This window comes from Vicia villosa, linkage group LG7 (assembly GCF_029867415.1).
Source record: "Vicia villosa cultivar HV-30 ecotype Madison, WI linkage group LG7, Vvil1.0, whole genome shotgun sequence".
In the NCBI taxonomy this organism is placed as follows: Eukaryota; Viridiplantae; Streptophyta; class Magnoliopsida; order Fabales; family Fabaceae; genus Vicia; species Vicia villosa.
The window spans coordinates 39,446,164-39,518,252 of record NC_081186.1 but is presented as its reverse complement, the minus strand read 5'-3'; the positions used below and the strand labels follow the sequence as shown (position 1 = coordinate 39,518,252).

Sequence of the window (72,089 nt, the reverse complement as noted above, 5' to 3'; positions counted from 1 at the left end):
TTATGATCTTGCACTCCTTCTCAGATTGGATCTGAGTGCAGAATTCAAAGAACACTGAATGAGACTCATCCTTGTGTTTTAAGAACTTTACCCATGTCCAGCGGCTATAATCATCAACGATGACTAATCCATATTTCTTCCCTCTGACAGATGTTGTTTTGACTGGGCCAAACAGATCAATGTGCAAGAGTTCTAAAGGCCTTTAGGAAGAAACAACATTCTTAGACTTGAATGCAGGTTTGGAGAACTTGCCCTTCTGACATGCTTCACAAAGAGCATCTGATTTGTATTTCAGATTTGGGAGTCCTCTGACCAGATTTAGTTTGTTAATCTGAGAAATCTTTCTCAAACTAGCATGTCCTAATCTTCTGTGCCAGACCCATTGCTCTTCAGAAACAGACATAAGGCATGTCACCTTCTGCTTCTCAAGATCTGAAAGATCAATCTTATAAATGTTGTTCTTTCTCTTGCCTGTAAATAGGATTGAGCCATCCTTCTGACTTACAGCCTTGCAAGACTTTTGATTGAATATTATATCATAACCATTGTCACTTAATGGACTTATGGACAATAATTTATGCGTTAATCCTTCTACAAGAAGTACATTAGTTATGGAAGGAGAGTTACCAAGACTTATGGTTCCAGAGCCAATGATTTTGCCCTTCTGATCTCCTCCAAACTTGACTTCTCCACCTGGTTTAAGCACCAGGTCTTGGAATGTAGACCTTCTTCCCGTCATGTGTCGCAAGCACCCAGAGTCCAGGTACCATGACATTTTGCTTTTTGTCCTCTTTGCAGCCAAGGATATCTGCAACAGAAATTATCTTCTCCTTAGGTACCCACAATTTCTTGGGTCCTTTCTTGTTAGTTCTCCTCAAGTTCTGATTGAACTTGGGTTTAGCATAATATTTAACAGGAGGAACATCATGATATTCTTTAGGTTTGTCAGCATGATATTTCTTAGGATGTGTCACATGCTTCTTAGTGTGAACAGTGTTAAAACTCTGTGCATGTGAAGTGAGCCTAATATCATGTGCATGGCCATATTTGAACTGATCATACAATGGCTTGTATGTGATCTTCAGATCATCAATAGGTTCAAATTTATGTGAGGTATCACCCTCATAGCCAAAACCAAACCTTCTGTTTCCAGAAACACCATATATCATAGAAGCAAGATGACTTCTGCCAATACTTCTAGATAAGAACTTTCTGAAGCTCGAGTTATATTCTTTCAGAATATGATTGAGACTCGGAATGGATTTTTCTGTTTCAGAAGGAGATCCACTATATTTGGATAGATTTAAAACTTTTTCCTTCAGTTCAGAGTTTTCCACTTCCAGCTTCTTAGTTTCAAATTCAAACTGCTTCTTCAGCTTTTTGTATTTGATACTAAGATGAGCCTTGAGTTCCAGAAGTTCTGTTAAACTGGAAACTAACTCTTCTCTAGATAGTTTAGAAAATACCTCTTCAGAATCTGATTCTGATGTAGATTCTGATCCATCATCTTCTGTAGCCATCAGCGCGAAGTTGGCTTGCTCTCCTTCAGAGTCTGATTCTGATTCTGATTCAGAATCATCCCATGTTGCCATAAGACATTTCTTCTTATGAAACTTCTTCTTGGGATTCTCCTTCTGAAGTTTTGGACATTCATTCTTGAAGTGTCCAGGCTCATTGCACTCATACCAGACAGCCTTCTTCTTGTCAGATCTTCTGTCACCAGAAGATTCTCCTTGTTCAAATCTCTTTGAACTTCTGAAGCCTCTGAACTTCCTTTGCTTGCTCTTCCAGAGTTGGTTTACCCTTCTGGAGATCATGGACTGTTCATCTTCTTCTTCTGATTCTGATTCTTCAGAATCTTCTTCTCTAGCCTGAAAAGCATTAGTGCATTTTTTAACATTAGATTTTAATGCAATAGACTTACCTTTCTTCTGAGGCTCGTTTGCGTCCAGCTCTATTTCATGGCTTCTCAAGGCACTGATAAGCTCTTCCAAAGAAACTTCATTCAGATTCTTTGCAATCTTGAATGCTGTTACCATTGGACCCCGTCTTCTGGGTAAGCTTCTGATAATCTTCTTTACATGATCAGCCTTGGTGTAGCCTTTATCCAGAACTCTTAATCCAGCAGTTAGCGTTTGAAATCTTGAGAACATCTTCTCAATGTTTTCATCATCCTCCATCTTGAAGGCTTCATATCTCTGGATTAGAGCAAGAGCTTTAGTCTCCTTGACTTAAGCATTTCCCTCATGGGTCATTTTCAATGACTCATATATATCATAGGCCGTTTCCCTGTTAGATATCTTCTCATACTCAGCATGAGAGATAGCATTCAGCAAAACAGTTCTACATTTATGATGATTCTTGAAAAGCTTCTTCTGATCATCATCCATTTCTTGCCTTGTAAGCCTTACGCCACTAGCTTTCACTGGATGTTTGTAACCATCCATCAGAAGATCCCATAGTTCACCATCTAGACCAAGAAAGTAACTTTCCAGTTTATCTTTCCAGTATTAAAAGTTTTCACCATCAAATACTGGTGGTCTAGTATAACCATTGTTACCATTATATTGCTCAGCAGAGCCAGATGTAGATGCAGGTGGGTTTGTTGGAATTTCACCAGCCATCTTTTACTGAAGCGTTTTTCTCTTCCTGAATCTTTTCTAAACACGGTTAAGTGCTTGCACCTTAGAACCGGCGCTCTGATGCCAATTGAAGGATAGAAAAACACTTAGAAAGGGGGGGGTTTGAATAAGTGTAGTCTAAAAACTTGAACGATAAAAACAAATTGCACAGTTATTTTTATCCTGGTTCGTTGTTAACTAAACTACTCCAGTCCACCCCCTTGGAGTGATTTACCTCACATGAGGATTTAATCCACTAATCTCAACAGATTACAATGGTTTTCCACTTAGCCCGCGACTAAGTCTTCTAGAGTATCCTGATCACAACCTGATCACTCCAGGAACAATTGCTTAGACACAAGCTAAGACTTTCTAGAGTATTCTGACCACCACGTGATCACTCTAGTTACAACTGCTTAGACACAAGCTAAGACTTCCTAGAGTATCCTGATCACACTTGATCACTCTAGTTACTTACAAATTAATGTAATCAATTCTAAGAGTATTACAATGCTTCTGAAAAGCTATAATCACAACAGTGATATTTCTCTTAAAGTTTAAGCTTAATCTCACTAATATATTACAACAGCAATGTAGTGAGCTTTGATGAAGATGAAGTTTGTGAGCTTTGATTTGAACAGCGTTTCAGCAAGTTTGTATTCACAGAATTCGTCAGAATCGGTAACCTTGCTTCTCATCAGAACTTCATATTTATAGGCACTTGAGAAGATGATCGTTGGGAGCATTTAATGCTTTGCGTATTCCGTACAGCATTGCATTTAATGTTTCACTCTTTTGTCAACTACCTCGAGCCTTGTTTACGCTGTGTCTACTGACGTTGCCTTTAATAGCTTCTAACGTTCCTTTTGTCAGTCAGCGTAGCCTGCCATCTTGTACTTGCTTCTGATCTGATGTTTGTGTATACAACGTTTGAATATCATCAGAGTCAAACAGCTTGGTGCAGAGCATCTTCTTGTCTTCTGACCTTGAAGAGCTTCTGAGCGTGATACCATGAGAACTTCAGTGCTTCTGCTTCTGATCTCAAGTTCTTCTGATGCTTCCATAGACCCATGTTCTGATTCTGCTTTGACCATCTTCTGATGTCTTACCAGACCATGTTCTGATGTTGCATGCTGAACCTTCTGAGTCAAAGCTTCTGAGCGCTGATTTGTGCATACTCTTTATATATTTCCTGAAAGGGAAATTGCAGTGTATTAGAGTACCACATTATCTCATCCAAAATTCATATCCTTGTTATCATCAAAACTAAGAATATTGATCAGAACAAATCTTGTTCTAACAGCCCAGGATTAAGTGTTTGTGAAAAATAGTTGAAGGATGATTGGGACTTACAACTCAAAGAGAAGCCCATTTGAAATTTAATGAATGAAAGTGTTTAATTTTAAATATTTGAAGGGTTTTGTTGACTGAAAACCCTGAGCATCTGTTTAATCGAGAGTTTTGTAAAACAGTTTTGAAAGACAAAGACAAACTAATTAAAGTAAGAAATATTATCTACACTTAATTAAGACCTGTGAATTAGGTTTTATTCACAAGATTATTTGAAATTGTTTAGTTTTTTGAAAAATCAAAGGGAAACTTATTTTTTAAGTATATTAAAAATACTAGAAAAGTATCACTTTAAAACCTAATAAAAATATATTAAATAAATAATATTTTTGTGATTTTTTGCATAGTCATAAAATATTTAAGATAAATAAAGAGTGTGTGAAAAATTATTTGAAAATAATTAATTTTGATAGGTTAATTAATTATGTGAAGTTTGAAAAAAAAGAAGAAGAAAGAAATTGGTGATAAAAAATTAGGTTTGGTTTTGTAAGGGCTTGAACCCACGCTCTTGGGATTCACAACGCAACACCTAGCCAACTGAGCCATGCGCTCACGTTGTTTAACATATGACTCCATTTAATTATATTTTAAAAACATTTCAGAAATTCAAAATTGGCGCCATGGTCGTGTTCAACCTCAAGCTTCCCTAAAAAATTCAAATTTCTATCTCCTTCAATTCTCAACCATATGCAATGATCCAAACATGGTTTTCACTCGATTTTTAACAAGAAACATGATGGTGATATTAAAATTCATATATTTTTAGTGTAGCTTAAGAATTTTGTATGAGCATGAAGAACCCTAAAGCTAAATTTTCAATATGAAATCGTGTATATGCATGATTTGGTTCAATTGATTGAGTGTTAATGATCCTTATAAGTGCAGAAACATGATGGTAACTCATTTGAACATTTAAATTTCATGGATCATAGAATTCGAGTTTGAGCTACTAACCTTCAAAGTAGAAATCTGAAATCTTGATATGGATGTTCTAGTTGCAAGATTATGATTTAGGTAGCTCCTATGATGATATTAGAAGGTGTTTGAATGCTCAAATTAGTTTGAAACCTCCTGGATAGCTCTGCTCGACCTCAACTGCATAAGCTTCAAGTTGAAGATAGAGATGGTGATTTTGATGTCATAGAACTCCAACAAGAGTTGGGATCACTTCCACATGATGTGTATAAAGTGTAGTGTAGGAATGCTCACTTTCAAGGGATTTCCTCTAGTTTGAAGAACTCACTTCTTTATGCCATGAGAATCTTAAAAAGTGAGGAAAGAAGGAGAATTTGAGAAAGCAAGAATTGGAGTTTCTTTGGTGTAATTTTGAATGAGGATGAGCTCTCTATTTATAGGCAAATGAAGTGAAGTAGTCTTGAGAGCAAATGAACTTGATGTTGAATAACTTAGTGAATAAGTTATGGAATATTCCATTTATGCAATGATGAATTTTTGGCCATGGTTGGAATCCAATCCTCTATCTCCCCATTTCTCTAACTATGAGTTTGATTCTGATTTTATGATGCAATCAAATTGGTGATTTGGATATAAACTTGATGATTCATCATTTGCTAATGATTTCAAAAAAGTAATCATTAATTTTTCACATGGCAAGTGAAAAATATGGTACTTTGATATTCTCTTGAAATGATTCAGATTCATACCACTTGCTCTTGGTTGATGACAATGCATTAACATGTGCATAATTGGTGAAGAACTTGTAAAAAATTGGTTATGGGCAGAACTAGTTATGCATAAAACTAGTTTTATGGAGCCTTCTTTGGGAAATAATAACTTCTTGCTCAAGTAAGATCCAATCATGTTCTAAGACTTTTTGGAAATCTTAGATGATGTACTTCAACTCCCTTGTTAATGCCTTGAAATAAATTTTCTTGGATCAATGTGAAAAGTGGCTTGGAAGTTGGTGAAAAAGTTGATAAAAAAGACTTAGAAAGAAACTTCATGAGCCCATATCTCTCAAATGATTGATTTTTTGGGAAAAGGTTATATGTGAAAAAGTTGTAGATCTTGATTTTCTCTTAAAATTTAGCTTTGGTTGAGAAATTTTTGCCAAGGCATGAGAAAGTTACGACTTTTCAAAGTTTGATTGTGATTTCCTTACTTAAAAAGTCAAAGCCCTAATGGTTGACTTTTTGAATCTTGATTGATTTTCTTGATCAAATGGCTTCAATAATCATATTTTAATGATTTTGATCCTTATAAGTCCATAGTCGGCCAAATTTCTCAAAAGTCAAAGGTGATCTCAAACAGTTAACTTTTTCCAAATGCATTGTAATCTTCTGGATTTCAACTCAGGCAATCTCTCCTAACCAGATGAGTGATATGAGTGACTCATAATGGAGTATTAGAGATTGTTGAACAATGATTTGAGCCATGGAATCATGTCTTGACTAAAATTTAACTTCCTAGGTGAAATTTGTGAGACTAAAGCCATTGAATTGACTTAGCTCATATATTTTAAATAGAGTCGCCACCGCGCTTTATTGTTCCATAGGAAATGGGAGAAAGAGCGAATAAAACCCATAGAATTTTTTAAAATCAAAACTAATAAACTTATCAGAGATTTGGGTAAGGGGGTTTGTTGCTAGGGGAAGGTTTTAAGCACCCCTCAAATCTATAGTACTCCATAGGAACCTCTTTGAAAATATTATTATTATTGTTGTTATAAAATGCCTTTGTATTTTTGTTTAAATAGTGTGGGAGGATGAGAAAAGAAGATTTTAAAAGTGAGCTCGGTAAGATATTGCGTCTCAGGCCTACATACCCCTTAAGTGCAGTAGGGAAGTCAGAGCTTTTATAGTTCCTCTTAAAAGGAAAATAAAAGAGCCAAGTGGTAAAATCTTTTTGGGTGTTGAGCTTTAACAATACTCAATGGGTTTTTAAAATGTCAGGCTTTAACAATACTTAACAAGTTTTAATAAAAAAGCTAAGCTTTAACAATACAAGGCTAGGGTTTAATAAAAGGTTGGTTGAACTTTAACAATACAAAACAAGGGTTTATTTAAAATTGTTGAGCTTTAATAATACAAAACCATTTTTTTTTACCAAAATACAAAACCATTTTTAAAAACAAGTGGGGTGCAAAGCTTTAACAATACTAAGCACAAAGGACAAGTTTAGTAAATACCATTCCCATTCCTTTGGATATTTCAACAACTTAAGCAATCAATTATGGATACCTCAAGTGTGTGTGTGTGTGTGTGTGTGTGTGTGTGTGTGTGATGACATGTGTCACAAATGCAACAAGTGAGTATAACAAAGAGATCAATGTAAATCTCAAATGGTGAGGGGTAAAAGGATGTTTATACCTTGGAATCATTTCATGTATGAATGAAGGTGATGTATGATGGGTGGATAAATATCTCATGCATGTGGTTAGTAAACAAGTTATATCAACATGGTGAAGCTAGGATCAAGGGTTTCAAATTAGGGTTTTTCAAAGATTAGGGTTTTAAACACACCTAAACCTAATTGATTTTAAATTGATCAAAATACCAAACTCTAAAGGAGAGTTGGTTTGAGGGTACATGGTATTATCAAGGAGACCTTAACCTAGCCCTAAAATAGTTCACACAAAAATATTAGGAGTTTACTTGGTGAAAATTTTAAAATAGAAATGATTTTTGAAGGTTTTAAAACATAAAAAGACTTGTTTTTGTTTTAATTTTCAAATGACTAAATAAATAATATATTTGAATTTTTTAATCATATTCTAAAAATAGACGAGATAAATGAGAAGTGTGTAAAATTTCAATTCAAAATGATTTAATTTACTATTTTAAATAAAATAATCAAGTTGAATAAAAAGGTGAATAAAACAAGTGATGAAAAATATACTTTGGCCTTGGTGGGACTTGAACCCACGCCCTCAAGGTCACAAGTTAAAATCTTAGCCACTGGGCCAACTACTTGTGTTTGATCATAGGGCCTAAGCATGTAATAATATATGGAAATCAGTTGATAAATGGTAAAAAAATTAAAGCAAACAAAAGTGCAAAAGGGGTGGATCGAACCCACACCCCTGAACACGCAGACTTGCCAACTGAGCCAGATTGATTAGTCATCTATAATACACACACCAATAAAAATAAAATAAACAAAAGTTTAAAAATTTGAAAATCCAACTTCATCTTCTTCGTTGAACACACAATAACAACAACAATTTCAGAAAATTAAACTCAAGATTCACGCAACTATTGTCAATGAAATAAACATCAAACATGCTCAGAATTTGAATACGAACTCAACCATGTGTCTTTTGCAAATTGATTTTAATTGTAACTCTCTAATTTCCAGAAATAAACTATGAACCCTAAAACTTCAATTTTAAATTAAATGATCAATATGTACAATCAATCCCTAAAACCTTAGGGCTTTATTCCCTGCATGATGCTGAACTGAATGGTATCAAGTTTTGTTCAAATAGGTACAGAAATAAGTGAGTCAGAGTTTGAGTTTTACCTCTTGAAGATGAAATGAAACCTATAATGGAAGTGTTACAGAGCAAGTTTAATGATCTTAATATCTTCCTTATACCTCAAGGATGCTACCTGAATGCTTGGAATTGATTGAAACCTCCTGAAACTCCTTCCTCGATCTCAACTGCAACTCAGCCAATTGACAATGGTGGATGATGTTTTTATGCTTACAGATGTTATTTTATGACTTGGATAGCTTCTATAGGTGATATATGATGTGTTTGAATGCTTGGTTTGATCCAAAGTGGACTGTATAGCACTACTCGGATCCAAGTGCAAATGGTGAAGGTAAAAATGAAGAGTAGTGTTTTAGTGGTTACAGACCTAAACTGATGGTTGTTACAGCTTCTATGATGTGTGTGGAGAGTGTTTGAATGCTTGTTTGATAGTGAACAAGCTTAGAACTCAAAATTACTATGAAAATGCAAATGACACAAAAAATGGATTTTCAATTGAGAGGGTGACATTAAAAATTCTTGTGTGTTTGATGCAAGAGGAAATTCCCTCTATTTATAGGCCAAAATTAGGGTTTGTGGGTGAAGGAATCAGATCATTTGGCTGTGTGATTTGAGAGTTGTACCATCTTGCTTCTTGGTGAAGAAATGAGAAGTTATAATTCCAAAAGTGAAGGTACCAACTTTAAGCATGCTTGGAAAGATTCTTTTGCATATTGAGAGCTTGCTTGTGGTGTTTGGATTGCTTTTGGTGCAGACCAAACAATGTAGAAGCTCCATGGTACTTGTGTTTGTGTTTAAAGCTTCTTTTTCAAAATGGAAGTCACCATTTTGTACATAAATGACATGAAACATTGGTTAAGACTTGAATCAATTGGTCCATAGCTCAAAAGCAAGTGAAATTGACTGATTATGGTCTCTTGAATAAGTTAAAAAGGGTCTGTAAGCAATGTCTATGCAGATTTGAATCAAAATGCAAACTTGGTTCTTCATGTTTATGGCTTGAAAATAAGTATTATGGTGCCATATTCATAAATTCATATCTCTTTGCTCAAGCAATGGATTTTTGTGCTAATGGTCTCTTTGGAAAGCTTGAATTATAGACTTTAATTCACTTGTTGGAAGTTTCCCCAAACTCATTTTGGATCTTGGTGAAAAGTGGTCATGAAGTTGGAAGAAAACTAGGTTTTCAAGCCTTGAATTTTGCTAAGTGTTGGACAGATCTTCATGAGCTCATAACTCTCAAATGATTCATTTTTTGGGAAAAAGTTATATGTGACAAAGTTCGTCATTGGATCAAGATCTACAACTTTCATGTTTGAAGATATTTCAGTTGCATACTTGAAATTTGAAGTTACTTGCCCATGAAGTTATAGTTAAAACACTTGAAAATACTTAGAATTTTTCTAAGTCTTTGAATTTTCCAACTTTGACTTTTGTTGACTTTTTTATTTTTGATTGATTTTATTGATTTTTCTTGATCAAATGACTCCAATAATCATATGTTAATGATCTTGATCTTCAAAAGTCCATGGTTGACCAAATTTCCTAAAAGTCAAAGGTAGTCTTGCACAATTGACTTTTTCTAGATGAATTGTATTTTTGTGACTTTCTATTGAATCAAGTTATCCTCTTCGAATGAATGACATGAGTGAATTATAATTTTTTATTTGAGATCTTTGAATCATAGTTTGATCCATGGAGCCATGTCTTGACTAAAAGTCAACTCATCAGAAGAATTAGGTCAAAAACCCTAATTTGTGCACCAGATGAATTTGGGAGTTGTTGATCTTGAATTGAGACACTCTTGGAATTTGGTTTTGATGAGGATAATCATTTGAGTATATGAGAATGATTGAGCTCCTTTGTGGGTTTCAAAACCCTAATCTTGCTTGAGCCTCTTGGTCAACCACCTACCTTAGGAAACAAGCAACAAGCAAAACACAACCTTTTTTTTTGTATATTTTTATTAGTAAATGAAATATGGATAATAATGATGGTCACACTATGCACAAAATGATATGGGATCTCAGGGTAAAAAATTAGGGTCAACAGTGAGATGCTATGTGGTGTGACATCTTAGGGGGGGTCAAAAATTTGGGTATGACATATGCCCCTATTTAAGTTTCTTCTACCTAGAGGATGAAGATTGACATCTTGGTCTCTGCTGAATGGGAGAGACTTAAACCCAGAAGAATGCCCAATTTTGGAGCTATCCTGGGATGTCGCAATGATGATGATGTGATGTAGAGCCTAGAGTCTGTAGAGAATGTTGTGATGAAAGATTGATTTTTTTGTGAATTACATGACTTTTATCCCGACATTGTATTCTGCGGGGGATGAGGAGACAACTCTCCTGAGGGTATGCTCTCGTGACTTCTGGTATTTGAATGGCAATGCAGAGTATGTTTGATCATCTTCTTTGACTAAGTAATCTTAGTTAGAAAGGGTGTGACAAGTATAATCGAGTAGCAAGAATAATATTAAACTATAATGTGACAGAAACTATTGATTATCATTTGACAGAAACTATAATCGAGAAGCTATTTAATATTGCTTGTATTCAATATAAATATAAAAACAAAAAGTAATTATATATTTGATTATCATCCCATAAAATAAAATCAACTCATATGACATTGTCGTAAATTCAAAAGAATTTTTTTTATTTGTAAGCTAAAAATAATAAATCAAATTCAACTCAATCTATTATAAATATAATAAAGTAATATTTATCCTAATTACAACTAATTAAGCAAGGTTATTCATACCCTTTAATTGTCATTTTGAATCCTTAACATTCCAATTAAATTATTTACCATTTTTACTGTGTGACTCTTTACATGGCTGCCTAATATTTATGGCTCTTACAGAAAATGATAATTCAAACATGCTTCATTTCAGTTTCCAATTCAATTATTTTGATTCTCAATGAACATTTTGATTCTCAATGTTAATTATAGCTAACAAGTCTTAAATGCATTATATTCGTTAACAGGAAGGTCACACGTGAAAAAAGAAGAGTCACAAACACACTTCATTCTCTTCCTTATCTCTGTCGATCATATTCCATCTATCCTAAGATATCTATTTTATTCCCTCACTATCATTGCCTTCGTCTCTTTCTCTTCATATCCTCTAGAAGGTTTTCTTCTCTTCATTTTTCTGTCATTATTATTATCTTTTTCATTATACCCCTTCATGATGGTTGATTTATAAATCTTAAAATAATCAAAGAGAACAAAGTCGTCGATTGAGAGAAACTTTAAGGTTTAATGTTTTATTTGATTTCGATGGGAAATTTATTTGGTTTCACTACTATTTTATTTGATTTAGCTTTTTTGTTTTTGTGGTTGTAAACATGGGTTTATTCCCAATTTCATAATTTCCTTTTCAATCATATTATTTATTATCGATTTGCAAGGATTATTCAAAATACTACAAAAAATAAGGTCTATAGCGACGTGAATTCCATGACACAACATGGAAAATCACGTCACAGCATAAAATTAGCGACATGATCATATACGTCGCCTGGGAGTGCATGGGAACTTTATTGTGTAGTGTTTATCACGTCACAACTTTTTGACATGGAAAACACGTCGCTAGTGTTGCACAATAACCAATCTCCATTTGCTGTTGGAACAGACAAGGACTGCAAAAAGCTGCATGGCACAGGACACGGAGAATAGTTATGACGTGATTATCATGACACAATGTTCCGATGTGGCTATCACGTCGCTAATTTTCAAAGTTGCAACGTGTTTTACATTTCACAAATCAGTGACATGTAAAACACGCCACAAACGTTAAATTTTTTTTTTAAAAAAATCTGATGATTATTATTATTATAAAAAATATTTTATTATTAATATTATTTGTTGGAAATTAATAAATATTAATAAAAATATTTATTTAGTTAAATTAATAATAATAAACAAAATACAAAAATATATTAAACTACTAAAATATATTAAATTTATAATATAATAACCAAAATACTAAAATATAATAAGTAAAATTTTATCATCCCAAACAATTTCAAATTAAAATAAAAATAAAATTCATCCTAAAAAATCATCTGGATCGGGATAATTATCAAGGTTGAAATCATCATCATTCTCTCGCTCAGTGCCAGCCACTCCCACGTTTCCTCCAGACGGTTGACCACCACTTCTTTGTTGAGACTGCATAAATAACCGCATTTGTTGTTGCATATCTGCTTGCATCTTCGCCATTGCCTCTATTTGTCGTTGTTGCCCCTCCGCTTGTGCTTTTAGTGTAACACCTCTCTTATATCCCAATTTTTTTAACATAAAATCAAAGAATAAGCATGCATATAATTCAAAAGGGCGTCACATCGACGTTTTCAAAAACTAAAAGCTTTTAAAAACTGACAGCATTTATCCACAATACACAACAGACCTGGTCATTTCAGATAACACTTAACATTTAATTATAATTCATCCAGAATATGCATTCACAACGGAAAATACTAAAATACTCATGTATTTCATTAAATGATTCATGTCCCATACCATGATCATAACTCGATAACACTCTCAATATAAAATAAAACCATAATTAGAATATTTGGCTTAAAGCCTCTCAAACAACAAGTAGCCAAATAAACAGGTTCACAAGTTATAACATAATACATAACCAAATAGAAACATGAGATCAACACGCCTAGTCTACCCACTGTTACATGACCAGAGCATTGAATCGCTACTTAATCATCACACAAACTCGGAAGGTCTCCAACTAAATCTCGTACGAACTACTAATCGCCAGAACCTGCATGTCGCCAAACGAGGGCAATATTAAAACAGAAGGGTGAGAATACGAATCATTATGAAGAAAGTATAATAAGATACAATGATTCAATCAACACTTATAGGAATTCATCACACTTATATAACCATGTAAATAATACTAACCAACATTTATTTCACATGTTACAAGCATACATCAAAACTCAAGGAGTATAATATTAAATTCCAATACTATATTCTCAAATAATACACATAACTATGATTATCACTTAATCATATATTTTACCAAGTCATGTGTCCAAACATCACCAACTCTAATTAACACATCTCATGTACACATAACAATTACATAAATACATATATTCAAACATCACATAACCTCAATGTGACTCAATGCAAAACATGTGACTCAATGCATGTGGTACCCAAAGTTCCACCGCTTCCGATTCATATAGAATCTAGCCATGCTTCAGATCCGGACAAGATCGAAACCACCAAATGTAAACATATAGTTTACCGCTTTCCGAATTCACTCTAGAATCCAAGCCGCTTCCGATTCGGACAAGATCAAAGCCACTACGCATGTTTCCAATTAAGGATCAACGTAATCTACGTCTATTTCCATTCAAGGATCACCGTCTAATACCATGTGAACCCACAGTTTCACCGCTTCTATAATAAAGCCGACTATGCCATGAATGAATGTACAATTACCAACCAATTATGCAATTAAGATCATCTCTATCATCTTAACATTTCGCATATCACAATAATTCAACTCGATGAATTATCCACCAATTGTACATAACATTCACAACACATACATATCATTCATATATAAAAGGCCACTTAATCAATTACGATTCACAAAATCCAATTAACACTAGTATCCATACTATCTCATGTCAATTCACATTTACCACATATATATGACTATACACATTATCAAAACAACATCATTGACATAGCAATATATTATTCTCAACATGAATATTCGAGCCAAAAACACAATTATGGACAATTTATCAAAATACAATAATTTACCGATAAACAGAATAAGTTATCCAAGTCCAAACATAATCGGATTAAATAGACTCATCGCAATTAATTCAATTATTAGTTTAACCAATTAATATCAAACTATATTAATTTAATTCACTTCTATTTCTATTCCATTTCCACTTTCTAGCATTCTATTGCTCAAGACCTTTTTATTGAAAAGATTATCGCGCTAGCTTTCTAACGCTTCGAACGGAGACTCAAACGGAGTTACGGTTCAAAAGATATGAATTGTTAAAGTTTCAACGAAAAAGCAAACACCGACATCATACACTAACAACTCTAAACATGTCAAAATTACGCAAAACAGATAAAAATATGACTCTTAATCACTCCAAACAACTCTAACAACTTTATTGGCAACTCTAACAACTCTATTGACAACTCTATCGACAACTCTAACAACTTTATTGAAAATAACTTAAATTATCCAATTAACTCAAATATTTAACCACTAATTATTATTATACTATTAATATTAGATTATTATTATTATTATGGCTATTATTATTATTGAAACATGTATAGATTACTAAACTTGAAACTTTAACGCTACAGTATATATAATCATGCTTATAGTTCATGTCACAGTAACTAGAGGTATATCACTTCTTATCATGCTTGTAAAATATAATATACTCCTACTACCTTGTTTTCAATTAAAGATGCACTAAAGTGTTGTAACAGGGTATCTTATCATGCTATCTACTTCTTATTCAAGCAGGTGGCGTACAGTAGCGAAAACATATATATGACACTCACCTCTTTCATAGTTTATGCGCTACAGTAGAAGAAGAAACATATATTTAATTTTCACGGCCAAACAGCGCCTTAGCACATTTAGTGACAATTTTATTCTCCATACGTGATACTGTATGCCATATATAAATATATACTTCACATTTTCATTTTAGCTTCTTAGTGTTAAGTAATTGTTACCCAATCTCACCAAGATATATCAATTTCAACACAAATAATCGTCACAAACTAAAAATTATCATTAAAACCTAACAATTATAAAATCATGAAAATTAGGGATTTCAACATAAACATGTTTCTACCCATTGACCCAATTATACTAATCCATAATAACAAGGATTCCCCCCTTACTTTGAATCAATCTCCTTCTATCTTCTAGTTTCTCCTCAAATCCTCTTCTCTTCTCCTCTTTCTCCTTTAGCCTTTTTTCTTCTTCTTTTTTCCCCAAATGAGTTATATCCTCTAAAACCTTATTTTTCTTACTATCTCTATTTTGAATGGGCTTAACGCACAAATCAATTTCACATTTTATTTATACTACTTAGGCCCAATTAGTTATATCTCTCTAATAACTTAATTAACCTATTAAATCCAATAAACACAATTATACACAAAATTAATTAATTAAATTAATTATTATATCACATAACAATTAAATAAATAATTAACACTCAAATGAGCCTAATAAAATATACCCCTTATTACTCAATGTCTCATATTTCTGGTCTAATCTTAATTACTCAGAAAATTCCCAAAATGCTAAATATTAACTCATTAATATTTCTATTACTAAAAATATTAAAATTTTCGATTAAATATTGATCCGCTATCCTGAACTAATATCGGCTAACTCGTTCTAAAACGCGAAAATTTCAATAAACATCACAAATGACTAAATTAAGCAAAATAATTATTTTTCCGGGCGTTACAACTCTCCCCCACTTAAAATATTTTCGGCCTCGAAAATTACCTCAAACGAACAACTCCGGATATGAATCCTTCATCTAACTCTCAAGCTCCTAAGTCACATTACCACTAGCTGGTCCACCCCAAACGACTTAGACCAACACGATCTCTTTACCACGAAGTTGCTTAACTTTTCGATCCTCGATCCTCATAGGCGATGTTTCAACCGTCAAATTATCTCTTACTTGAACATAGTCTAAATGAACAACATGAGATGGATCCGCAATGTACCTCCTTGAATGAGACACATGGAACACGTCATGCAAACTGGCAAGTGATGGTGGCAACACAATCCGATAAGCCACTTCCCCTACTCTTTCCAATTTCTGACCTTCTCTAATTTCAGCAAGAATACCACAAGTAAGCTTCCATATACCAATCTTAACACATGAAGAAGTCGCTTTACAAACCAAACTCAAATCTCGAAATTGTTCCAACGATCCCAATTCTCGAATCATCAACATAGACATATGCAATAGTTTCCTACTCAATGCATCGGCTACGACATTTGCTTTTCCCGGATGGTAATTCCAACTAAAATCATAATCTTTCAAGAATTCCAACTATCTTTTTTTGCCTCATATTAAGCTCTTTCTGATCAAACGAATACTTCAAACTCTTGTAGTACCTATACACATCAAATCACGATCCAAACAAGTAATGCCTTCAAAGTTTGAAAACAAAACCAATGGCGGCCAACTCTAAATCTTGCGTCAGATAATTCCTCTCATGAATCTTAAGTTGCCTTGAAGCATAAGCTACTACTTGTCCTTTTTGCATCAACACAAAGCCTCGCAGAACCTTCCTTCTTCTTTAACCAACAGAATAGGTGCACCCCACGACGACACACTCGGACGAATAAACCTCTTCTCAAGAAAATCCTCAAGCTGACTCTTCAACTCTATCAACTCTGAAGCTGACATCCGAGTTTGGGTGCGACAAGCAATGCACGACCTTCATGACCGAGTCGGGGAACTATTACTACAACGTTATGCCCTTCGGACTCAAGAACGCCGGAGCCACTTACCAGCAGATGATGAACAAGGTATTCCGAAGAGAGATCGGAGACACCCTCGAAGTGTACATGGACGATATGATCGTCAAATCCCGAGATGACATCGATCACACAACGCATCTCGAACGAGTATTCGAATAGGCCGGGACCTACAAGATGCGTTTCAACCCAAAAAAATGTACCTTTGGCGTCCGAGCAGGAAAGTTCCTCGGTTTCTACCTAACCGAAAGAGGAATAGAAGCCAACCCGGACAAGTGTCGAGCCTTCTCAGAGCTCCCGACACCTAACAATAAGAAATCAATCCAAGTCTTAAATGGGATGCTCACAGCACTATCTCGATTCGTCGCGAAATCCGCCTAACACGCTCTCCCAATTTTCAAACTTCTGCGCAAGGAAGCAACCTTCGAATGGTCCGAGGAGTGCGAACAAGCACTATCTCACCTCAAGCAAGTCCTCTCAGAACCGCCCGTTCTGTCCCGACCAGGAAACGACGAGATGCTAAATCTCTACTTGGCCGTCTCAAACGAGGCAGTTAGCGCGACCTTAATCCGAGAAGCTGAAGACGGGTAGAAGCCCGTATACTTCACCAACAAAGCTCTGCAAGGACCCGAGGTGCGGTATCAGCAAATCGAAAAAGTCGTTTTGGCACTAATAATCGCCGCTTGAAGGTTAAGATACTATTTCCTCGCCCATACAATCGTCGTCCAAACCGACCAACCAATCAAACAACTCCTCGGTTGACCAGACATGGCCGGGAGAATGCTAAAATGGTCGCTAGAGCTATCCGAATTCGACATCCAGTACGAAAACAGGAAAGCACTGAAAGCTCAAGCACTGGCCGATTTTGTGGCCGAAATGACATCGATCACCTCCTCCCCTCCTTCGGCCGAGAAAAAATGGACCATCTACGTAGATGGCGCTTCCAGCAGCTCGGGAAGCGGAGCCGGTGTCATCTTAGAAAACGATGAGGGACTCATCATTGAGGTATCCTTAGTGTTGTCATTTACCACTTCAAACAACCAGGTCGAATACGAGGCTTTCCTTGTCGGCCTGCGACTTGCCGAAGATGTAGGCGCTCGGGAAGTAAAGATTTATACTGATTCCCAACTCGTCGCGTCTCAAGTTAATGGCGACTACCAAGCCAAAAACGATACTCTCGTTGAGTACCTCACGTTGGTCAAAGAAAAGATGAAAAACTTCGCAAGAGCAGAAGTCGAGCACATACCCCGGGTTCATAATTCCCGAGCCGACGTCCTCTCCAAACTCGCGAGCACGAGGAAGAAAGGAGGGAACAAGTCAGTAATCTAGGAAATCCTCTCGAAACCAAGTGTGGACGAGAGTTCTTCCCTAATGCAAGTGCTCTCCATCGGCGACGATCAATGCTGGATGACTCTGGTATACAATTTCCTCACCAAGGACGAACTGCCAACGGACGGAAAGGAGGCCTCCACGATCAAAAGACGGGCCTGTTCATACGTCATCATTGAGGACAAACTATACTGACGAGGATTTTCCATCCCACTGCTCAAATGTGTCGAAGCTTCCCAAGCGCTCGAGATACTGTAGGAACTTCACGAGGGAATCAACGGCCAACACCTCGGCAATCGCTTGTTGGCGAGAAAGGCTCTCAGAGCCGGATACTATTGGCCGACCATGCAGCAAGACGCTAAAGAACATGTCTAGAAGTGCGATAAATGTCAACGTCATGCCGACATGCACCTAACTCCCCCTCACGAGCTTAAATCCCTATCATCACCCTGGCCATTCTCCACTTGGGGAATGGACCTCCTCGGACCGTTCCCGGTAGGGTCATACCAAAACAAATATCTGGTAGTCGTCGTAGACTACTTCACTAAATGGATAGAAGCCGAAGCGCTCGCCAAAATTACTGCCCAAAACGTGCTCCGCTTCTATAAACGAAACGTGCTCGCTCGGTTTGGGGTACCTCAGGCAATAATAACCGACAAAGGCACCCAATTCACCGACATAAAGTTCCAAGAGTTCGTGTCTAAGCTCGACACCAAGCAACACTTCACTTCGGTAGAGCACCCCCAAACCAACGGACAAGCCGAAGCCGCTGTAATACGGTGAACTGACTTTATTATCGAAATGTCGCGGTTAAGCATGAGTCGCCACCGACTTTTATTTTATCCAAATTAATCAGAAAGGCTAAAAGAACAGGAAAATACCTTTTAAAAAGATTTTGAGTTCGGGGGGTAATTTATGCAAAGGGAAGGTATAAGGCACCCTTTGCATCCATGGTTTTCCATGGGCTCTTAATTGCTTTGCTCTTTGTTTTCAGAAATGTAAAAGAAAAAGAATATGGACTTTAGCTCGTAAATGAGCGTAGCCATTTTGAAGGATTATGAGAAAGAATATGAAAAAGTTTTTGAGCAAGGCAAAGCAATTAGGGGCAAATACCTTATAGTTTGAAAAAGAAATTCTTTTAGCCTTTCAGGGGAAAGGGTCTATCCTTGCCATAAGAGGGAAGGAAGCCTTCCATTTGGAGGTTGAAGGGTCGTCGTAATGTCGTTCGCCATAAGACTGACCCATGCCATAAAGAGGCAGGTAGTCTAAGGGAAGGACCAGAATAGCCTTTTCGTAGGCAGCCAGAGGATACCTCATCCTTTTCGTAGGCAGCTTCCGAGGGTCGAGGTCATATTGGTGTATCGAAGGCAGCATCATTTAGGGACTTATGACCTTTATATTTGTCGAGGCAACATGGCTGAGGTATCCTCGTATTCGAGGGACATGGCTATTCTGCAAAAAAACACAAGGCAACAGGCAACAAGGCAACAAAGAGGTTACCCCAAAAGCGTGCGTGGGTGCAACAATCACGTGATTATATTCAGAAAATTATCTTGTAATTAATTGTTCTAAATTGATTACAGGCTTGCACTCCCTAAAATTACTAACCACAACAATTAATATTGATAATCAAAGCAATAAAGGGAAAGGGGAAAATGAAACCAACGGGGGAAAGGGAAATTGAAACCAGCGGGATAAACAGATTAATAAGTTTAACACAAGTAATAATTGATATCAGGGTTTAGGGTTACCGATATTCGAAGCTTTGGCAATTGGCAAACCCTGAAAAAGTGTGGGAACAAATAGAAAACAAAAATAGGGTGAGTGCATTATCGGTTCGGAGGCAAACATTGCTAACTCTAAAAAAGGATAAAGAAATTTAAAATAAATAGGTACTTAGCTTCGAATTTGATCTGATATGGTTGGCGGTCGGAGGAAACCTCAGGGTTAACCCTGAAAATGGCAAAGGCAGACAAGATGTGAGTGTATGCGAAGTTCGAAAGATAACCCTTAAAATAAAAAGGAAACAAAATAGACTTTAAAAATTAAATTGAATACTTAGCTTCGGATCTTGATCAGGCGCGTAGTCGGAACGTCTTGGAAAAATCGACCTGAAAAGAAACACAAAACGAAAATATTCAATGTAGGGTTATCTCTCGTAAACCCTAATTAAGATTCAAATTAAGTATAATGATAAATTGATTTAATTAATTATTGGTCTCGCGACCTAATTAATAAAATCGGGATAAGAAAATAAAATCGAGTATAAAAATAATTTTTAGGAATTTTTTGGAATTAAAATAAAATAAATATGAATTTTTAAAGATTTTTATAATTAAATACAATTTAAATAACTATTTTATTTATTTTAAGAAAAATACTATAAATAATATATATATATATATATATATTAAATATTATAAAAAAGAGTTAAATAATAGATATTAATATATTTATTAAAATTTTATATAGTTTTTATATGAAGAAAAAGAAAAGAAAACAATTTTATTTTTTTAAAAAAATAAATATATATATATATATATATATATATATATATATATATTAAAAACAAAAATAAAAAGGTTTATATAATTAAAACTAAAAATTTTGGAAACTTAGCGTTTGGATCCAGTGCGGGCAAGCTCCTGAAGTCCATGGTGCACCAGCGTGTTCGCATACATTGGATCTGTAGCTTGATGAGATGGACGGTTGAGAAGGTGCGGGCGCATGGTATGCTGTGTTTCTTAACGCGCCAGATCTCCCAGGGTTCAAAACCATACGCGCGTGTTTTCCAACCAATGAGAGGGTGACACCTTTTCATCTTCAACCTCTGGTCAAGACTTTTAACAGCGCTTTTTTCAGAAAGCGCTATGAAAGCCTAATCCTTCAACCTGCAAAATAACGAATAGGGGCAAAACGGAAAAGAAATATGGCGCGATACCATGGATGGATTCGTCTTGCTCGTGCGAATTCAATGGTGTTAGTCTCGTGGCTTGATTTCACCTGAGTCAGAAAGCCCTAATTGCATCTAACAAACCCTAACAATGGATATTTTGGCTCAAACACGCCCAGAAATTCAATTAAAGTTCCAGAAATAACAAACACATCACGATAAACACGAATATGCAAGTAGAATTCAATTATGATGCATGATTTAATGGATCCGAATCAGAATAAGAATCGACCAAGAACGACTTACAGTGCTTGATTCTTGATGCTTTGTGACTCGAAAGTGATTGGGAATCGTTCAGTGATCTTCAGGGAACGTATTGGAAACAATAACACACCTTGAATTGACTTGTATTGCAAATTCGATCTTGGAAATTTTCTTGAATTTTTGAGCTCGGGTTTGACCTTCAACTTGCAGAAAATTCCAACCCTTGGCATTAGGATTTGTTAGTGTACTTATAGAGATTGTTTTAGGGTGAATAACTTAGGCCCAATCTCTTTGTAGCTTGATTTGCAAGTTATAGGATTTTGATTGAAAATATGCCATGAAATCTTTCTATTTTTGCCTTAATTGAATCAATCTTGTTCCAATCATACAATGCACGAAATTTGATTGAATTTTGGAGTAAATGTGGATTGGATTTGATTCAAAACAAATTTCCTTACAAATCTTTTGATTTTCTTTTAATTTTACTGAATTTAAATGAAATAAAAATTCTATAAAATTAATTGAAATCAAATAAATTCGTGGGCAACAATTTATGGGCTCCCAATACCATAAGGAAGGAGTTTGGATCTTAAAAATATAGGCCCATTTGCAAAGATGTTCAAGTTCCTTCACATTTTTCCCTCCAAAATAGTCCAACTTTGACAAGGCCTATCTCTCTCAATTTTTGAGGTATGTAAGTGTTCTAGGACTTTTTAGAAACCTTAGGGAGTCCTTTAACCAATGTCTTTGGTCTCACATCAAAATTATTTTCCATGCTCCTTGTGTGTCCTTTTGGAAAAAGTGACTTTTTGTTGACTTTTGAAAAGGACCTATAATGTTTTAGTCCATATCTCTCAAATGAAGCATTTTTAGACTTGGCATGTGAGAGACAAATCTGTAGAGAGTTCAATTTCCTTCAAAATGAGCTTTGGATGGGAAATTTCTGATGTTCCATGTGAGAGTTATGGCTGGTCAAAGTTCAGTTGACTTTTCCTACAAAAACCCTAATTTAGAAACTTTTTGATTTGTTGATTTTTTATCTTTCCTTGATGAACCATGATCAATTCTTGATCAAATGATGAATGATGCTTCAATATGAGGATCTTGACAAAAATCCGGATTTTTGACTTTACTTTGACCACAGTTGACTTTTAGATTAACCTAGTCGACTGTTGACTTTCTGAACAATTGAGTGACCAATTCTTTGGGATGAGACTTGATACTTGTCATGGAGATGATGTGAGATATATTGAGCCATATGAGATGCCTTGGAGTCATTGATTTACTGATTTTCCTTTGAATAAGCCAAACCATAATTCTCTGATCTTTGCTTAGGAGAGTGTGTCTTGAAGCTTTGTGTTTTGATTTGAATTTGAATAGGAGAAAATGTGTGGGCAAATTTTGGGGTATGACAGCCGCGAACCGAGTCATCCTCCGAGGATTAAAACAAAGGCTCGGCGAAGCTAAAAGGGCTTGGGTCGAGGAACTACACAGCGTACTCTGGGCGTACAGGTCGACACCGCACTCGAGCACTGGAGAAACTCCATTTAGACTAACTTACGGCACCGAGGCCGTTATCCCCGTAGAAATCCGAGAACCATCTCTTCGTATCGAGTCACCTCTCGAGGAGGAACTCAACGACGAAGCTATAAGGGAAGAACTCGATATGGTCGAGGAGATCCAAACAGGGTCCTCCCTCCGCAAAGCAAAGTTAAAGCAACAAATAGCACTGCGCCATAACGCCAAAGTCATCAAACGCGAATTCAAAGTCGGAGCTCTAGTACTGCGCAGGAACATGAAAGACTCGCGCGAAGGCAAACTCGCCCCAAACTGGGAAGGCCCATATCGAGTTTACGATAAAACCGATAATGGTGCCTACTACCTCGAGAACCTCCTCGGGGAAAAACTTGCTCGACCCTGGAATGCTGAAAAACTCAGACGATATTACAGATGAAAATCAGCTAACACTCCCCGAACACTAACCTCGAAATGAGATGCGATCGGACACGGATGCGCGTCATGGTACGGACGCGAACGTTCCATGACAACGACAGTCGGAATTCCTTACCAAGGCAAAGAACCGACCACACGGGGAACCCTACACCTAGATCCACCATGGCAGTACCTGCACGGCAGAACCCCAGCTCGCGATGGTTCCATTCATGCCACAACACTTGGCCCCGACCGCGGTCTCGTACTCCTTCATAGCGCACACCCGCTCTGCGCGCCCGATTCGTACCCTTCACTCCTGGAAAACCACCCGAGGTTGAGCACAATCCATTACCAAATATTCCTAAGTGTGATAACACTAGCACGCCTTGACGATCACCAGTTGTCGAACACGATCCCGTAACAAATATTTTTAAGTATAATATCAATCATGCAGATTGTCGAGCATAATTCAACCACAAATATTCCTGAAACGTTAGGCATTCTAAACACACAAAAGAAAGTCGAAACACGAGCACAGATTGCAAAACATGAATATATTTAAAACACCGACCAAAATAGTCGGCAATATTCAAAGATTACAAAAATTGACGGGCACGCAGGCCCCCAAACAAGTCGGGCAAAGGCCAATATCCAGAAAGAAAAAACAATATGGCACGCAGGCCGAGTAGACACGGGCACACAGACCCAAAGTTGAAAAACTAATGGAATCCTTCATCCTCGGCCGGAGAGTCGGGCACCAGCTGTCCACCCACGATCTTTGACGAGAGCCCAATGTTGTCTGCCTTTAACCCTGGGTTCAGAATCCTCAATTGATCAACTGCCCAGTTGAACCCGGCTTCAGCTATCTCGGCAAGATCGAGCTTGAGGCTATCAATCTTCTCGACAAACTCGGCCCTGAATTTCAGTTTAGCCACGTCTGAAGACTCCTCCGCCGTCGGCGCCCAAGACAGCTCGAGATCGGCTAACTTTTTCTTCTCCGCCCCCAGCTCTTCGTCCTTCTGCTTCAACGCCTCCTCGACCCTATTCTTCGTCCTTTCTCGAGCGGCTTCCATCTTGGCCACCTCGTCCTCGGCGACCTTTTTGTCGGACTCCTCTTTTTTCAGCGCATCAACAGAAACGGTGCTCCCCCTGGCAAGCACCTGAGCCATCTCCACGACCCTCATAACAACGGCACTATCACTAGTAAGCTGTTTGAGGCGGGAAGGAGCATTCTGAAGGATATAAAAGCACTTAGAAAGGGGGGGGGGGGGGTTTGAATAAGTGTGACTTTAAAAACTCTTAAGATAAAAACAATGAACACAATATTTTTATCCTGGTTCGTTGTTAACGAAACTACTCCAGTCCACCCCCTTAGAGTGATTTACCTCACCTGAGGATTTAATCCACTAATCATACAAGATTACAATGGTTTTCCACTTAGATATCCTCTAAGTCTTCTAGAGTATTCTGATCACAACCTGATCACTCTAGGAACACAATGCTTAGATACCCTCTAAGACTTTCTAGAGAATCCGATCACAACTTGATCTCCTCTAGTTCTTTACAAATGAATGTAAACAAATTCTTACAAGAGTTATACAATGCTTCTTAAAAAGCTATAATCACAAATGTGATATTTCTCTTAAAGTTTAAGCTTAATCTCACGAAGATATTACAACAGTAATGAAGTGATTTTGAAGATGAAGTTTGAGAGCTTTTGAATTTGACAGTGTTTCTGTATGTTTGTGCAGAGTGTTGTATTCAGCTTCTCATCAGAACTTCTATTTATAGGCGTTTGAGAAGATGACCGTTGGGAGCATTTAATGCGTTGCGTGATCCGTATAACATTGCATTTAATGTTTCACTCTTTTGTCAACTACCTCGAGCCTTGCTTTTCCTGCTTTAACTGACGTTGCCTTTATTAGCTTCTAACGTTCCTTTTGTCAGTCAGCGTAGCCTGCCATCTTGTACTTGCTTCTGATCTGATCTTTGTAGATACAACGTTTGAATATATCAGAGTCATAGCAGCTTGGTGCAGAGCATCTTCTTGTCTTCTGACCTTGAAGTGCTTCTAGCGTGATACCATGAGAACTTCAGTGCTTCTGCTTCTGATCTCAAGTTCTTCTGATGCTTCAATAGACCATGTTCTGGTTCTGCTTGACCATCTTCTAATGTCTTGCGAGAGCATGTTATGATGCTGCATACTTGAACCTTCTGAGTCAGTGCTTCTTGCGCTAATTTTGTGCATACTCTTTATATATTTCCTGAAATGGAAATTGCATAGGATTAGAGTACCACATTGTCTCAAGCAAAATTCATATACATTGTTATCATCAAAACTAAGAATATTGATCAGAACAATTCTTGTTCTAACAATCTCCTCGTTTTTGATGATGACAGAAACATATATAAATGATATGAATTTGCAATCAGAATATCAGACGGCTAAAGACAATTACACAGTTATAGCATAAGCATATAAACATAGTGTGTGAATATGTCTCTCCCTGAGATGAATAATATCCCCCTGAAATAAATATTGGAAGAAATTTATAAATAAAGGACTTCCCTGAGTATTTTCCATTTCAATTGAGACGATCACATATGCTTAGAACTTCAGAACATTCAGAGCTTCTGCTTCTTGCTTCCATATGACAGCTTCAGAGCTTTGAATTTCTTCTTGAATCATTGCATGCTAGATTGTATCAGAACATTGTTGAATGTACCAGAGCATCATCAGAGCATCTCTACATCCTGAAATGTTTCAGAACAAACTAAACGACAAAAGTCAGAGCATGAATGAATCAGAACATAAGATATGTATCAGAGCATATAGTATGTATCAGAACACATAAAATGCATCAGAACATATAAGGGATAAGAATGTGTTAGAGCATATACTGCCACGAGAATATCAAAACATTCTTCCTTCTTGCTTCTGATCTTGAAGCTTCACAGCGCTAAGCTGGCTTCAAGTTCCATGAGCATGTTTCTATACATAATTGCTTTTCCCCATGTCTTTGCTTCTCATGTTGAGCTTTTTCATAATGTCTTCACTCCTGCAAAAATCTCAAAGACATAGAACTTGCAAATTCTGTTAGAAATGTGGAGACTTACTCCCTGCAACTGATAATATAAATCAAATAATTTATCACATTTCTCCCCCTTTTTGTCATAACATCAAAAAGCATAAAAGATTCAGATGAAAAACAAACAATATGAGAGAAGAAGATAATATTCATTCATTTCATCAGAAAATTATCAGAAGATACAGAAGGAGATGCAGAGAAAACAGATACAAGAACAAGGAGACAACTAAGACCAAAGGACTACGACTAGCCTAGTTTGGAAACTATCTTGGCCAAAAGGTCGTGAATCCCAGCAGTTCTTTCAGTCTGTTTCTTCATGAAGGCTCTGAACTCTTCATGTGCTTCATCATGCTTATCCAGGCGAGAAGCAAGAACATCTTGATTCTGTTGAAGAGCCTTGATAGCATTCACCAGAACTGAGGGTTCAGCAGAAGAAGATGCACAACTATCATTCAGAGGGATAGCATTACCAGCAGCAACATCCAAAGTGAGAACATCATCTTGATTTTCCTGAACAGGACTTTTCTCAGAAGGATGATTCTCAGCATCTTCCATCTCAACATCAGAATCTGATTCAGAAGCATCTTCAGCATATTCTGGATCAGGGATCACAGAATCTTCATTCTCCAGAGCTTGAAGAATCTCATCCAGATTCTTTGGAGGAATGGAGCAGCAACTTCTGAAGGGTAGACAACTTCAGGAATGACCATATCTGGTGCTTCCTCAGAAGGATTCACCCTTAGCCAGTTGAATAGCCATTTAAAATCTCCAGTCAAAACCGGATATTGAGGCTTCCATACAACAATCTCCCAAGAATGTGCTTCTTGTTCAGCTGCAAGAACTTCTACCAGTTCATCAACAAAGGCTTTCTCTTCAAAACAATATCTGCGTCCAAGAGGACTATGCCAAAAGTCTTCATAGGATCTTAGGAATCCAAGATGACCAGGAGCTTCTGCTATGCATTCCTTCTGAAGCTTCAGAAACTCAGAGTCCATTTTCCTTCTGAAGATCCTCCAGAGATTTCTTAGTTCAACATCATCCATCCTGGCATGATGTGCTGCCTTCAGTGTCTCTAAACATGTCTGCATTCTCAGATTTAATAGTTCAAAACGTACACCAACAGAAAATTCCCGGCGGGATTTGAGTCTGGTGATAGCAAAATCTGGTTTCAGAAAGAAGTAGGGTTGAGGTTCTCTATCGAGACAGAGAGAGGATTCTGCTTCATTCTCAGAGTCTAACACAACCAACTCAGGTTCATGATGGGGCTTTGGTGTGTAGTTGCAGTCACGACGCAATTGTTCATGTGACTCATAATTTGGAATGTCAGATAAGGAAGAATTAGTTTGTGTGGGGAAAGAAATGGGTTCATAGTTAGCATGAGGAGGAGGTTGAGAAGTGGAGATATTTGAATGAGGAGGAAAACGGGTTTGAAGGGGTTGGATATCAAGAACAAGGGTTTCAAGGGGATTGTCAGAAACATTTTTGGTTATGGGTGAAGGAGGAGGGGTAAGAACATTGTTAACGGGAGAAGAAGGAGGGGTAAGAACATTGGTGTGTTGGGGTGATTCTGCTGGGGCTGTTTCTGGTTGATTTTCTGGTTGAGGGGTAACCAGAACTTCTGTTGGTACAGGTTCTGAAATTAAAACAGAGACAGATACAGGTTCAGAGATATGTATACCTTTGGATATCTTCTGAGATCCTTCAGAATCATCTTCCAGCCTTTTTCTTTTCTTCTTCTCATAGACTGATTTAAACTTGCCCAAAGCAATTTCTCTCTTTCTGGCAGTTTCCTTCAGCTGCTCTTCCTTATTCAGCTTTTCTTGAAACACTTCTTCTACTTACTGATTCACAGCTTCTAGAAATTCTTCTTCTTCAACAACAACTTCCTTTTTCTTTTTATTTTTCTTCCTCTTCTTCTTTTCAACTTCCTTCTCATTCTCTGCTTTCTTAGTTTTTCTCTTCTTCTTCTTCTTTTTCTCAGCAGCTTCTTCTTCTTTATTTTCAACTAACACATCTTGATTTTCTTCAGCAACAACTTCGTGAACTTCTTCAACTTCAGCTTCTTCCAAGACAACATTCTCATTTTCAACATCTGCAGCAGCTTCTTCTTGAATTTCCTTCTCCTTGTTAACAGAAGGACGATCAAACTTACGCTTTGTCCTTCTTTCTTTGTTGACAACAACTTCTGGAGCAGCTTCTGAAACATCTTCTGAAACTGCAGGCCTGGAAGTGGAAGCTTTCTTACTACCAACTTTAGCAGGAGCATCTTGAGCACCACCTTCCTTGAGAGTGTTAAGATATTGAACCTTAACTTCTGGCAGCTCACTTCTGAAGAACGTTTCAAACTCAGCAAGAACAGGACTTCTTCTGCTTCTTGATCCAGGGAGAGGTTGAGGAACATTCCTAACAGCTTGAATAAGATTCATCTTTCTCAAGGTGTTGGCATTCAAGAAGCTTCCTGTAGCAATTTTAGGATCCTTGACAATTCCTTGGGCTTCCAAGTCTTCAATAGTCTTGGTATGAACCAGAATATTGCTAATGATTCTTCCAAAGGAATAATATTTCTTTTCTTTGTTCTGAACGCATTTCTGGAGTCCTTTACAGCATGCCACATGTGAAGATTGATAGCCTCAAGCTCCCCCTGGCAAGCGTCAGACTCCTCTTTTTTCAGCGCATCAACATAAACGGTGCTCCCCCTAGCAAGCACCTGAGCCATCTCCACGACCCTCATAACAGCGGCACTATCACTAGTAAGCTGTTTGAGGCGGGAAGGAGCATTCTGAAGGATAGAAAAGCACTTAGAAAGGGGGGGTTTGAATAAGTGTGACTTTAAAAACTCTTAAGATAAAAACAATGAACACAATATTTTTATCCTGGTTCGTTGTTAACGAAACTACTCCAGTCCACCCCCTTAGAGTGATTTACCTCACCTGAGGATTTAATCCACTAATCACACAAGATTACAATGGTTTTCCACTTAGATACCCTCTAAGTCTTCTAGAGTATTCTGATCACAACCTGATCACTCTAGGAACACAATGCTTAGATACCCTCTAAGACTTTCTAGAGAATCCGATCACAACTTGATCTCCTCTAGTTCTTTACAAATGAATGTAAACAAATTCTTACAAGAGTATTACAATGCTTCTTAAAAAGATATAATCACAACTGTGATATTTCTCTTAAAGTTTAAGCTTAATCTCACGAAGATATTACAACAGTAATGAAGTGAGGTTGAAGATGAAGTTTGAGAGCTTTTGAATTTGACAGCATTTCTGTATGTTTGCGCAAAATGTTGTATTCAGCTTCTCATCAGAACTTCTATTTATAGGCGTTTGAGAAGATGACCGTTGAGAGCATTTAATGTGTTGCGTGATCTGTACAGCATTGCATTTAATGTTTCACTCTTTTGTCAACTACCTCGAGCCTTGCTTTTCCTGCTTTAACTGACGTTGCCTTTAATAGCTTCTAACGTTCCTTTTGTCAGTCAGCGTAGCCTGCCATCTTGTACTTACTTTTGATCTGATCTTTGTAGATACAACTTTTGAATATATCAAAGTCATAGCAGCTTGGTGCAGAGCATCTTCTTGTCTTCTGACCTTGAAGTGCTTCTAGCGTGATACCATGAGAACTTCAGTGCTTCTGCTTCTGATCTCAAGTTCTTCTGATGTTTCAATAGACCATGTTCTGATTCTGCTTGACCATCTTCTGATGTCTTGCGAGAGCATGTTCTGATGTTGCATACTTGAACCTTCTGAGTCAGTGCTTCTTGCGCTGATTTTGTGCATACTCTTTATATATTTCCTGAAATGGAAATTGCATAGGATTAGAGTACCACATTGTCTCAAGCAAAATTCATATACATTGTTATCATCAAAACTAAGAATATTGATCAGAACAATTCTTGTTCTAACACATTCATCCCTTCTATTCGCCGAACCTCATCCGAGGAGACCGATAGAGGATACCGCTCAAAGTACTGTCCGTCTTTGAAATAAGGAGGAAGCACGAACCCACGGTCAGGCCCCAAACTTGACGTTTCTTCGCGAATCGCCTCAGCTTGGCGCTGCTTCTTTGGAGTCCTTTCACCCTCCAAGATCACCTGGGGAGAACCAGCCGATCCTGAGTTATCGCCCGAATCCCCTGTCCGGTTTTTGTTCTTTGCTCGGAGCCTCCGAGCATCTTGGGTTATCTTAGTGAGCTTGTCGTTCTTCATCGGTATGGCGTTTGAAAAAAAAACGGACAAGTTAGGAAAACATCAATTAAAAGGCAAAGTGAAACAACCTAAATACAACCTAGCAACACTTTAGTTTCCTCGGGCGTCTTGCACGACAGAAGGGCTTTCATATTTATGGCCCGTGCCTCGACCTTCGCCACGCCCTCCTCGTCCAATATAGGCTCTCCGGTCCTCGCCACCCACTGAGTCATAGTGAAGCTATCCACATATTTGCATAGAGCCGCGTACGACACCGCGTCCAGCTCTTCATCTTCCCAGGCATAATGCTTAGGAGGAGCATCAAAATGACCCTTCCACCAAAAGAAGGGGAACATACTGCAGAGCTTTGTCCTCACCTTCCCGGCCTCATCTCGCTCCGGGGTACCGTCCTCACCGCACACCGTCACCAACTTAAACAGAGAAGTGTATGCTGCCTGGCTATGCAGACGAACAACGTAGTAACGTTCCTTGAAATCCTTAACCGAATCAACATACATTTTGAAGAGCTTTCGGTCCGCGTTCTTGAAAGAGACCCAACTGAAGCGCCCGTCAGCTGACTGCCTTTGGACGCGGAAACAACGGCCGAACAAGGCAGTTGTAGCACCGATGCCCAGATAATCACAAACGATCTCGAAAGCCCGCATGAAAGCAAAGGCATTTAGATGCAGTTGGGACGGAGCCAAGGCGAGACTGGCCAACAGAGAAATTTGGAAACTGGAGAAGGGTAGACGAAATCTGAGCTCCCTGAACACATAATCATACATGGCGAAACTGTCCCCGTGAAAATGCGAACAGATCCGCTCGTCCACAGACGGGCAGGCAACTTGGAAATTTAACTCGTCGCTGGGTCCCCGGTTTTCAACCTCCCAGAAAGCCCCACTCAGAGACTCAGTAAATTTAGAGACCACGATCATGGGCTCATCGGCCACCCAGTCAAAATCAACCTCGCAGTCATAGTCGAAGAGCGGGGTCGGGGGAACGTCCTCCTCAGCTCCGGGATTGGAAGGACCCTCCTGTTCTTCATCCTCTTCTATCATAGAGAGGCGCGAGTTCTCGACCTCGATCTCCTCGACCTCCGAGCTGCTCGCGGCCGTATCCCGCGAACTAGACCACGAGCCAGACTCCGAGCTGGATGCCGAGCTAGACCCTGAACTGGATTCGCTTGCTTGCAGAAGGAAAAAATGAATTCGACGGTTCATCAAATCCACCCTTCCACCGCGACACAAGTGAAAGGGTAGAGCGACGAGCAGTAGAGCCCCCGGCTAAACCCCTCTTCGAGGACGCTCTTGTCCACCAGCCGAGGACTCGCCCCAATTAAACTTAGCAAAAAATTAAACAAATGCACACCAGAGCCCCACGCAACATGATCGATGAAATTCTTAAATGCGCCGGGCATAATTATGAATAACTTGGAGAAAAATGCGAAGGCACCGACCAAACCCATGAGTTTGCCGAGCCAAATCATGAAGGTGTCGGGCTGTAAAGAAAAAATCAACTAATTAATGACTCATTCCTGGGCATCGCTTGAATAACCCGAGGAGATGATGAAGTCCTTGAATCTCACTAAGAGAGAAACCGCCAACCTAGATGGTAAAAGCAGCGGGGACGCATTCTATAAACCCCCTAGAATATACAAAAAAGTTCTTGAAATCACAAAGTAAAATCACAATCGTACCTGATGATGACATGATTCTAGCAAACTGAGGCGCGATTCTTCAATGGACGTTGTTGAACGATGAAAATTTGAGAGATATCAATCTGGAGCCGAACACGCAAACGGAGAGCGAAAAACCCCAAATGAGAGGGTTTAAGACCTTTTATAGGGAAAATGCTTGGAATACGAAACATCGCGTCGTCTGAAACGTCCTCCCTAGGCGCCGCTATCTACCCCAAGGCAATCATTACTCCGTGCCACGTCAGCAAGTGTTGAACACGCGCGGCTTCTCATCTCCCCCCACAAACGGCTCCATCCGAGCACAACAGACAAACGTGGACCAGCTAAACATGGGCCGAACACTAACAAAGTCGAAGCTTCTTGCTCGGAAACTCTGACTTGGGGGGCTCCTGTTCTGGACTGGGCCAAGATTCAGCCCAATCTACTTTCGGCCCACTTAACCTTGGAGGTCCAAACCATCCCTGAGCCCATGAGGAGCAAACAGTTCCCGGCTACTCGAGGACCCAACGGCACTAGAGTAAGCTACTTGGTGCTCGGCATGAGTGCTTCCTGCGAGCACCTCACCTGACGAGGACCTTCCTCCTCACCTGGACCCGAGCATGTCAAAGCACGCTCTCCGCGAGAACCTACTCTACCGAGGACCCTTCTCTCGTAGAGTTTCTTCACATCCAACCCCCCGAATAATGCGGAGTCCACGTGGTCCCTGAAAGATCGCGTCCCCCTTAAAATTCGGAGTGGTTGACCAGGACGGAGAGCATTCACGCATCTCTGATATTTCCGCCTAGGAAACCTGACAGTCTCCTAGTTGGGCCTGGGAATCCAGTCCAGTAGCGAGATCATGGTCCAGCGATGGGGCTATAAATACCCTCTTTCACTAGAGGGTCGGGTATTCATTCTCTTCTAACCTTTAGCTCGTACTTGCACTCCCTTGCTCGTTTTCTTACTTTAGCATCGGAGTACCTTGCAGGTACACCCCCCTTCACTTCTCAAAGATCCAGTTCCGAGCAGGCCTTGACGATCCGTCTGATCAGGTACGATCACTAATTAATATATCATATTTAAAATTATAGAAATACCTCTTCTTCAATCTCCTCCAATCTTCTAGTTCAATTCTTAAATCTCCTCAATCTTCAAAATATACTTCAAATTCTTGAATAAAAAAATTAACATAAATTAGAATCATAAATCAATACAAATAATAAATAAACTAAATATAAAATACAATTATAAAAAATATACCTTAAAAAATGAAAGAGAAAGTAAAACTTAGTGGTGTGGTGATCTGAAATGGGGAAAAGTTGATCCAAAAGAGGAATAGAGGGACACTGGAAGAGAAGAGGAAGAGAATATGGATACTGAGAGAGAAGAGAAAATGAGAAATATTAAAGTGAGGAAGGGAAGAGGCGTTGCTGAAATGAATATAAGGAGAATTTAGCGACGTGTACAGCACGTCGGTATTTACTGAAGTGGTCTACACGTCGCAAGCAATTAACGGTCAAAAATTAAATGATGTTCCGACATGTCAGCCCGTCGCTATTTACCCACGTTACATTCACGTCGCTAATTACCTAACAGTCATATGCTTTAACTTTCTCATCTATCCTCACCTGCCAAAGCCTGCACATGTCCATTCAAAGTCAGAATTTCTAACTTCCGACGTGATAACCACTTCACAATTCAAAATTTGAAAATTTTTGTTTTCCCACCATATGACTTTACAGATTTCAATTTTTGAAAATTTTATTTTATGTGCTGCGACGTGGAAAGCATTTCACAAGTTTTTTTTTAAATTATTATTCTCTGGCTCCCCATGTGATTACGTGATTCTTATTATTAATCATTAAAATAATATACTAACGTGGTTTTCACGTCGGAACAAGCCTTTTTTTCCCACGTGAATAACACGTCACAAATTCAGGTCGCTAGAGAGCTGTTTTCTTGTAGTGAAAATTCCCAAATTCCATTTTGATTTACAAATATTATTCATTTACAACAATGATGGCTTATGAATTTTTTTACAACAATTACTCATTTCTAATTTTCGAATCAATCGTTTCCATTAACTTTCTGAATTTGTGATGCTATCGGTTTCTATATACTATTTTATGTTACTACGAATCATTACATTTCGATTGAAAAATTAATACGTAAGTTAATTGTTTTATGTTACTATGAATAGTTTTGTATTAACTTGCAAATCAATGAGCAGGGCCGGTTCCGACTTTTCAGAGGCTCATGGCAAACAAATAAATGGACCCCTAACAAATTACATGCGTTTTACTCGTCTCCAAAATGAAGAAGAATCTCGGATACAAGATCATAAATATGAAGTCTTGGTTGTTTCTAACAATAAAAAGAATTTCAATGCAGATAATTAGCCATTTGCAAATCATTAAAGAATTCAAAATCGAAATATGATTAACCGAATTAAAATAACTGAATTAAGAATGAGAATATTTTAAGTGTCTTATTTACTCTAATTTTTAGGCAACATCTACCATCTCAAAGAAATGAAAATGATATTTTCTCTTGCTTTAATTGCGGAAAATTAAGTCGTATGGCTAAAAAATGTAGGAGTAGGCGTAAACCATGTCCTGCCCCTAATACGCAGGTTTACCTGAATGGTAAGAAGTTTATTTCTATGATAAAAAATAATTAATCAAAGCACAAGTGATGATAAATTTGATTTCATCATAAAAATTTGATAATAAATAAGTTAATTGTATGACAGACTTTTAAATATAACTTATAAATAGTCTCTAAATTTTATACTAAAATAAATTAAAATAAAATTATAAGGGTTACAAGAATAAAAATTAATCTCAATTTTTTTTTATAAATTTTAATTGATTATACATAAATTATTTTATAGTTAAAATTTGAGAAATGCTAATTGTCAAGAAAAATTATATTAAAAATTCATTACCTGTGTAATTAGATGACACTAAAGTATAATTAATGAACCACGCTGCGAAGCCACCAAGGTAATTAGGTGACACTAAGGCATAATTAATAATTAAAAATTAGGAAGCCACATGTCTCGAACCGAGAACACATTCCTTCCAAATGAGAGCTAAGCCACTGGGCTACCAGCAATAAGTTATTTCATAATTTTGTTAATATATATATTTTATTATTTCCGTATTATAATTTCTTAATCGCACCCTCAAAATTGAGGTCCCTATTTTTTTTAGACTCTGGGCTGTGGGCCTATTTGTCCTGGTTCGTGGCCGATCTTGTCAATGAGTCCTTTCCATTTGCAACAACTTAACTCTAATTGTTAAGTTACGTTCTCTGCATTTTTATATTTTCTAAACTTTTGTACTAACATTTTATTTGTAACCTTTAATTTAAATTTTGTATTTGCAGGGAAAATGTCTCGAAATTTTGAAGTTAAGGATATCAAAGAAACTTAATCTATATAATTTATTTACCATCTTTATCTTTATTGTGTTTTTAGAGATGTCCTTCTACTTTTTCCGACTGAAACATAAATGAAATTATCATTAGAAAGAAGTATTTATGAATAATCTTATGTAGGTAGTGGTTAAGTATTGATGAATAATCATATGTAAGTGGTGTTTTCTAAATAACGCCTTTTATTTTCATTATCTGACTGCTTATTTTAATAGTTTATGAAATATTTTTCTTTTTGTCATTGTTAAATTTTTTTATGAAATATTGTTTTTAATTTTTTAAGATTTTTATGAGATTAGACATTATTGAAAGATATCTAAAATATTTAAGATATATTAGAAATCATTATTCTCTCTAACTGTTCTCTCGATAATGTCATATAACTACTAACTATTTTCATACCATAAAAAAAATTATTCTTAATAATTTATTCTTATAATAATATTTAATCTTTATATAAATTTTCATATGAAATCTACATAAATTTTACTTTAAATTATGTGAATGACATATGACATATTAACATCTTAATATATTTTTAGGGTCATATTATACATTTATTTTGCCCAAAGTCTTATTTTTTTTATCATATTCTTAAAATAACCACAAAATAATATAAATAAAAAATATGTTAACATTTTTAAATCTATAATTGTTATAAAATTAATTTTTATCATAAATCTTATGAATTTATTTTAACTTTTTTAGGTCAAGCTTTTTACGCATAAATCAATACGATTTTTTATTTTTATTGCTAATTTATATGTGAGACTATATTTATATTTACAAATATATAAAATTATATTATTAGAAATTAAAAGGATTCTCATTCTTGATTTGCATATGATTTATTATTAATGATTATAAGTTATTGAAGAATTTCAATACTATCTACAATGATTTATTAGGAATTTATATTTTTTATAATTAATTGCTCTCGGGTCTGAAAATTTAATGACGGACTCTTCCACGATTTTTTTATAAAAAGTATTTTTTTAAAATTATTGATCAGATTTATACTAAAACCGGTTTTAGTTTAGGAGAATAAGAGCTCGTTTGACCCAACTTTTTATCTACTTTTCTTCTCCTTATAAAGAGATGGAGGGCCAAATACACTTTTTATAAAGCTTTTATGAAAAAAAGTAGTTTTTTTAAGACAAAAATTGAATAAAATAAGCTTGTAAAAAAGGCGTTGAAACCAACTTTTTCGAAGCTTAAAAGATGTGGCTGCGGTTCGAATCCCAATGAAAATACTTTTCTTTAAAAAAATGGCGTTAGTGCAATAGACGACAATTTTTCAATTTTTTCTACGGTTCATAACATCTAGAATTATGTTTTATTTATTTATTTTTTTCTTATGTTTACATCATCATTTTTATAGATACTAGTATTGTCCAACTTTCTATTTGTTTTGTATATTATATCTTGTTTTATTGTATAATGATTTTCAATAATAGTATTGTTAATTTCTTATACTATACACTAAATTATAGATGTTAATACAACTTTTAAATAGACTTATATCTAGATGTTAATTTCTTATATTATATCTAGAGTTATATATAATTTACGATACAACTTTTAAATTAAAAAAAAATTTAACGTTTAAAAAATAATCATCACCAAACAACTTTAATTTTATTTTAAAAGCTCTTATTATTAACTTTAACTTTAAAGTAACTTTTAAGACTTAAAAAAGTTGGGCCAAACGAGCTCTAAGACAACTTAATATTATACGATATATTTTAATTTAGTGCAAGTAATATGCAAATTGCAATTACATTTATTTACTTAAAAAATGCATTTATTAATGCTAAAATGGTAGTATTTATACTAAAAAAATTTATAAATATATGTTTTAATAAAAAAATATCAAAGGACAATTATTTGTTCTTACTAGCATATTTTGATGTTCATATTTTTTTAATGATAATATATTAATATTTATTCTAGATAAAAATGCTGCAAATATTTGTTTTTGACAAAAAAAACACAAAATAATTATGATAGGTGAATACAACAAATATGCCATTTTTTTTAAAATTGCAACCAAAATAACGTCAATTAATGTTCAAATTTTAAATTTTTAAATCCGATTTTGCCACTAATTTTTTATTAATTTGTTCTAAATAAATACTCTTATTTTACTCATTAGTATTTTGTCGATGTTTGGAACAAATTACAACATATTATATATGGTCAAGACTTGTATATAACCAACGGACATTGCTCACTAACATTTAAAACTTGCGAAAATTCATATTCACCCTGGTAATGCTCGCGTCCAAAAAAAAAAGACGGGACATACATATAGTAGATGTGCGAGCCAATTTTTTTTGATAATTATATATAATAACTACATTACTTCAATTTTTATTTTTAATTAAGAATTATACTTTTTCTGGATAAAATTATAATCAAGAATAATAATTAATTATCTCTAATTTATTTAAATTGATTGAACTATCTAAATTTACTATAATTAAAATATAGGTTAAGTGCATGAATAATTTATTTAATACAATATTAAATAGTTTTTTATTTTTGATTTATACTATTTATTTTTATTGCATAAATTTTAGCTAATATATTTTATTATAAATTAAATATTCATGAAAAAATGAATAAATTAATCAATCGTGAAAACGAGAATAAATTAATCAATTCACTCTAATAAAAGTGAAAACAGGAATAAATTAATCAATTCACTCTAATAAAAGTGCAATCGGGTATTAAGTTATGTCGGCAAGACAATCTATTTTATAGTAAAATAATTTTATTAAATTTATTAATCATCAAATATAAATTTGGCTTACGATTATGCAAGCAAAACAATCATGACTGACGGATTTAGGCAATATAATATTTCATGTTATATTTTAATTTGATATTAAGAATATGCAAATTAAAAGTTGAAAAATATATATGATAGTTTTGAAATATGTATATTTTAAATTTATTGACATTTTTATTTAAAATAATATGAAAAAAAATTATTAATACTTATAATAAAAGAGGGGTAGAGGTGACAATGAGCAGGATTTTGGCAAAATACTATAGGATCTCTTCCTAATTTTTTTTAAAGTTGGATAGATTCCACAATCCATTAACAAGAGCCCATTTAAAATAAATTTTTTATATTATCTAATCCAACACAAAAATTAATTGCACGTAATTAAATTTTAAAGACTCGCTGATTTTACCAATAGGCCAACCTATTAGAGTTACTTATAAAAATTAATCTCTATCTATTGTTGCGGATAATGTATATCCAATTGTTTTTCTAAATTTATTACTAATTTCTATCCATGGAGGATAATGAATATCCATTTAATTTTTTTTTATGGTAGTACCTATAAAGTACGACTAGGGGTGGCAAAGCGGGCGACCTGCCCCGTCATATGCTCGTAAAAAAAAAAAAGTGGGCATAAAAATCTAACCCGTCCCGGCAAGATGGTGGATTTGTCCGTCTATTTCTTTTATTTTTTTTTATTTTTTCAAGAGATTTTTTTTTTACATTTTAATTAGATTGTTCACATAGTTTTTAGAACAATTTTTTATATAGCATTTTTTAACATATTTTATTTAAAAATATTACATATATTCAAAAATAAATATATAAAATAAAACTTTCAAGAATTAGAATTAGTAGAATTAACTTAAAAATAATAGATTTTGATATAGCGGCAGATTTTGGCGAGCGGCGAATTTGAAGAAACGGACTATGATGGACAACAGACTTAAAATTTCAATCAAACCCGACATTTTTGGTAGGTACACGGATCGACCCGACAGGCCACGTCTCCTTTACCACCGCTAAGTACAACTACAAACCTAAATGAGAGAAATGGCCATATTATTAAAAAAGATTACTTCCTATGAATTTCATTAATAGAAAAAAAACAATTTTTTATTCTATCACAAAAATGAGTGAGATCAACCTGACGCATGACTTGGCTTCCCTCACGCTACACCCATCGAAAGCCCACACGTCACCATCACTAGGTATCCCTTTTCTCTCTCCTGCCCTAACTGCCCTCTTCCTATTCGGTCACCTTCCCACATTCCTTCGGATACCCCAAAAACTTCCTCTCCTCTCTCATTTTCAAAAAATTTAGAAAAAAAAAATGTATTAAAGAATGAGAGAGAAAGAATCTACAGTTTTTTTTGTTTTATATCACACATAAAAAATTATCATATATATTATTATTTTTAGTAATTTTCACATATTTATTATTTTCTTTAGTTTCCGTTTCAGCATTGTGTTTGGAGTTTTGTTTCTACTCATTCAGTTAGAAGAACCCAACACAACACACAAATCCCATGTTTCTGTCTCTCTTGAGATTTCACCATAGTTTTTTGTTTGTTTGATGTAAAAGGGTTCTTCACATTACTGATCAATCTAGGGTTCAAGATTTTATTTTTTGGGGCTTTTGATCTGCTTTGATCTACTTTCCCTCTTCACCCATTTTAAAATTATGGGTTTTGTTGGGTTTCATGTTTTGAGTTTTATTGAGCTATAAAGTTGTGATTTTTAGGTTTTAGTTGGGAATTGGTAATCTGGGTATGTGTTGTGGAGGGTGTTACCCATTTTAAATTAATGGGTTTTGTTGGATTTCATGTTCTGAGTTTTATTGAGCTATAAAGTTGTGATTTTTAGGTTTTATTTGGGAATTGGTAACCTGGGTATGTGTTGGAGGGTGTTTTTGAGGTTTGATGATTTCTGGGTTTGATTGTTTAGGGTTTGATAAAAATGGGGTTAGGTGGTGAGAATGCTAAGGTGGTAGTAGAGTCTTTGGATGTGTGTAAATCAAAAGGGAGAAAGAAGAAGAAGAAGCAAGATGGGGTGGGGGAAGATGAAGAAACTGAAACTGGGTGTTGGCTTAGCTTTAGGTTCATTGGAAGCTGCATTTCGACAAGATCCAAAGTTGATAGCTCTGTTAGTGGCGCAAGTACTAACTATGGTAATTTCTGTTTCCTTTGAAGAATTACTGTTATTATGTGTTTGAAAGTTTCATTGAGTTAGGGATGAGTTCTTAAATTGTAGGATTGTAGTTGTGATTTGTAAACTTGTGATAGTGTTGGTGTATCATGCTACATAAGTTTACAGTATGTGTTTGTAATGTTTGACAAAAATAAGAACTTGGTTTTCTTAGTTGGGGCTGCATTTCCTTTCTATGTAGCACTGACATCTCTGGAAAACTTGGTGTCCGTGTCGGTGTTGGACTGCCATCAACACTTGTAATTACGATTAATTTATTCATTTTTTCAAAATATTACCGGTGTTGCCGTGTTAGTGTTGTGTTCGGAGTGTCAGAGCTTCTTAGTTTCCTTTTGTTATTTTATCAAATCACATTTGCATTGGTACTTATTTCGTATGTAGAATCATCGACTTCAAATTAACGGCGTGTTTGGTATATTCAACTACTTTCATTTTCTTAAATACTAATAACGGTGTATACATTGTGTCTGGAGTGTGTGTCTATTTCCCGTTCCCTGTCTTAGTATGATTAATGATGCTGTTCTAATTATGTTTTTCCTCTATTTGTTGTGTTTTGGCTAGCTGAAAGCAAATCAACTATTGATACGAGTAGAGACCAGCCATCGGTTCCAGTAGTCTCTTCGACAACCACTACTACTAGTAATGCTGAAAGCAACTCATCTACTTCGAAACTTGAAGAGGAGCTTAAAGTTGCATCCAGGCTTCGGAAATTTTCTTTCAATGATCTTAAGTTGGCAACAAGAAATTTTCGGCCCGAGAGTCTTCTTGGTGAAGGTGGGTTTGGTTGTGTGTTCAAAGGATGGATTGAAGAAAATGGAACTGCTGCCGTGAAACCCGGCACAGGACTTACCGTTGCTGTCAAAACCCTTAACCACGATGGACTACAAGGTCATAAAGAATGGCTGGTTCGTAAATTTTCTAATAAGATTTCTCTTCATTTTTTTTGGTATTTTCTTAAATTTATGTTTCTTTGAATGATATGTGTTTATTTCTGTCATACTTTAATCTCTTGTTTGTTTCATGATACAGGCTGAAGTAAATTATCTCGGTGATTTAGTTCATCAAAACCTTGTCAAACTTATAGGCTATTGTATCGAAGATGATCAAAGGTTGCTAGTTTACGAGTTTATGCCTCGTGGAAGCCTGGAAAACCACTTGTTTAGGAGTAAGTTACTATTTTCTGACAAATTATGTTCTATTATATTTTCCAATAATAGACAAACTGTTATGGCATTTTTAAATTTTCTTACTAATTCTGCTTCATACTATTTTTTAACGTTCTTGTGTGCGAAACTATATTACTGTAGGAGCCTTGCCTCTTCCGTGGTCCATTAGGATGAAAATTGCACTTGGAGCTGCAAAGGGACTCGCGTTTCTTCATGAGGAAGCCGAACGGCCTGTAATATACAGGGATTTCAAAACTTCGAATATACTATTGGATGCAGTAAGTGCCAATCGTTACGACATGATTATTGGTACATTCCATTCTTTCCTTTATTGTAATATATTTCTAATAATATAACAATTCAGGAGTACAACGCCAAGCTCTCCGACTTTGGACTCGCAAAAGATGGTCCGGAGGGTGATAAAACCCATGTGTCTACTCGAGTTATGGGAACTTATGGTTATGCCGCACCAGAATATGTCATGACAGGTAAGTTTTGTTGGTTATGCCAAAGTCCAAGCCCGCATTTTTTAGTTGTATTTCAATTTTCCACGTACATTTGTTTTGTTTCGAGTCCTTTTAAATGGAATCAACCATCTGTATTATTAACTAATCTTTATATACTGGATTTAGGGCATCTTACATCAAGAAGCGATGTGTATAGTTTTGGAGTTGTACTACTTGAGATGATAACCGGGCGAAGATCCATGGACAAAAACCGACCGAATGGCGAACATAACCTCGTGGAATGGGCAAGACCGCATCTAGGAGAAAGACGAAGATTCTACAGATTGATTGACCCTCGGTTGGAAGGTCACTTCTCGATAAAAGGAGCTCAAAAAGCCGCCCATTTAGCTGCTCACTGTCTTAGCCGAGATCCAAAAGCAAGACCACTAATGAGCGAAGTTGTAGAAGCATTGAAGCCTCTCCCAAACCTAAAGGACATGGCTAGTTCATCATACTATTTCCAGACGATGCAAGCCGACCGTTTTAGCGCGAGTCCGAATACTCGAAACGGTAGACAAGGAGCGTTCACGCGGAACGGACAACAACAGAGGAGCCTTTCCATATCACATGGCACTCATGCCTCTCCATTTCACCATCAATATCCTCAACACTCACCAAAACCAACCGGAAAGGCGCAAAGTTGATGAATTTTCTTTCTCACTTTACCTTTTCATTATTTCTTATTTTCTAAGTATAGATGTAATGTAACTTATCTTGTGAAGCCATTTGTTCATGGACACAACTTGAGGGCAAAAGAAAGCATGAATGTAAAGGGCAAGTGAAGCTTATTGAGCTAACTAACTACATGCATGTTTTGTTTGAATCACCATGAATTTGACAAAATTACATTAACACCCTGTTTTTTTGTTGAAGCTTGAAAATTGTATGCTATAATTGTGGTATCAAAGAGTGCGGCTACTTAAATTAATCAATGTCTTTTGTTTATGGAAAGATGAGAAAGAAGCTTTATTTGCATTAATTTATGTTTGTTGTGTGTTTGTGTATTTAACATTGTTACTTGATTCCATCAAGCATCAACTCTTGTAAGAGTATGTGGGGATGGATAATATTCTTTATGGTTGTTTTCATTTAATAATTGAAGCTTCTTTAATTTATTGTCATGTACTAACAAAGAATTAAATAGTATGATAGATTGTCATCATAGGTTATCACATTTAATGTAGTGGTATATACTATTCCCATATGTGGGAGGAATTTTCACATGTCGGTTTCAATTATTGAAATGGTATATGGGTGGGTTCTTACACCTATATTGCTTGAATAAGATCATGCATATAGATAAATATAAACACATGGATACATCGAGTGAAATAACATGAGGGTAGATGGGAGAATTCAAGCATGGGAGAATTCAACCTAAAGATTTATTTTTTTAAAATAGTTTTACTATGTTCCAATTACCTATCATAAATATTATCATAAACATTTTTACGACATTTGTATTTATTAGTTATTTTTCGAATTTACTAAGTAATTCACTTAAAGTAACAAGTAAGCTTGAATGATTTAAGGACAATATTACTAAGTAATTCACTTAAAATAACAAGGCCAACATGATATTATTGAGAGCATCTAAGAGAAGGCTTGAAAGATTTAAGAGCAAGTGGGTGGAGGAGCTTCTACATGTTTTTTGGGTGTATTGGACTACAACCCATTCCATATCTAGGGAGATATATTTCAGACTCACATACGACACGGAGGTTATATATCTATTTACTTTTATATATCATCTGAAATTTCTTAAATTTAATTTAAATTAAATATTTTCAAATTTTCTATCATTTTAACAATTTTATATATCTATTTAATCAAAACAATGAATTTTGCTAAAATCATTTTAAATTTTCTCAAAAATTACCTTCTTTCATTAAAATTCATCATCAAATCACACTATAATAAGTGAATTTTACCTTCAAATGTAAAGACGGGTTACATAGGCAATGGAGAGAAAATGGAAGGAAAATATTGGACAACGTAAAAATGATGTATTAATTGGATTTTTTTTAAATAACCATGTATTAAAAAAAAATACGCAAATAACCATGTTTCGGAAAAAATTACGCAAATAACCAGGTTTCAGAAAACCTTAACACCAAGATGCCATGTGAGATGGCGCCACCATATATTGACGTGTGTGTTGCATAGGATGCTCATCGGGGGAAATAGGATACAACAACACATGTCGGGCACGTCTCCTCCACATCCTACAGTACTCCGGTGCAAAATCTTTCCAGTTAGCAATATCCCACTGGCCGTCGACCGTTTTTTTATGCCAAGGATCCAAACAAGTTGGGTCATACGGAATATCTTGAAGCATGTGGAACTGCATTTTAACTCGGTCGCTCTGGTGCATCTCCACAACGTTGAACCGTATGATTGCGGTTTTTGCAGTACAAATTTCCATATCCTCTTGGTTGGGTTGATGCTCCAAACCCAAATATGGTCTCCAAATAAACTGCATATAAAGTTAAATTAATGATAACGATTAAAGAAAAATAAAGTAAAATAATTTTTTTTTTATAGGTAATACATACATCGCCTTCCCCAAGGTGATCCAAAAGATTTCAATACGTGGCTAGATGCCGTCGAGGATTCTTCATGTAATTCATGCTCGTTACGTAAAACCTAAAACAAAGAGTTTTCTTAAGTTATTTACAAATATTTATCATCAGTTAATATAAAATAGATAGCGATGTGGACTTACTTTGTTGCGTAGGGGAAGCTGAATATCATGTCATTTATGGGGTTAAGAGAGTCTAATCTCCACCAACACCAAAACAATGTCATCAGAATCGTGCATCATCATCATTACGTCTCTGTCTCTTTCAACTTCCTCCAACCAAGTGCAAGACGTTCCAGTCGCAAGTGACATGGCAGTTCTTCTTCTCTGGATTCTTCTAATTTCTTCGCCTGTTGGGATGTCGTCAGCTAACCGGCGTTTCAACTCTCTCTTTAGACGCTCCATGGAATGGATGTTTCAAAATTTCATTTTAATCGGCGGTTTAACGGCCGGGAAAAATACATACCCATCTCTTGTGAAAATCTCAGAAGCCATGATGATAAAATTTGGGAGGAAATGAGAAGATTTAGTGAGAAAGTGTGAAAAATGGTGGAGAAAGGGGATATCATTTATAGAAGACACGTATAGAAGGAGGAGCCATATGAGATGGCTCCTCCTCCTAAAAGTTGAAGGAAGGCGCCATTTGACATGGCTTATTAGACTGAGTGTGCCATGTTAGATGGCGCCTATGGCTAAAAAAAAGGAATAAGTCATGTGAGATGGCGCCTTGGTGTTAAGGGTTTCAGAAACCTGGTTATTTGCATAATTTTTTCCGAAACGTGGTTATTTGCGTAATTTTTTTTTAATACATGATTATTTAAAAAAAAATCTATTAATTGGATCACACATGGCCTAATCTCCACTTAATCACAATAGTCAATTAAATAATACAAGCGACATTACTTAAAGATAAATGTTAATCTATTCATAAAAAGTATTGATTTACTAAAAACTTAACTCTTCTAGATTCTAATTTAAAAGATGAATCTTACTCACATGTTTTTTTGCATAACCTCAATGATAATTTGCATGCAATAATCTTTCAAATTTCTGCTGACAATTTATTATTCTCGATAATTTTTTTTTCTAAAACTTAAAAAAAAAAAAACTATTTCCGGTCCTATATATAAATTTTTTTATTTTTAAATATATTAAATATTTGAATAATATATAAATCAAATACATTAATTATTCTATAAATTTAAAAAATAAATTTTTTTTATAAGATAAAAATATAAAGTTTCTCCTGATAATAGATAAATTAAAATAGCAAATATAAAATTTAACAAATAAAGATTAAATCCTAATCTTAACTATAATAAAATTACGTGTCTTACACTTACCGTCAAAATAAACTCTAAATTATGAAAGAATGGAGTGTGACTTATTTAAACAAATCTCTAATATAAGTTGAATCGAGCAAACATTCTCAAAGGAAGACTCGTTCAAACAAACAAAATAGCACTCTCTCGTACTTTCTTATAACCATTCATTAGGAGAAAAATCCATATAGTAGAGTTTTTTTTTGTTGTTGTTGCTATATTTAGACAAAAGGTCCTACTTCTGCATCATATATCCAATCTTCGGATGATAGAGTCATAATCAAAGGATTATATAGATGAATAGAAATCAAACTAATCATGAAGAGAAAAATGATAAAAGAAAAAAATATTTTATTTTGATGGCAATACTATATCAAGGGTTACAAACGATCCATATTCACTCATTGTGATCAAACAACATCACAAAAAATCTATCAATTCAATGATCTTAGTCGTGTCTCAAAAGTAACAGTCTCATTATTACGTTAGTTAAACGAATTGACAAAGACGTGTCGCCACATCATTACGTTAGTTAAATAAATTGACAAAGACATGTCACATCATAAATTACGAGTGTACACAAACAATGATGTAGCGATTTAGTGCAGTCTTTGGAATTCCACCTCATGTACTATATTTCTACTACCACATCAATAGTCCTCTACAAATGCACATTCAATCTAGAATTTTTTTTCAATTTTTTTGACACTTATATGCTTTTTAGACCAATTACCTATTAAAGTAGCTAAGAGTTTAAGGGGCTTGTGTAAAGATATGGTCATACACAGTCCTAGTCAAATATATCACTAATCATCCACAAAAAATCGTCACGATAATTTAGTTTTGAATTCATCTATTCAAACTTACATGCTTATTGTCAGGTATCTAGAAGCAATGACACACTCACGCAAATTTAAGTTAAATAAAACATATTAAAATCATATAAATATTACCATCCATCTCAAAATCAATTACGACAATAAAACTCATGTTTATCTAGTAATGGTCACGAAAATCACCTCAATATAAATAACAACTAAATAGATTTTTATATGATTCCAAACACTTTATAAATATATATCCACCACAAAAATTATCCCATAATCAATTCACTTACTCGCTACTTCCCAACACATTCCCTTTCATAGGCATAAAAATGCCTTTCGTAGGTACATCCCCTCATTCAAAGAATGAGCAATACACAAAGCATATGACGAAACTATTATATGACAACAAATGACACGAAGATTACAATACCTTCCTTAGCGTTTCTTTAGGCTATGTTTGGGAGTTTGGAGGGGAGGGGAGGAGAGGGGAAGACTTCCGAAAATGAATTTTTAAAAAAATATAGAAAAATATTTGACATTTTTTGAAAAAATATTTTGTTTTGAATGATAAAAGAGTCACTATCATTATAAAATTTCTAATTTTCAAAATAGTAAAACAACCTAAAAGATATTTGGAAAATTTATGTAAGCCCTCCAAAACCCTCCTTCAATACAATTTTTGAGTTACCCCATTTTATGTGGTTTTTGGTGTTATGAATAAAATCAAACCCTCCAACACCCTCCTATCCAAAATCTTTTTATTCTTTTCACCCAATTCTTCCTATTTTCCAAAACACTCCCCTTCTCCCCCTCTCCTCCCCTCCAAACTCCCAAAATAAATTGATAAAAAAACACTTGCCAAGAGAAAATGAGAACTACTAAAATGTCATCACCATCTCTATTATAACTAGATTTATTAAAACAATGATAAGACACAAACTTTTGTCATCCTTCAAGATCAAGAAAAAAATCACACAATGGTTGCGGACTAAAAAAGTGAGGCATGTCTTTTCCAAATTGTCATATAAAAGTAATGTCATATTTAATTCATGTACATATATTTTGTCACTACATTTTAAAATTTAAAAATATTTAATAATTATCATTTTTTTAAAAATTATTGATTTATAAATATCAAATTTATTTATATTACTAAATAAATATAAATACATATTATCCTATTGAGTTAAATTCGAATTGAATTCGTATACTCAAGCTATCATAATCATCTTTTAATTTATGTTCTTGAATAGTTTGTGATATACTTTTTTAGATCAATAATGTATATCAATTGAGTATATATTTTAATAAATTAACATGTTTTAATAAATAATATTAATTTTATATTAAAATCAATTTAATTAATATTTTTCAAAAATCACTCACATTTAAAATGTGAAATTTAATAAAAGTGACTCAAAAAAGGAAGATACAAATCACAGGTAAAGCGTAGAAGTGCATCGAATTTCAACATTGTTGCTCTCATTCTGAATCCAGACAAACCGAAAATCTGTGCTTTTTGCCACTCAATTTATTCCCCTCTCTCTTTAAGGTGATAGAACCATTTTCTCCGTTTCTTTGATTCACTGCATTCATTTTCTTCTCTTTTTGAATCATTTGTTTGGATTTTGATTCAATATATCATGATTATCTCAGCATTTTTGACAAATTTCACTGCAATATGGTTTTGATTATTTTTCTCTCTAGTTTTCTTTCTTTTACTTTATGTTTCGTGTATGATTCATTCATCATGCTTTTTTTTTTATAGCATCATTCATCATGCTTTTGAATACTAGCAATTGGGAAAATCATTGATTATGGTTAAAGTAACTGCCATATGTGTAAATCCTTTAACTAGATTTATTAATTACCTTGGTTATATCATACCATACCATAGATCATGCGGATTCATTAAATAACCAATGTATCTGCGCTATAAATTGACCAAGTATAGCACCAACCAACATCCGATTGAAGGCGTTTATTCCATTTTCTCAAACTATTATTTAGTTCTCACTTGTCAGTGTCATGTTTGATATTCGTGTTGTATCTTATACTTCGACTATATCTGCATTGCTATAATATGTAGCAAGTAATCAACATTTAAAAGGACTTATCTGAGGGAACTTATTAGACTTTCTCACTGATTATTATGTTCAGGTTTCCTAAAGATGGGACTAGCTCTGGGTTGTCTTCAAGTCGAACAATCAACAGTAGCGATCCGAGAAGTTTTTGGAAAATATGAGGATGTGCTTGAACCTGGTTGCCACTGTGTGCCCTGGTTCATGGGTAGACAAATAGCTGGTTACCTTTCTTTGCGTGTGCAGCAACTAGATGTTCACTGCGAAACCAAGACAAAGGTTTGTTCTTAAAATCTATAATGCATAACCAAGACAAATAGTTATTCTCTCTAGTTCTATTTATAAGAAAATATTTACTTGTTTGGATTCATTTAATAGACAATGTATACAATATATATATATATATATATATATATATTATCGAGTTACATTAGTTATTTAATGTATCTAAAAATTGAATTTACGTTCATACCCCGATTTTCTCTGCTTATCTAATCTAAATATATTACGCCTCATCAGGACAATGTTTTTGTGACTGTGGTTGCTTCTGTCCAATTTCGAGCAATGGCAGAAAAGGCGGTGGATGCTTTTTACAAACTTACCAATACCAGAGAACAGATCCAAGCCTATGTCTTTGATGGTGTTGATTTGAAGTCTAAGCTCCAAATACAAATTATTACAAGTTGGAGTTTTTTTTAATGCTTCTTCTGTATGAAACTGATAAACTCCTGTTTCTTATTTCAGTTATTCGGGCAACCGTTCCTAAAATGGAACTAGATTCTTCTTTTGAACAGAAGAATGATATTGCAAAAGCCGTTGAGGAAGAGCTTGAAAAGGTAATTTGTTTTCTCTATTTTGATGTCAAATAATAAGTTTTTAGCACTCATAAATGAAGCTTTTCACTCTTTTTTTCATATGAAGGCGATGTCTGCTTATGGCTATGAGATAGTTCAGACTCTCATTGTCGATATTGAACCCGATGAGCATGTGAAAAGAGCTATGAATGAGATAAATGCTGGTATGCTTTCCACCTTCACATATAGTTTTGGCCGAGCTTAAATCATTTTTGAAAGTACAGAGAAAAAAATCTATTTTTTTAAAGCTAGAACAAACGGGCCCTGAGAAACATGGTTATGCAAGTCATATTTTGAGCAAAAACATGTTAATATGCTTGACATTTTCTTTTCTGTTTTCTTCACCGTGTTTCAATCATTGCGATTAGCTGCAAGACTTAGATTGGCTGCCAATGAGAAAGCTGAAGCAGAGAAGATTCTGTACATCAAAAGGGCAGAGGGCGACGCAGAATCAAAGTATCTAGCTGGGCTTGGAATAGCTCGTCAGCGTCAAGCCATAGTGGACGGGCTGAGGGACAGTGTCGTTGCATTTGCAGAGAATGTCCCAGGGACATCATCAAAGGATGTCATGGACATGGTTCTTGTGACTCAATATTTTGACACGCTGAAGGAGATTGGCGCATCGTCAAAATCCAATTCGGTTTTTGTTCCACACGGACCGGGTGCTGTGAAAGATATTGCTTCACAAGTCAGAGAGGGTCTTCTCCAAGGAAATGTTGCCGGGCGTTGAAGTTTCAAACTTCACATCATCAAAACTTTGAGAATTTATATTCTAAACTCCGTTGAGTATCTATCGATTTGATGCAACCAACAACCAAAAACTAAGTCTTATCCTATTAAGTGAGATCGGTTACATGAATCAATTCTATCATAATGTTCTATTCAGGATGATACTTCTATCTATCGATTTTGTCAATCACTTTAAAGTTATAACTAGTTTGGGATGTTTATATTCCCTTACATAGCCTATGTCTTTATGTGTTCCTGTTGTTTTTCTTCTTGATTTGTGAATAAACAAATATAGCATTTTTTTCTTTGGTAATAGAAATAATGGTGCGCAGAAGTGCTTAACTTATAGCTTTTTCATTTTTAGTTGCATAGATGTTGAAATATATGCCACCTTATTGGTTTCAGTTGTTCATATGTGAAAATTTTACTGTGTACCTAACAAATATACCCTTATCTCTATAATTTACTTGATCTTTTTATTTTATTTTCATATAAACTTAACCTTTTATTTTACAATGTTTTCTTCACTTTTTTTACAAAATTATCTGGTGAATAACACAGTAAATGAGAGAAGTTTTTTAAATACATAAAAAGACTTGTTTATCCAGTTTGTATTTGTAATCTTCTTGAAAAAACTTTTATATAAAGTTTTTCAATTCTATCCGTCATTAGCGAGAGAGAGCGAGAAAACGATCACAGAAGACAACTGGAGACTAAAACTGTAATTTAGCCAACATTTTACGGTGGCCTAGGGTGTGATGATAGGGTTATTTGTCCTTGGCGGAAAGGTTTTGAAGTATAATAGACCGAAGAGCGAGAAGTACATCAAGAGAGAGGAGGAGCAGTACATACATCAAACTGAGGAATAGCATCAAGAGACGTTCATTATTTTGGAGGATCTTATGACACTTCTGACGCAGTCGGAAGCCGCCCAAAGGAATAGCAAGCGCTAAACCTTGAATGAAAACAGGGTTGCAAGCGCAAACCCTATAGATAAGCTCTGGAGTCCACCAGGAATAAAGAAAACTTTGGATTCTATTATAATAAAAGAGATAATCCTTATGGCCATGCCAAAGGTCTTTAAATACAGAAAACAAATAAATCCTATTCGGCCTTATGGGCCTTTAATCCAAAACAAAATTAAATAAAACAAATAAAATAGAAATTACTTAAATATTAAAACTAAAATTGCTTAAATATTGCTTAAATATTAAAATGCTTTCCGACGCGCGATTTTTTCTTTGATACGCACAATCATCCTATATCAGTCTCCTTCACTTCTGAAGAACTCGACCCCGAGTTCTCTTCTTGATAAAGAACTTCATCTGGAAGCTTGCTATAATTGTAAGTACCAACTGAAAACCTCTCCTTACGCCGAAACGCCATCACATCTTCTCCCACATTGAAAACTTTAACTTCCACGTGTTTATCTTGCATAGGAGGCAAATCGTTTGCCAGCTCATCTGCGGTCGACTCCTTGAAATCCTTTAGGATCCCTAGCAGTTCTTCTGGGATTGTTTCCTCCTTTACAGCATTCATCAACCCTTTGATCACCACTGGACAGAAACATTCAGTTTCTTTTACAGCCTCATCAAGCTCCTTTTCACTATGCGTCATCATCAAGAATCTAGGATTCTTTCCCCTGGATTCTTATCAAAGTGCAAAACAGGAGCCATAGCAATTTTATGTGTGCCCCATGTAAACATCATCACGTTATCCCGTCCTCGATAAGTGATATCATTATCAAACTGCCAAGGCCTACCAAGTAAAATATGACAAACATCCATATCAAGAACATCACAAAGTACCTATTCTCTATAATGTTTTCCGATGGAGATAGGAACTCTGCAGGTTAGTGTTACTCGAACTTGGGAGCCCTTACTTACCCAACCGAGGTTGTACGACTTCTCATGTGGTTTTGTGGACAACTTCAAATAATCTACCAATTTTTTCGACACCAGATTCTCCATGCTGCCACTATCCACAATTAGATTACACACCTTGTTCTTGATAGAACAATGTGTCTTGAACAAATTCTTGCGCTGCCCTTCGTCTTTGGATGCTAGTAACATTCGCTGCAACACAAAATTTACCTTCTCATCAGATTCTTCCACCGCAAACTCAACATCGGCATACTCATCGTTCTTAATCGTAGGATCTTCTCTTTCTTCATCTTCCTCCCTTTCTTCCACAACAGCAGCGACTCTCCTTGTTGGACAAACATTCGATTTGTGGCCTCTTCTGTCACAACGATAACATGTGTCTATAGCGGGTCTAGCATATGGATTATTCAGCCTCTGAATTGGTGCTTTACCCTGCTGCACACTGCTAGAGTTGCTAGCCCCCTTATTCCCAAAGTTGGAATCTCGGGATGTTGCATTCTTTTCCTTGTCACCTGCTGATTCACAGTTACTTTGGGGTGAGTACCTCTCAATAGACAAGAAATTTCGAGGGGATTTCTCCATCAATTCTGCCTTCAAAGCCAAACTGGATGCTTCAGCTACGGTTCATACAGTCTGTAAACCCATCTTCTCCTGCAAGGATCCCTTTAGGCCACTGATGTATCGAGCCACTTTCTGGCTTTCTGATTCTCCCAATTCATTGCGCTCAGAAAACCTCAGGAACTCAGCTGTGTATTCAGTCACGGTTCTCTTGCCCTGAACACACTCAATGTACATCTTATAAAGAATCTGTTCATAATCTTCCGGTAAAAACCGCTCCAGCATCAATTGTTTCATTCTTCGCCAAGTTCTGACTGGCCCTTTTCTTTGCCTCTGCCTTTGAACAACAAGTTTATCCCACCAGACAGCTGCAGTACTTTTAAGTCTGATCGCAACCATCTTGACTTGCTTGTTTTCAGGGACACCCATAACGTCGAAGAACCTGTCGACGTCGATCTGCCAATCAAGAAACTCCTCCACTCCCATCGTTCCGTAGAACAATGGAATATCAGCCTTCACTCGATAGTCATGGTTGTTCTGTAGATTCCCACGATTATCCTCTTCATCGTGAGGTTCTTCTTCATCAGAACTCGAATCTTCGACACAGTTTCCACCCCGTAGAACCCTAATTGGTTCCTCTCTCCTGTCTCTTCGCCGATTCCCATTATTGTTGGCGTTGTTCGCCTGATTTGCTAAATTCGCCATCTGTTCAGTCAAAGCAGTTAGAGCCGCGGTAAAAGCCGTGGTAATTCCCTCAAGATCTGCTTTGGTCACCGGTTGATCCGCCATAGTTGTCAAGCTACGAAAAGAACAGGAGAAAACCTGCTCTGATACCAACTGACGCAGTCGGAAGCCGCCCAAAGGAATAGCAAGCGCTAAACCTTGAATGAAAACAGGGTTGCAAGCGCAAACCCTATAGATAAGCTCTGGAGTCCACCAGGAATAAAGAAAACTTTGGATTCTATTATAATAAAAGAGATAATCCTTATGGCCATGCCAAAGGTCTTTAAATACAGAAAACAAATAAATTCTATTGGGCCTTATAGGCCTTTAATCCAAAACAAAATTAAATAAAACAAATAAAATAGAAATTACTTAAATATTAAAACTAAAATTGCTTAAATATTAAAATGCTTTCCGACGCGCGATTTTTTCTTTGATACGCACAATCCTCCTACATCAACTTCATTCTCAACAAAGTATGACATTGCTTGTAGGTTATGTCATCGATCTATAAGTAATTAATTTTAATTTGTTTTAAACAGTTTAAAAAATTTTTATTTTAAATTTTTGCAGAAACGTGGTTTTAAGGAGTTGAAGATGACATCTCATGGAAAAAAATTGGTTGAATGAATTATAACAAAAGTTGTGGTTTAATCTCTTCAAAGGACATGTATAAAGATGGTTTTGTTATAAAGATGGTTTTGTAAGAAATTTAATAGGGATTCATATGATACCCCTATGTGAGAAACACACCTCCGTGAGAAACATATTACATGGGTAGGTAATAGTTATGTGAGTTCTCCCATTTATAAATACTCAAGTCTCCATATTCCTAACCAATGTAGGACTTCTCCATACTACTCACTTGCTATTTTCAACAGGCGCTTGGGCCAAAAAATATACATATGAAAGTGTGAAAGATTATTGGGAATAAAGACATCGAGTGGTTCACCAAACTTTTTAACAAAACTATAGGGTAAAAATATGTCGGATAAATGAAGAAGAAGTACTCTAGTACCAATCTATTAGAACATGGGGATATGCAAAATTTTGCAAATTATATGGGGTAAAAGTTATGAGTCATACCATGAAGTTATTGAAAAGAAATGTTGTACAAAAATTAAGAAAAGAGAGTGAAGTTAGTGATATTCGATTTGGTTTTATTCACAAGAGGTCGACTATGAAAGCGATCTATTTACCACAAAGTGTCTGGGAGCAGCAGTATCGAATGGATCAACAAGACTTGCACTCAACTTTTGTTGACTTGAAGAATGCAAATGATACAATTTTTAAAGAGAATTTTTGAAAATCTCAAGAGAAAAAGGAGGTTAAGATTGTCTATATTTGGTATATATAAGATATGTAGGAGGGGATAACGACTAGTGCGCGTACAAAACGTGGAGAGACATGAGATTTTTCCATAACAATATGATTGCACCAAGTTTAGTCATAAACCCTTACATTTTTACTTTAACTTTGGATATACTCACGTAATACATCCAAGAGCTAATATCAAAATGTATGATTTTTATAGATGATATAGTTTTACTCGAAGAGTCAAAGGAAGATTTAAATGAGGGCGGAGATTTGGAGACAAGCTTTAGAAACATATTTTTTGCTTAAGTAGAAGTATAACATAATATATGAAATATAAGTTTACAAAATGAGAAACATTTTTAACCTAGAGGTGAAAGTTGAAAACTATGTCATACTACACAATTTAATTCCATATACAAAATGATGGAGAAAAAAAAGAAGATATAATTTTTCAAATTCAAGTTGGGTGATTGAAATGAAGAAGAACCTCGATGATTTTGTGAGACCTCAAATCAGAAAATTTTGCTTGAACAATCAAACTCTCATTCACACAAAGAACTCAAATGTGTTACAATTGAAGAGTTGTATTTAATATTTATGCTAGTTGGCGTCGTTGCTTGGGAGGACGTTGGTACGGGTGGTGTACAAGCGGCATCGCTGCTTGGGAGTAGAGTTGTCAAATGGGTCGGTCCAGCCCGCTTCACCCCGGGGCCAAAACATATAAAAGGGCTAAAGTGAGTCGGCCCGATTACTTCATGGGCTGTCAAAAATAAGTCTGACCCAGTTACTAATAAGCTTTGTGGTCCGGTGGGCCAGCCCGATGGGTCAGTCAGTCCTTTATTTCAATATTATAATTTTAAATTTATAAAAAAAATGTAATGGATAAAAGCTACATAACATAAGTAGAAAGTAATGATAAACTTAGTTAAGTGATATTTAAAATATTCATCAAATAAACATCCTTTATTTCTCTCTATCTCAACTATTTCTTTAACCATATCATCTTGAAACATATCTTCATCTTCATCCTCATCCTCTTTAACTTTTCTTTTTCAATTGAAATACATTTATGTAATTATACCTTAACTCAAATTAACTAAAATATTTTAAAATTTTATTTTTAATGGGGCAGTCCAAGGTTGTGTTTTTTAAAGGGTTTTTTGAGCCTGTCCACAATAAAATATAGAGCCTGTGAGTCGGCCAAATGGACCGAACCCATTTTGACAGCTCTACTTGAAAGACAACCATTTTTTATTTGATCTTAGGGTGAGACCGGTAAAAGATTTAATTAAACCCTCACCGGAAAGCCACTATATTTATTTATTTAATTATTACTAACTATATTTAATAAAAATATTTTAATAAATAATTTTTTCAATGAAAGAGTGATTCATTTAAAAATGAATATCATTTTTCAATTCTCAATTTATCATTAATCACTTTAAAATATTTTAATAAATTCTTTTTTTAGTGAAAGAATGATTCATTTAAAAATGAAAATAATTTTTCAATTCTCAATTTATCATTAATCAATTTTTTCCGTAACCCTGATTAATAATATTTGTATCATTGAATATATACTGCCTACTAAGCAAGTAGCCACTGGTATGTCTCTACTCAATTACCATTTGAACCATGTCTCTACTCAATTACCATTTGAACCGACTTAACTTCAACGAACTAAATTCAATATTTTTAACTTTACATTTTTGGTAAAAAAAAATTGGTTGATATATAACATTTTTGGTAAAAATGACACCCACATAAAAATTACAAGGATTAAAAATAGTTCTTGTGAACAAGTAGTATTTTAAAGGTTAAATAAGCTTTTGATCCCTATAAATATTAGGGTTTTCATTTTTAATCCCTCCCTGACTTTAACGAGTTTTACAAAAAAAACCGTTGTCAAAACAAACTAAAACCGTTGCCAAAACCCGAGAGGACTAAAAATAAAACTGCAATATTTATAGGGACCAAAAACTTATTTAACCCTTAAACTTAATACTACTATACTTGCTCATAAAATGAGTAACCCAACCAAGTCTCATTTTTGTCCATCAATATACTGTATAGTACTATTGTTTCTTAACCAATTAAAACTTAATCATTATTATTACTAGAAAAAAGCTGGATGTTAACTTTTGAAAAATAGCAACAAAAAAAAAAAAAAAGGAAATACACACAAGCAAAAATCAGTGCTTCGATATACTCTCAACAACATTCAGATTGCAGGACTATCACCTTCCATGCTCAAAAACTTACTCAAAGGTGCATCTAAATAAATGAGGTTCAAGTGTACTTGTTGAATAGCTACAAATTAGAAAATTGTCCTGGGTTTATTGATTTCGCACCCTGAACCAACCAAGACATGAAGAAATTAAGAGCTCCAAAATGAAGGACAAAAGGTTCATTAGAAAAGTAACACCTTACCACTAAACTTATTGCCTCCACCACCAGATAAACAACCAACCAATTACAAAATAACCAGGTCTAAGGCTTCAAGGCCACAGCAAGACCGACCTTTGCACTCTTGTCAATGGCTGCGGTATCAACTTCCCCGACTAGAGAAAATCGAGCTTTGGGACTCCAGTCATGCTGGATCAGAGCACTTGCCCTGCCATAGTTGTTCACCCGAGCTTTCAACAAGGTTATTGGATCAAGAGCGTGTTGTGTGCCGATGGTGAGTACATTCTCATTGCTGGAAAAGCTATGTGAAAACTCCGCCCCAACAGCAGTGTTAGTCAATGGGCTCACAACGTGGTAATAGGAGGCATTAAGGGTGTCGCCTCTGTCATTGCTACATTCATCAACAAAACAAAAAAAACAGAACAAATAAATCAGGAGATCAATTCAAGTTGTATAAGAGCATAGATAACACTACATAAAATTGGTGTGTATATAGCCTTTGGACAACTACTTACAGAGTTAGAGACGCAATAAGGTCTGCATGAGTAACATTCAACCCTGCATTGTACTTGATAAAGTCGCCGGTGGCAGTATCAAAAGAAACATCTGACCCAACAGAAACCAAATTATTTCCAAGCACACCAGAGATGTTAACAACAGGACTTGCAGTTAACCCAATACTAGTATTGATCCCAGCATAATCATGCTGGTACTGTAACTCCACCTGTTAAACTCAAGAGAAAGAGAGAGTAAAAGTCATAATCCAGGATAACTGGGAAGTACAACTCAATTTTGGCAACATTTTGCTTGTATAAAAGATCGAGGATAATACCGTACAAGATGCAACAAAGGATAATGCTAGTTACCTTGCCAGATTTTTGATCAGGTAGAGTGAAGCTAAAAATTGTCTTGAGACCAGGTGCAGCTTCATCCACAGTTATGGTTGTGAGTAGCTGAACAATATCCAATCAAACATAAGACACATAGCATGAGATCTAACTAGACATCAGAATATCAGATACTTTTAATCATATCATAATTATGAATACAATACCTAAAGAATACCTTAAATCATATCATAATTACGAATACAATACCTAAAGAATATGGAGGATGTTCAAATTCTTAACAAAATCATGGAAGAGAATATTACTGTAGAAATGGTTAAGTACAGACACAGAAAATAATTACATCTATAAAACTTTGCAGAACCCAAAAACAAAGCAATAAATGTAGTGTATACTATGAAGACAGACACCTCTCAAAGAGTAGGCGTGTCACGGTATCTGACACTTGACACCTAATAAATGAATGTTAAATACTATCATATAAGGAGCAGTGTCAATGTCCTATGTTTTTGACATAATAGTGTCCGTGTGTCCCGGTGTATGTGTCAGAGTTTGTGCTTCATAGATAATAAACTAGTATATCACAAGCAAAGGGACCTAGGCAAAAACTTTGTTCCATCTTCAGTTTTTTTTTTTAAAACTATTACATCAATATCAAGCAAGTCAAAAGAAAATAATGCAACTAATACTTTTACAGCTACAATTAAAAATTCAACTCACATTTGAGTTAGTGTCAACTTTGACATCAGTGGTGATGTTCTTGTTCTTCAACTTGGTACTGACATCAGCCAAAAAAATCTCACCTTTCCTGACTCCACTTGAAGTAACTTCCTGAATTAAAAAAAAAAAAAAAAAAAACCATTGAAACTATCACAACACTAAGAACTCGCCTTCGAACACAACAAAACAAAAAAATCAAACAAACAAAAATACAACCTAACTAACAATAATCCAACTACAGTAAAATCCAGAAACTTCAACAGCTTAACTTGAATCATTTTGAAACATATTCATCATAACTACTTCAAAATGATCAAATTGTAAGAAAAGAAAAATATACCAATCCAGTAGAAGTCTTGGTGGTGATTGTGAATTTGTGGTCATTCTGATAATCTTTGAACAAAAGATCTGAAATTGAAATTCACGATGTGAGTTACAAATTCATAGAGAATAACAATATATAAAAGAATGAATCGGTTACTACCTCGGGCTCTTTTGCCGATATCGGAGTAAAGTCCGGGACCGTTCACCATGATTTTTCTGAGAAAGTGAAGCGGAAAATGCGAGAAAGTGTGTGAAAATGGTGTGAGTAGTGAAAAAGACAAACCCTAATAATGGGGAGGGAGAGGGTGGAATCTGGCCGTTAGATGGGAGAGTTGAATCGTGGCCGTTGATTTGGAACGAAGGTGTGATGCCTTTGGAATATAGGAACTGGGAAGGACAGTGAGTTGGTGGAATATTCGCCCTTGGATTTTTATTCGGTTTCTTGTTGTCATGAAATGATGAGATGTGAGTGGACGTGTAAATTAGAGGTACGTGCGTGGAGAAGGATCCTCTAACTTTAGGGTGGGAACTGCACTCTGCCTTTCTCTCTATCTCACTCTAAAAATGCTTTCTCTCTCATGTAGTTTCCCTCCTTATTTACATGTTTTTTTCAATTCTCTCTCATCAAAATTGCCTAAAGTCAGAGGAAGTTAGGGAATCCAAAGTTAGAGGATCTCCTTCCTACGTGCGTTTGGTTTATGGATTATGCAATGAGAAAATTAAAAAAATAATACTCTCTCGGGTTCCATTTATAAGAAAATATTCTCTTTTTAGTTACATCGAATAACTAATGTATCTGGACAACATACTGTCTAGATACATTATTTATTCGATGTATCTAAAAAGAGAATTTTTTCTTATAAATGAGACCGAATGTAGTAATAATTAGAAGAATCAGAAATCTACTATCTATCCAATGCTAAGAAATCTACTATCTACCCAATACTAAGAAATTGTCCAAACTGTCCATTTTGCCCTTCCCTTAATTTTTTTTACCTTTACAAAAGGTTAATCAAGTAATTAACAAGATAAAAAATAGAACATGCCAAACGTTGTGTTCTCATTGGTCAGTTTTTTCAATTGTTGTACTTGCATAAACATTTTTTCTTTCTCTCTCCGCATTTTCTCTATTCCCAAATCCTACCTCTGGTCTTCTCTCTCAGCTCTCTCACGGGTTTTCTTTTTTCTCCTTCCTTTTTCTTTCAAACCATAGCACAACCACCCCTTTCTCCACCCCATATACAATCCATTTATATGCGTCGTTGAAACTTCGGTGTTGAACATATAGCCATGCAAATCTTTGTCTCCGATTTTATGATATCTTAGAAACTCTTCTTCCATTTCAATCTCTCTTTCACTTCTTCTCATTTTATTCAGAGTTGGATAAATATTCGTTGGTGTTTGATATCATTTTTCGTTTGATTTCTTTTTTCGTTTCCACTCCTTCATATTCTTAGATCTACGATGTTATGATTTCATTTTCGTTTACTTTTTCTCATTTGTGGTGTTTTTTTGTCAGGGTTTTGATTTCAGAAGAAAGAAACAAGTGTCTTTTCTTCATTTCATGTTATTTCTCAGCATTTTCGATTTTGATTTTTCTGTATTTTCTAATTCATTTTCTTGGTTGATTAAGTCAGTGATTTAAGACGTTTAGTTTGTGCGCATTTATTTGTGACAGTGACTGATTTAAGAGGCTTAAATTTTTGATTTGTCGATTTGCTTGATTCTAGTTGTACCACAGTCGATGTAACTATTTTGGTGTTTCTTTTCCCTATAGCTCTTTCGATGAACTTGAAGAACAGATGCTTAAAGGGCAAAAATTGCAGGTAATATACATTAAACCGACTGATATACATTAAGCTGTCTCTCTGGATGTTATAATTATTAACCTTTGATTTTATCAACAGTTTGTCCCAATTGATTAAGTCATTAATTTTTGAAATTTACTGTTACTTCCTTTATCAGCTTCTACCCTTGAATTTGGTATCCGCTGCCCTTGCTCTGATTGCATTGTTGAAAATGGATTCGTGGCTTTCAGTCGAGGAGATTTGTGTCAAGGTAATTGATCATTTCATTGACAGTGTAATTTCTGAAAAACCATGAAGCTATGGTTAGCTTCTGTGCAACTAATTGTTGTGAGAATGTCTATTTACATTTTATATCTTATACCTTCCTTTTATGTTAAATAACTGCTATATTATTCTATTTGTTGGAACAGAAATTACAGCTGAAATGTAATTTTGAGAAGGAAATTTAGGAACTTCGCATGGAGTATGATATTCAAATGAAGGATGTTGAAGTTGAATTTCATAAAACTAGCAAGAACTATGATACACGATTTGTTGAAATGTTCTTGCAAATGAATTTTGTTAGATCTGGAAATGATAATTTGTTTGATGTAAATGATTAATTGATATTCTTTTTCGATTTTTTTTAATCTAATGTACAGCTTATAGTTGGGTGTTTTCGTGCAGGTGCAAGTATTTTGTATTGTTGTGAACTGATTCAGGTTGCAGGTCTGTTTGGTTCTGAAGTGCACAAGTTTGTATGGTTGTTTTGGTAGAACTTTTTGGTGAATGTATTGGTTTGATGTACAATTGGTTTTTGTTTAATTTTATTGGATTGAATGCAGGTATTTGATATGGTTGATGGTGTTACGTTCAACTATGTGGCAGATGATGATGGATGTCTTCTTTGGAAATTTTATGTTTCTTTTAACCTTCTTCTTTATGGTCAAGATGTTTCTTCATATATCTCTTGGTGTCTCTAGGTTATAACTCTAATATATTTTGTCACTCCATACTTGTAATAAAGAAAGGAACAATTAGTTAGCATACTTCCCAATTAACTTGGCAGAAAAAATGTTGTGTTATTTTAGCATTTTAAGAAATATTAACACCGTCCATCATTTCAAGATTCATATAAATGGTACTAGCCAATTGTTCATATCTTTAAATTTTGTATTATTTGATTTTGTACCGTTTTTTAATACCTCTAAGACCTAAACATTTTAAATTACAACCGCGTCCTATGATATTGTATAGAACCGGGTAGCTAAATTATTGTCTACTATAATCATATAATATGTATTTTATGTTGCATGACAGGAAGCTGTGTAACAAAGAGAAGTGGTTTAAAAGATTGCCCTTCAAGCATTAAGAGATTCTTCATTTGTTTTAGTAACTAATTAACTTTAGTTTTTGTGTTTTCTTTCAGGATGTTTTCATATTTATACAAATCAGCTCGAGCTGATGCACCTGCTACATGTTTTGAATGGTTTTTGGAATTTCATGATGATATTGTACTAGGAGTTAGTGCAATGATGCCGATGCAAGCAGTTGCTTCAGCTTCAGAATTGGCTTCAAATTCGGATAAGCAAGTTGAAGAACAACTTAACGACTGTTGTGATGACTCTCAAGGTTCAAAATGCTTATTTCCCGCCGTGATATCGATTCCATGATTCTTATGTAGGCGTCTCTTTCCAACGAGTACACAACATTAGTTAATAGTGTGGTGTGGAGTCCTGATGGAACACTTTGCAGTATGTTCTACTAAGTTTATCTTTGCTTTCATATTCACTGAATATTTCTCATGAGAAATATTTCTGCATTTTTCCTTATATACAATTTTTGTAAGGAATTCTAAAATTTGCTTTATCCTTATTGATACTTCAGGTGTTGCATATTCTAAACATATTGTCCACATACAACTGTTTTAACAATAAGATTTCTGCAAAGATGCCATGATTAATCAAAAGTTGTTTAATATTTCCTTTTCCACCATTTTTCAATTATATTGAATGAAATAGCACGACATAAATGAATGGTGGCTTTGCTAATCTTTTTATTTACACCGTTCTTATTTGAATTTCTTGTCACTGGTAGGTTTACGAGTGGAGTTAAAGAGATGAAATTTGAATGATTGATTTATACCAATTATGGAAGATTTCACATGATTAAGTTAAAGAGATGAAATTTGAGTTTCTGCACATGACTACTACTCCACCATTACATTAACATGAATGGGATCAAGTAAAATGCAACAAAATAAACACATATTGCGAGCCTGGAGTATTGTTAGTCAATAAATTAATTGCAAATTAATTTTTTGTCTATCTTGTGAGTTGTCTATATTAAATAAATGTTTTAATATTATAGAAGGTGGACAATTCAACCACAAAATAACAATTTCAACCGAGTTCACAACTTATCTTTTTCTTAAGATGATTGAAACAACAACTCCATTGAAGAAAATAAATACTCCAATGTAATGCATAAGTCTGCATCATCTAATGATGGTGTCTTTAAAGTTTTCTCACATTTATATATAACACTAAATATAAGATAAATGTTGGATTTCTCTACATTTTTAAGTTTTCTCACATTTCCTTTGGGAGGACTTAATGTATTTTTGGAGGAAATTGTTCTCTTGGTAGTATTGATGCTTTATACCAGAGCATAGTTTCGCTACATGAATACAATTATTTTGCATCAAAAGTGTTTTATAGTTTCACTACATGAATACAATTATTTTGTATCAAAAGTGTTTAAGAAAGGGATTGTTGATCCTCACTTGGCCCCACAGTTCATATCATGTGAAAATACAGGTTTATATGACTATTCAAAAAAAACTAGAGCCTGTTAGTATGACTATTCAAAAAAATTCAGGTTTTTTTATTTTTGATGGGATACTTAATTTTGAGTTTAATTTATATGTTATTTGAATTGATAGAACATGATTCCTCTCTTCCAAGTTGTAATGTTCTAAATGAAACTAGCTTGATTACTATACTACCAATTCTATTTTCCAAGCCATGAAACCTGATTTTTTTTAAAATTATGTCATTATATCTAAAACACACTAACATCCAAACACAATATGCTGAAAATAACATTAACCACATTAAAGTATTTCAAAAAAAAAAAAAACTAAAAACTAAAATTATATAATCACATTAGAGTATATAACTATTTTCCAAAGTAACCTGGCTATGTCAATTCATGTTTATCAGGTCAAAATTCCAATAATTACTGTGCATGGGTTTTTCATATGTTTATCAAAATATTTTTCATATGTTTATCAAATACATATTGTGCATGCGTTTTTCATATGTTTATAAAAATAAACTTTAATAAAATTTATAATTCATTTATCTCACGGATCATTATCAACACAATATTTATTTTAATTTAGTTAATCATTATCTTAATTTAAGAGATAAAATTTTTATTTTTAAAAATTATTTTAATTAATCATTATCTCATGTCTTTCTGGAATGTATTCGTATACATACTGTGCATGTGTTTTTCATATGTTTATCAAAATAAATTTTAATAAAATTAATAATTTATTTATCTCACGGGTCACTATCAACACAATATTTATTTTAATTTAAGAGAAAAAAATTTTATTTTTAAAAATTATTTAATTAATCATTATCTCATGTCTATATGAAATGTATTCGTACTGTGCATATGTTTATCAAAATAAATTTTAATAAAATTAATAATTTATTTATCTCATGGGTCACTATCAACACAATATTTATTTTAATTAATTAATGATCTTACCGAGCAGATCAGATGGCCAGCAACAAAGAAGGCTTGAAATCCGGAGCGGTTGAAAGGGGAAAAAATGGTTGTACCTACAAGGCACTCCGATGCCAAAGTAAGTATATGATCCACAAGGTACAACAAAGTGAGAGATTTTGGGGGTAAGAAAAAGGTTACCTTGCCCTCTGAGGTTAGAAGGCTATTTATAGGATAATCCTAATTGGCTCCGTTTTGCAAGGCGTAGATCTAAACGACGCATGAGCTGGCCGCTACCGGGCACGAGGCTCTCTCGTGCTCGGTTATGTCTGGTGTTTGCCCGAGGCGGACCGGGGGAGGCTGTCATGCGCGCATCCAGGGTGCCTTGGGCCGAAGGCTGGATCGGCCCAATAAGAGTGATTGGGCCGGTACTGAACAGGAGCCCCCCAAGTCGTTACTTATGCTCGAGGGAGTGACGACTTTAGAGGGCGTCGGTCAGGGGAGACCTTCTGGGGGAGCAGGCTTGGTGTCTCCGAGGGAGATCGATCCTGAGCTTTCGGGGAGTAGAAGGGTCAGGTCAGGAGTTAGGAAGCGTGTCGCTTCAGAGTTGTCAGTTGGGGGACGTGTCGCATTTAATGCGAAATGATGGCTACCCTACTCGTAGGCTGCTAGGGTTAATGATGGCCATACCATTTCCCAGAGCTCGCGTGCGGCGCACGTGAGGTACTCAATTGCCTATAAATATCAGGGGTTATCATTTTCGCCAAACTTTTCAAATTCTTTTTCGCTCTTTACTCTCCGCCGCCGATCGTGAGCTTCGCCGCAGTGTTCTTTCTTCAATCTTCGTTCCTTCCATCAGAATCTTACTTGTAAGTTTGTTTTTCTCTCTGTTTTTAGCTTTTCATGCTTTGATTGCTTTTAAAAAATGTTTGCATGTGGTTAGGGTAGACTTTTAGGAACGATTTTGAGGAAGATTTAGGAGCTTGTTGGTGGTAGACGGCGGAGATAGCAAATTCCTCCGTTGTTGACGGCTGTATACGATTGAATCCTTCGTTTTGAGCCACCTTCTGGTTCGTTGATTGTTGTTTTGGAGTTTTGGTCACGTGTTAGTGTGTCTTTAGTATTTCTCTAGAAAAATGGATCGTTGTGACGTAGCATGGGTTTTTGCCCTTCCCTTTGGCGCGAGTCTTCTTCTGCTCGGCAATTGTTTTCCTGAAGAAGGGCAAGGTCGGGGGGCCATTCGGTCCCCGGGCCGTTGGTGCGCCCTTTCACTCTGAACGGTGGTGGAAGGGTGGATTTGATTGAACTGTCGAATTCACTATTCTCCCCTGTTTTTCAGGTGAACATGGACGAAGCAGGGCGTCTGTCAACGTCGGGCTCGTCGTCCTCGACTCCCCCGGCCCAGCAGGAGGTGCCTTTGTCGGCCTGGGTGCTTCAAGAGGCGCTCGATATTTAAAGTTACTTCATGGAGGATGGCTCGGACATCTTCACGGAGATCGGGGGTGTTGAATAGTATATTCAAGGCAAATATTTTTTTTAAATCGTATCCACAGAGATTGGGTGATATTACCGCCGTTCTATAGTTGTGATCATTTTAAGTTGATAAGTAAAAATGAGTTTGGTTTGTGTTTGGAATTTATCTTGAATTTTAGAAACAAACTAAGATAGTAAAATAAGATTTTCTCAAATAAAAATGCTTTGCCAAGATTAGTGTTCACTATTCCAAACTCATGCATTCCCTCAAATCATGTATATGAATTCTCATTTCATGAATACAATCTAATATTGCCTCAATAATACTTATGTCTAAGTAATATTGTAACAATTGTTAAATAACACTTTAGGCAATTTCTTCACCTAAACATACATCTAACCATCATTATTTAGCAATACAAGTGATAAACAATTCATAGATCTATTTCTACAACTTATGCATTGTTTGAATAAATCTCTAAAACAACATTTATATTATCTTTTTCAACAATAATATAAATCAAAGATAAGATTTCAAAACAAGAGATTCATACTATATTCAATCAATGAGAGGTTCACATACATGAAGGTTCAAGAGAGATACATAGAGTTATGAAGAATAGCTACCTCTAATCTTGACAAAGAAATAGGGTTTAGTTCCTCATCACCATGATTGCAATCTCACAAAGATGATAAAATTCGTTTTTGCTTTTGCTCTCCTTTTCTCTCTATATTTTCTTCTCCCAAAACTGAATAATAAATTAAATTCTAAGTTTTTAGATATTAATCTCCTACACAAAGTTTTTCTTCCCAATAAGACAAAAGGAAATGATTGCTAGTCTCTTTGCCTCCCTAAGTGACCAATAGAAGTGAATAGCCCCAAAAAGTGTTCTTTTGTTGTCTACCACGCCACCTCTTCACATGCCTCCACAAAAGTCAGAATCTTCACTTAAACACGCTGGCAGGATTTGCTCAGTTCGCGGCGCCAACAGGAGGACGCGGCGCCAACTGAGCTGACTTGGACATCTCTGATTTTGACTCAGTTCGCGGCGCCAACAGGAGGACGCGGCGCGAACTAGCTTGATGATGAATTCTTCCTTGGTTTCTTGGCAGCTTCCTTGCGTCATTTCCGCTTGTATCCTCTTTGATCAATTCATGATGTAAATTTCTGCAAAACTAGCAATGAAAGTGAAATACCTACTCAAATAGAATTAAAACACGACTAATGACATATTTACCTATTGTGTGATTAAAACCATACGATTTGAATCGAAATTAGTTATAAGGGACCAATAAAAAGATGTGAATTTTACTGCTAATTGGTCCCTAACAGGGGGCTACGTGGATCCTGCCGGGGATGCCTCCAGGAACGGGTGGTCGGTCCTTATCCCGGCTAAGGAGGATCGTATCTGTGATGTGTACGCCCCTGATCTGATCCCAATGTATGAGGTGGTCTTTCGGGAGATGGGATTCCACGTGCCTTTTATCGAGTTTCAGATGGCGGTTTTCAACCACCTGGAGGTGGCCCCCGAGCAGATTCATCCTAATTCGATCGCTTTTATCCGGGCGTTCGAGCTGACCTGTTCCCATTTGAAAATAGCGGCGATGATCCCTTTGTTCTTTTTCATATTCTGCATGCAGCGGACGGTGAGGGATGGTCGTTTCGGATGGGTGTCCCTGAAGCAATCTAGGAAGGTTTTTAAGTCTTACTCGGATTCTCTGAAAAACTAAAAGCCTCGTTTCTTTCTTATCCGTCCCCAGTCTCGGGAGGCCCGTGACAGCGTTTTCGCTCGAATGCCGACCGTAGATATTCATGGTCGTCCGGTGCTTAACGATATTGGAGAGCCTGTCACTGCTCGTAGGCAAAAGTTCACGTTTTTCTGGTCCCGGGAACATTTTGAGTACGGGACCGACCAGTATATTACCAAGCTTTCAGATTTGGACGAGGACGCTCGGGCGGATTACGCCATCCTCCAGAATTTCGTGTAGGGCCTTCCCCCGGTCGCTAAATTGGATCGGTCGGGGAAGCTTGTTATTGATGAAAACGGGGAGATTGTTAGAGAACCGGGAGTGATTAGTATAAAGGAACTTCTGACCAGCGGGACCGGTGAGGGTGCAGTTGCATATCTGGGTATTTGCCCCCCTTCTTTCGTTTCGCGTCTTAACTTATCATTATTATTGCTGTAGTTTTTGGTAGCGATCTTATGACGGGCTGATTCTCATGTTTTTCGTGTATTTTTCTTTACAGAGTCAATGGATCGGGCGCGCCATGATCGGATGCTCAGACAGGCGAGCAAGGCTGTCATACCCCAAAATTTGCCCATACTATTTCTCTTGTTCAAACTCAGGTCAAGGCACAAAGCTCAAAGACATCCCTCCTAAACAAAGGCAAGAAACTAGGGTTTTGTTGTTCTGAGAAGAACTCAAAATCAAAGTCAAGGCACCTCACATGGTTTATGATACTTCAGACTATCTCCATGACGAAATTCAGGCTCTAATCCAAAAGATTTCCATCTCAAGCATGTTCATGACCCATTATAAGACCCATGAGGCCATTCTTTTATTTTTTATCATTATTATTATTATTTTATTTGGAATTTATTTATTTAAATTCTTAAATAAAGTAAACGAATAATGAAAAACATAAAAGATACAATATTGGGTTATTTTGTGATCAAATCCCGAGTAAATATCTGAGTTTACTATAGGGAAATTCGTGAGAATATAAAAGGTTAAATGGAGCAATATTGAATAAATGGGCCTAATTGATGGGGTGTAAACATGAATATGAATAGCAAGAGATCTCCAAGCCCATTTGTGCATGATTTTGATTTTGGTCCTATTTTTTTTATTTTTGTTGATTATTGATTTCTATTTAATTCAAATCAAAATAAATCAAAATGAAAACAAATCAAATGAAATATCAAATAGGATGCACGTGAATCTTCTTTTTGATACATGATTGAGCTCAAAACAGCATGATTTAAATTTCTTCCAAAATCAATTCAAATCTCTTGATTTGCAAATATTTGATTTACCTCGACAAACCTAATTCAGACTTATATATATATATGCACAAGGATTTCTGAAAAAAGGAGGACTTTTGGCTGCAGAAGGATCCCATACGGTTCCAAAAAAATCGTGAATTGAGTGGTGGTAGAAGTCAAAGTTGCAAACCGATTCAAGCAATCCCACACGTCTAAATCGATTTCCAGACCTTCTCTGAAGCGTGCCAGACAATTACCATCAGCCATCTCCTTCAGAATCGCGACGCACAATACCACGGTTTGAGCCAATTTTTTTGATTTCGATTTTCATCATACACACATTATGAATTGCATTTGATCGTATGACTGTGTTCATAACAACATTTGTAAGCTTTCTGGATAGTTTAATTTGGTTTTAGTCACAGATACAAGGATCCGCCATTGTTAGGTTTCAAAGCTCCTAAATTGGGGCTTTGCAAACCGGGCAAAATTAGACGAAACTAGGACTCTAGCCATGATCAGGAGGCGAATTCAATTCGTTCTATAGACTTATCTTGAATTTATATCATGTATTGTGGATTTTCAATGATTACAGGGCTATGGGAACACCACAAAACCGTGGCCTAAAAGTCTGTATTTTTTGAAGATGCAACGAGGAAGGAGACAAGCCTGGGCGCGGGCTTTGTTTTGTTTAAATTTTCTCATTCTGATTCGTGTTATAATATCATTGTGATGGCAGGGCGTGTCTTTGGAAAGCAAGAGAGCCTGGGTTCGATCCCTAGGCAAGACAATGTGTTTTTTACATATTTATTTCCACAGGATTGCATACACGCGCGGAACGCAAGTCTACGATGCTCCTTCGTATTCCAGCCGTCAGATTTCCAATATCCTGGATCCAACGTTCACCAGGCTGATGGCGCACCATGGACTCTCCCATGACTACCACACCAGATCCAGCTAAGTCTCCTTTTTCTTTTATTTTCCTTTTTATTTTTATTTGTTTTATTTTCTTTTCTCTCCTTTTTTTTATTATATAACTTCTTTATTTATACATTATTATTTGTTAAAATCTTTTAGAAAATATATTCTTTTTAATTTTCTATCCTTTTTAATAAAACATAATCAAATTATTTATTTCATTTTAATTATCAAAATAAATTGTTAATGGTTTTTTTTAAATTAAATTAATCCACGTATATTGTTTGTTTAATTAATCGTAATTCTTTTATTAACTAATTAAAATATATTTAAAGTCACGCATTTAATCGAAACTTATTCTTTTTCCATTGATTTAATTAATTGGGTTGAAAAACCAATAATTAATTAAATCGATCATTTATTCTGTTAATTTTGTTCGTACCCTAATCAGGGTTTACGAAGATCACGCCTACATTAAAAAAATTTCTGTTTCTTTATGCATTTTCAGGGTTAGCAACAGGGTTTCCTCCGACTATGCGCCACGCCTTTTACGAAGCTAAGTCCCGACTCTATTTTCTTTTATTTTATTATTTATTCCATATTTGCATTATAAAATTGTTATTAGGGCTAAAACCTCGAAAGTCAATGGACTCTTTTGCACTCACGTATCTTGCCTATTTTTGCCCATTTTTCAGGGTTAACCTCGAGGCTACCTCCGACTACGAACCATATCAGATAAAATCAAAAGCTAAGTCTTACTTCATATTTATTTAAATGTTCATTCTATTTTATTTTGCTTCTTTTTCAAATTAGGGTTAGCCTTGACTATCATTGAATTAGCCATACACTCGCTACTCTCTGTTTATTTCTTTTTTTTTCGATTTTTCAGGGTTTGCCAACCGCCAAAGCTCAAATAGTCGGTAACCCTAAAATCCCTTTTTTTATTTTTTGTCTAATTATTGCTTATGTCAAACCCGCTGGTTTCATTCTCCCTTTCCCCCCGCTGGTTTCTTTTTCCCCTTCCCCGTATTACTTTAATTATATTGTTTATGTTATTGCGTGGTTAGTAATCCTAGGGAGTGATAACCTTGAAATTGAACTTAGAGTCATATAATTTTACAAGATAAATATCCGAATTGATCACGTGATTGTTGCACCCACGCACGCTTTTATGGTAACCCCTCTTGTTGCCTTGTTGCCTGTTGCCTTGTGTTTTTGCAGAATAGCCATGTCCCTCGAATACGAGGATACCTCAGTGTCATACCCCAAAATTTGCCCTCCTCTGCTTGGCTTCAATGGCTCAAGGTCCCATGGTTCACTCAAGCAACATGCTCCTAATCGAAGGCCTCTCAAAACTAGGGTTTGTAGTTTATCAAAAGATTGTGAACATTCAAGGCCTCAAATAGATCTCAATGAGTCTCATATGTATCAAAGCATCTCTATGTCAATTATCAAGCTTCTATTCCAAGGATTACACATTCAAAGGTTCAGACGATCAATAATCGACTATGTTGACCTAAAAGTCAACCATAGTCAAAATACAG

The 72,089-nt window shown here is 35.5% G+C and overlaps 3 protein-coding genes across 4 annotated transcripts; 2 read left to right on the top strand and 1 right to left on the bottom strand.

Moving 5' to 3' along the window:
* Positions 1-39,953: 39,953 nt before the first annotated feature.
* On the top strand, positions 39,954-43,449 carry LOC131620457 (serine/threonine-protein kinase PBL34-like). Its single transcript, XM_058891537.1, has 6 exons — positions 39,954-40,756; positions 41,356-41,699; positions 41,824-41,959; positions 42,102-42,238; positions 42,325-42,448; positions 42,593-43,449. Exons 1-6 carry the CDS (start codon positions 40,546-40,548, stop codon positions 43,108-43,110), a joined length of 1,470 nt encoding a protein of 489 aa, XP_058747520.1. The 5' UTR covers positions 39,954-40,545; the 3' UTR covers positions 43,111-43,449.
* A 5,166-nt stretch (positions 43,450-48,615) lies between these two features.
* Positions 48,616-51,091, top strand: LOC131620458 (hypersensitive-induced response protein 1-like). The gene is made up of 6 exons (XM_058891538.1): positions 48,616-48,748; positions 49,357-49,556; positions 49,797-49,917; positions 50,022-50,113; positions 50,199-50,295; positions 50,500-51,091. Exons 2-6 carry the CDS (start codon positions 49,368-49,370, stop codon positions 50,859-50,861), a joined length of 861 nt encoding a protein of 286 aa, XP_058747521.1. The 5' UTR covers positions 48,616-48,748; positions 49,357-49,367; the 3' UTR covers positions 50,862-51,091.
* Positions 51,092-57,547: 6,456 nt separating this feature from the next.
* On the bottom strand, positions 57,548-60,028 carry LOC131620456 (mitochondrial outer membrane protein porin of 36 kDa-like). 2 transcript variants are annotated; one of them, XR_009289120.1, is made up of 7 exons: positions 59,800-60,028; positions 59,656-59,723; positions 59,316-59,426; positions 58,614-58,700; positions 58,263-58,471; positions 57,772-58,138; positions 57,548-57,693 (listed from the first exon to the last, which is right to left on the bottom strand). XR_009289120.1 is itself a non-coding variant. In XM_058891536.1 (6 exons), exons 1-6 carry the CDS (start codon positions 59,846-59,848, stop codon positions 57,832-57,834), a joined length of 831 nt encoding a protein of 276 aa, XP_058747519.1. In that variant the 5' UTR covers positions 59,849-60,027; the 3' UTR covers positions 57,548-57,831. The 2 variants fall into 2 exon arrangements, 1 of the variants encoding a protein (XP_058747519.1); XM_058891536.1 differs by having other exon boundaries at positions 57,548-58,138; positions 59,800-60,027.
* Positions 60,029-72,089: the final 12,061 nt, after the last annotated feature.

Bases quoted from the DNA above. Each gene is read 5' to 3' on its own strand.
- LOC131620457 (XM_058891537.1), top strand. From the start codon at position 40,546: ATGGGGTTAGGTGGTGAGAATGCTAAGGTGGTAGTAGAGTCTTTGGAT. The intron at 41,700-41,823 runs GTTCGTAAATTT...TTCATGATACAG, and splicing joins AAGGTCATAAAGAATGGCTG to GCTGAAGTAAATTATCTCGG. The intron at 41,960-42,101 runs GTAAGTTACTAT...ATATTACTGTAG, and splicing joins GGAAAACCACTTGTTTAGGA to GAGCCTTGCCTCTTCCGTGG.
- LOC131620458 (XM_058891538.1), top strand. From the start codon at position 49,368: ATGGGACTAGCTCTGGGTTGTCTTCAAGTCGAACAATCAACAGTAGCG. The intron at 49,918-50,021 runs GTGTTGATTTGA...TTCTTATTTCAG, and splicing joins CCAAGCCTATGTCTTTGATG to TTATTCGGGCAACCGTTCCT. The intron at 50,296-50,499 runs GTATGCTTTCCA...CATTGCGATTAG, and splicing joins TATGAATGAGATAAATGCTG to CTGCAAGACTTAGATTGGCT.
- LOC131620456 (XM_058891536.1), bottom strand. From the start codon at position 59,848: ATGGTGAACGGTCCCGGACTTTACTCCGATATCGGCAAAAGAGCCCGA. The intron at 59,427-59,655 runs GTATATTTTTCT...TTTTTAATTCAG, and splicing joins CCAAGACTTCTACTGGATTG to GAAGTTACTTCAAGTGGAGT. The intron at 58,701-59,315 runs GTGAGTTGAATT...GATATTGTTCAG, and splicing joins AAGTTGACACTAACTCAAAT to CTACTCACAACCATAACTGT.